Source organism: Salvelinus fontinalis, chromosome 6 (assembly GCF_029448725.1).
Source record: "Salvelinus fontinalis isolate EN_2023a chromosome 6, ASM2944872v1, whole genome shotgun sequence".
NCBI classification, from domain to species: Eukaryota; Metazoa; Chordata; class Actinopteri; order Salmoniformes; family Salmonidae; genus Salvelinus; species Salvelinus fontinalis.
Genome location: NC_074670.1, coordinates 14,411,675 through 14,483,763, shown reverse-complemented (window position 1 = coordinate 14,483,763; position 72,089 = coordinate 14,411,675). Strand labels below are relative to the sequence as shown.

General features: G+C 43.6%; 2 protein-coding genes across 2 annotated transcripts; both read left to right on the top strand.

Moving 5' to 3' along the window:
* The first annotated feature begins 31,303 nt into the window (after nt 1-31,303).
* LOC129857120 (ephrin-A1-like) lies at nt 31,304-47,467 on the top strand. The gene is made up of 5 exons (XM_055925066.1): nt 31,304-31,607; nt 44,411-44,706; nt 44,875-44,940; nt 45,137-45,256; nt 45,379-47,467. The coding sequence occupies exons 1-5, from the start codon at nt 31,510-31,512 to the stop codon at nt 45,498-45,500; spliced, it is 702 nt and encodes a 233-aa protein (XP_055781041.1). The 5' UTR covers nt 31,304-31,509; the 3' UTR covers nt 45,501-47,467.
* A 10,387-nt stretch (nt 47,468-57,854) lies between these two features.
* LOC129857121 (sugar transporter SWEET1-like) lies at nt 57,855-67,383 on the top strand. Its single transcript, XM_055925067.1, has 6 exons — nt 57,855-58,087; nt 58,549-58,626; nt 58,744-58,867; nt 60,899-61,060; nt 62,399-62,518; nt 64,378-67,383. The coding sequence occupies exons 1-6, from the start codon at nt 58,020-58,022 to the stop codon at nt 64,483-64,485; spliced, it is 660 nt and encodes a 219-aa protein (XP_055781042.1). The 5' UTR covers nt 57,855-58,019; the 3' UTR covers nt 64,486-67,383.
* Nucleotides 67,384-72,089: the final 4,706 nt, after the last annotated feature.

The following is a 72,089-nucleotide window of genomic DNA, read 5'->3' as shown; positions in this document are numbered from 1 at the left end:
AAGAACAGAAAAGTTTGAATGAGGGGGTAAAATTAGATAGTTGTCAGTAGAGGAAAGCAATTAATCAATTATCATAGGATGTATTTACACAGAGAGAGAGAGAGAGAGAGAGAGAGAGAGAGAGAGAGAGAGAGAGAGAGAGAGAGAGAGAGAGAGAGAGAGAGAGAGAGAGAGAGAGAGAGAGAGAGAGAGAGAGAGAGAGAGAGAGAGAGAGAGAGAGAGAGAGAGAGAGAGAGTATGAAAGAGGGAGAAGAGAGAGAGAGAGAAAGTAAGCAGAGTAGGAAAGAGGGAGAAGAGAGAGAGAGAGAAAGTAAGCAGAGTAGGAAAGAGGGAGAAGAGAGAGAGAGAGAAAGTAAGCAGAGTAGGAAAGAGGGAGAAGAGAGAGAGAGAGAGAGTAAGCAGAGTAGGAAAGAGGGACAAGAGAGAGAGAGTAAGCAGAGTAGGAAAGAGGGAGAAGAGAGAGAGAGAGAGAGAGTAAGCAGAGTAGGAAAGAGTGAGAAGAGAGAGAGAGAGTAAGCAGAGTAGGAAAGAGTGAGAAGAGAGAGAGAGAGTAAGCAGAGTAGGAAAGAGTGAGAAGAGAGAGAGAGAGTAAGCAGAGTAGGAAAGAGTGAGAAGAGAGAGAGAGAGTAAGCAGAGTAGGAAAGAGTGAGAAGAGAGAGAGAGAGTAAGCAGAGTAGGAAAGAGAGAGAGAGAGAGAGAGAGAGAGAGAGAGAGAGAGAGAGAGAGAGGTTGTAGTGGTAGTGTAAGTACAGGTCTGAACCACAGTGACCCAGCCACATAGTGAGGACTGCTATTAGGTCGGTCCCAGAATAGTGAGAAAACAGAGAGAACCAGAGAAGAGAAAATCCCACAGCTTCTATATCAGTCATACAACTCCCAGACCTACACATAATAAACATGTACGTACTGTACACTGGAGCCACAGCCAGGGAAAACACACATGAAGAAGACACCAAAGAACCTGTAAAACATATATATATATATATATATATGTATTATTTATTTAACCTTTATTTAACGAGGCAAGTCAGTTTATAACAAATTCATATTTACAATGACGGCCTACAATTAGGCCTAATCATAAGATCTTACATCTGTATCAAATCAACTGTAAAACATTAGGCCTAATCATAAGATCCTAAATCTGTATCAAATCAACTGTAAAACATTAGGCCTAATCAAAAGATCCTAAATCTGTATCAAATCAACTGTAAAACATTGGGTCTAATCATAAGATCCTAAATCTGTATCAAATCAACTGTAAAACATTAGGTCTAATCATAAGATCCTAAATCTGTATCAAATCAACTGTAAAACATTAGGCCTAATCAAAAGATCCTAAATCTGTATCAAATCAACTGTAAAACATTAGGTCTAATCATAAGATCCTAAATCTGTATCAAATCAACTGTAAAACATTAGGCCTAATCATAAGATCCTAAATCTGTATCAAATCAACTGTAAAACATTAGGCCTAATCATAAGATCACAAGCCTACTTGACCTTTCCCTTAACCCCTATAGTCTAACTGACATAGTGACATACTGTAGAGACATTGAGAGCCTTTGTTTAATGCTATAACCTGTTCATCTCTGCATCCTCCACACACACACACACACACACACACACACACACACACACACACAAATCCTTTGGTTAGATTTAGTTTGTTGGGCCGTGCGTAGACTTTAACTCAGTTCATTGTAATCCTATAGTAGGATTAGCTTGTTATTCCCATTGACGACGGGAGACGGCACACATCCCAGCCGCCCGTCTCTCCCGACATTCATTACGGACGGAGGATCCGTGAGACTCTGGAGCTGTAAAGCCTAACAGGGATCCTAAGCTTGTTATAACACTACTTAGAACACATACCAGTCCTACACTGTAATCAGAGGAGTGTAATTGGTGGGGAGGCTAGACAATGGTCTCTCTATCCTATATACTGTACATCTGTAAACATTCTGCTGTTTTAAGTTAGTACAGTATTATTGTTCATCTCTTTATTGCACATTTGTATAATGTTCCTATTTAGACCATTCCATTATGTACACTGTACAGGAAAACGCCCTGTTAGAACGCTCCATTGGTTTAGCCTGTGTGACATCATATCCCTGACATCATTGCTTAGCTCATTGGGAAAGAAGAAGTCCATGGAGTGATACAGTTTTTAACCGTGTTGAATTCATTTTCTCTGTAAACTTTTCATTACTATAGTATAGAAAAGGTTAAACGGCGAAGCTGTTGAATGTATGTGTTAGCGTCAGACTAGTGTAGTGCATTCTTTTATTGGCTGCTGTGCCACTACAGTGTCCTTTATCTGACATCTAGATGAACTGTTGTGCCATAACAACACTTCCAGGTCTAAATACAGCAGGAATCGTCCAGATGTAGTAATACTATTATCACAACATTAGTTGTTAAGCACTACGCACCACGACCTTGAGGTCACTGTCGCTTCTATAAAAACATCTGTTCATATTTATTTTCTCCAAAAAGAAAGACAATGTTATTTTGATGATACAATGTATCCTGTGAATTGCTGTGGGGTTATTTAGCTATGCTAGAATCATCCATAAACAAGCCAACAACCTACCAAACTACAGCTGCTGGAGGTTGGACAACATCTCCTATAAATCCTGTAGAATCCTGTTCACCTCCTCTAGTACCACAGTAATTGCCACTACCATTGGACAAGTCATCTTACCAATGACTACCTGTCGTTCAGATGAAATGTTCCTTTTAAACTCAGATCTTGCGACAGATAAGATGTCTTGGTGTCATTGTGTCTGATCAGTGCTGTACAGACAATATGCAATACCTGTTTACCTACTAGAAGAGTTGCATTGGGTAATGAACGATATCTTATTCATTGTTTTATGTGGGACTGGTATCATTTTGCCACTGATTGATAATGACATACACAAAATTACATCTACAGATGTAGGATCTTAATTTGAGCCAGTTTGCTACAGCCAGAAAATAATCCTGCTGTAATGAATACTCAGGGAGAAAAAGGTGTAGATTCACGCACAGAGCGTAGCGGGTGTTTATTTCGCCTTCGCAGAAGGCAGGAATCCTGGTCACAGGCAGACAATGGTCATACACAGGTAGTCAAACAGGCAGGTGAATCAAAACTAGGACTGAAGGCTATAACTGGTTCTCACATACGATCTAGGAAAAGGCTTAGTAGAGTCAAAACGAACAATACCTCACAAAGGCACAAACAGAATGAACTGAACTAAATAAGGAGCTGATGAGACCAGGTGAGTAACTAACACAGGTGAAATCAATGAACAAAAATGAAAGACGGGGCTACGTTCAAGAACACAGAGAAACAGAACACAAGGTTGACTAAGAAAATAAATACAGAACCTTACACCTGCAGCAACAGGAAATGTGAACAGTTATGTGGGCTCTAATTAATGGTCATTTTTGTAGGGGTTGATACATTTTTTGTTAGGGCAAATCAAGTCTGAAATTTCAAAGTAGAAATTACAAACATTAGAAGCATTTTTAAAACTCAAATACACTACACATTTGAAGGGAAATGATCAGCAACATAAGTGATCCAATTAAGGTCCTACATCTGTAGATGTAATTTTGTCTATGTCATTATCAATCAGTAGTAAAGTGATACCAGTCCCACAGAAAACAATGAATAAGATATAATTTAATACCCAATTTAACTCTTCTTGTAGACAAACTAATATTTCATATTGTATGTACAGTAGTGATCAGACACAGTGATACAAAGACATCTCATCTGTCTCAAGACCAACGTTTTATATGAACATTTCATCTGAATGACAGATAGTCCTTGGTAAGATGACTTGTCCAATCCCCCTCCTGATCTCTCTATCCCCTCACTATCCCTCTATCCCCTCTCCTGATCTCTCTATCCCCTCACTATCCCTCTATCCCCCCTCCTGATCTCTCTATCCCCTCACTATCCCTCTATCCCCTCTCCTGATCTCTCTATCCCCCTCACTATCCCTCATCCCCCCTCCCGATCTCTCTATCCCCTCCCGATCTCTCTATCTCCCCTCCTATCTCTCTATCCCTCTCACTATCTCCCTATCCCTCCTCCTGATCTCTCTATCCCCTCACTATCCTCTCCTATCCCTCTCCTGATCTCTCTATCCCCCTCCTATCTCTCTATCCCCCTCACTATCTCCTCTATCTCCTCTCCTGATCTCTCTATCCCTCTCACTATCCTCTATCCCTCTCTCCATCTCACTATTCCTTCCTCTCTCTCCCTCTATCCTCCTTCCTATCTCTCTCTCCCATCTCACTATCTCCTCTATCCTCCTCTCCCATCTCTCTATCCCCTCCTCCCGATCTCTCTATCCCCTCCTCCCATCTCTCTATCCCCTCACTATCTCTCTATCCTCCTCACTATCTCCCTATCCCCTCACTATCTCCTCTCTCCTCCCTCCCATCTCACTATTCCTTCCTTCTCTCTCTCCCCTCACTATCCTCTTCCCTCCTCTCCCATCTCACTATTCCTCTCACTCTCTCTCTATCCTCCTCACTATCTCCTCTATCCCCTCACTATCCCTCTCCTCTCCTCTCCCATCTCACTATTCCTCCTCTCTATCTCCCTATCCCCTCACTATCTCCTCTCTCCCTCTCACTATCTCCTCTATCCCCTCTCACTATCCCTCTATCCCATCTCACTATCTCCTCTCTCCCTCTCCCTATCTCCTCTATCTCCTCTCACTATCCTCTATCCCTCTCCCTATCTCACTATTCCTCCTCCATCTCTCTCTCCATCTCACTATTCCTTCTCTCTCTCTCTCCATCTCACTATTCCTTCCCTCTCTCTCTCCCTCTCACTATCCTCTCTTCCCTCTCACTATCTCCTCTATCCCTCACTATCCTCTCTCTCCCTCTCACTATCTCCCTATCCTTCCTATCTCTCTATCTCCCTCTCCCTATCTCTCTCTCCCATCTCACTATTCCTCTTCCCTCTCTCCTATCTCACTATTCCTTCCTCTTCTCTCTCATCTCCTCCTATCTCTCTATCCCTTCCTCACTATCTCCTCTCTCTCTCCATCTCACTATTCCTTCCTCTCCATCTCCCTATCTCACTATTCCTTCCTCTCTCTCTCTCCATCTCACTATTCCTTCCTCTCCATCTCCCTATCTCACAATTCCTTCCTCTCTCTCTCTCCATCTCACTATTCCTTCCTCTCTCCCATCTCTCTATCCCTTCACTATCTCCTTCCTCCTCTCCATCTCTCTATCCTCCTCACTATCTCCCTATCCCTCTCCTATCTCTCTCTCCCTCTCACTATTCCTTCTCTCTCTCTCCCTATCTCACTATTCCTTCCTCTCTCTCCATCTCACTATTCCTTCCTCTCTCTCCATCTCACTATTCCTTCCTCTCTCTCTCCTCTATCCCTCTCACTATCTCCTCTATCTCCCTCTCCTATCTCCTCTATCTCCCTCTCACTATCCTCTCTCTCTCTCTCCCTATCTCACTATTCCTTCCTCTCATCTCTCTATCTCCCTCTCCTATCCTCTCTATCCTCCTCCATCTCTCTATCCCTCTCACTATCTCCTATCCCTCTCTCCATCTCTCTATCCCTCACTATTCCTTCCTCTCTCTCCATCTCACTATTCCTTCCTCTCTCTCTCCCTCTCACTATCTCCTCTATCCCTCTCACTATCTCCTATCCTCCTCTCCCATCTCACTATTCCTTCCTCTCTCTCTCCCTATCTCACTATTCCTTCCTCTCTCTCCATCTCCTATTCCCCTCACTATCTCTTTCCCTCTCACTATCTCTCTATCCCTCTCACTATCTCCTCTTCCCTCTCTCCATCTCCCTATCCTCCTCACTATCTCCTCTTCCCTTCTATCTCTCTCTCCCTCCTCACTATCTCCTCTCTCTCCATCTCCCTATTCCTCTCCTCTCTCTCCATCTCACTATTCCTTCCTTCTCTCTCTCCCTATCTCACTATTCCTTCCTCTCTCTCCATCTCCCTATCCTCACTATCCTCATCCCTCTCCCTATCTCACTATCCTCTCACTCTCTCTCCCTATCTCCTATCCTCTCCTACTCTCTCTCTCCCATCTCACTATTCCTCTTCCTCTCTCTCCCATCTCACTATTCCTCCTCCTCTCTCTCTCCATCTCACTATTCCTTCCTCTCTCCCATCTCTCTATCCCTCTCTATTCCTTCCCTCTCTCCATCTCCCTATCTCACTATTCCTTCTCTCTCTCTCCCTATCTCACTATTCCTCTCCCTCTCTCTCTCCATCTCACTATCTCTCTCTCCATCTCACTATTCTTCCTCTCTCCCATCTCACTATTCCTTCCTCTCCTCTCCCATCTCACTATTCCTTCCTTCTCTCTCTCCCTCTCACTATTCCTTCCTCTCCTCTCCATCTCACTATTCCTTCCTCTCTCTCTCTCTATCCCTCTCACTATCCTCCTCTCTCCCTCTCACTATCCTCTCTCTCCTCTCTCCTATCTCCCTATCCCTCTCCCTCTCTCTCTCCCATCTCACTATCCTCCTTCCTCTCTCTCCCATCTCACTATTCCTCCTCCTCTCTCTATCCCCTCACTATCTCCTTCCTCCTCTCCATCTCTCTATCCCTCACTATTCCTTCCTCTCCTCTCCCTATCTCACTATTCCTTCCCTCTCTCTCTCCCATCTCACTATCCTCCTCTCTCCATCTCACTATCCTCTCACTATCTCTCTATCCCTCCTCCATCTCTCTATCCCCTCACTATCCTCTCTCTCTCCTCTCACTATCCTCTCTATCCCTCTCACTATCTCCTATTCCTCTCCATCTCTCTCTCCCTCTCACTATTCCTCATCCTCTCTCTCCATCTCACTATTCCTTCCTCTCTCTCTCCCTATCTCACTATTCCTTCTCTCCTCTCCATCTCTCTATCCTCCTCACTATCTCCTTCCCTCTCTCTCCCTATCTCTCTATCTCCTTCCCATCTCTCTCTCCCTCTCACTATTCCTCTCTCCTCCTCTCCATCTCACTATCCTCCTCTCCATCTCTCTATCTCCTCTCCCTATCTCTCTATCCCTCTCCCATCTCTCTTCCTCCTCCCATCTCCTATTCCTCCTCCCTATCTCTCTATTCCTCCTCCTCTCTCTCTCCATCTCACTATCTCCTCTCCTCTCTCCATCTCTCTATCCCTCACTATTCCTCTCCCTCTCTCCATCTCCCTATCCCCTCACTATTCCTTCCTCTCTCTCCATCTCACTATCTCCCTTCCCTCTCTCTCTCCCATCTCACTATTCCTCTTCCCTCTCTCCATCTCACTATTCCTTCCTCACTATCTCTCTATCCCCCTCACTATCTCCTATCCCCTCTCACTATCTCTCTATCCCTCTCACTATTCCTCTCTCCTCTCTCTCCATCTCACTATTCCTCTCCCTCTCTCTCTCCCTCTCACTATTCCTCTTCCTCCTCTCCATCTCTCTATCCTTCCTCACTCTCTCTCTATCCCCTCACTATCTCCTCTATCTCCCTCTCCCATCTCTCTCTCCCATCTCACTATTCCTTCCTCTCTCTCCATCTCTCTATCCCCTCACTATCCTCCTATCCCTCTCCTATCTCTCTATCCCTCTCACTATCCTCTCTATCCCTCTCCCATCTCTATCCTCTCCCTCCCATCTCCTCTTCCTCCCTCTCTCCATCTCACTATTCCTTCCTATCTCTCTCTCCCTCTCACTATCTCCTTCCCCTCTCCCATCTCTCTATCTCCTCACTATCCCTCTATCCCTCCTCCCGATCTCTCTATCCCCTCACTATCCATTTATCCCCCTCCCGATCTCTACTATCCCCTCACTATCCTCTCTATCTCCCTCCTGATCTCTCTATCCCCTCACTATTCCTCTTCCCTCCTCTCCATCTCTCTCTATCCCCCTCACTCTCCCTCTATCCCCTCTCCCGATCTCTCTATCCCTCTCCTATCTCTCCTACCCCCTCACTATCCCTCTATCCCCCTCTCCCGATCTCTCTATCCCCTCACTATCTCTCTATCCCCTCTCCTATCTCTCTATCCCTCTCACTCTTCCTCTTCCTCTCTCCCGATCTCACTATTCCTCCTCCTCTCTCTCCTACCCTCTCACTATTCCTCTATCCCCTCTCTCCGATCTCTCTATCCCCTCACTATCTCCTCTATCCTCCCCTCCTGATCTCTCTATCCCCCTCACTATCCCTCTATCCCCTCTCCCAATCTCTCTATCCCCCTCCTGATCTCTCTATCCCCCTCACTATCTCTCTATCCCCCTCCTGATCTCTCTATCCCCCTCACTATCCCTCTATCCCCCTCACTATCCCTCTATCCCCCCTCCCGATCTCTCTATCCCCTCACTATCCCTCTCCCCTCTCCCGATCTCTCTATCCCCCTCACTATACCTGTATCCCCCCTCCCGTTCTCTCTATCCCCCTCATTATCCCTCTATCCCCTCTCCCGATCTCTCTATCCCCCTCATTATCCCTCTATCCCCCCTCCTGATCTCTCTATCCCCCTCACTATCCCTCTATCCCCCCTCCCGATCTCTCTATCCCCCTCCCGATCTCTCTATCCCCATCACTATCCCTCTATCCCCCCTCCCGATCTCTCTATCCCCCTCACTATCTCTCTATCCCCCTCACTATCCCTCTATCCCCCCTCCCGATCTCTCTATCCCCCTTACTATCTCTCTATCCCCCTCACTATCTCTCTATCCCCCTCCCGATCTCACTATCCCCCTCACTATCCCTCTATCCCCCCTCCCGATCTCTCCATCCCCCTCACTATCCCTCTATCCCTCCTCCCAATCTCTTTATCCCTTTACTTAAATCCTTCCCTTACATCTCCCTAAGTCTGTTAGTCTGGTGTCATAGAGAACACCATCTGTCTGCAGTAAGACCACCTCCCTCTCTGGTCTTTCTGCATAGAAGGCCAGCATCCCGGAGTCGCCTCTTCACTGTTGACGTTGAGACAGGTGTTTTGCGTGTACTATTTAATGAAGCTGCCAGTTGAGGACTTGTGAGGCATCTGTTTCTCAAACTAGACACTCTAATGTACTTGTCCTCTTGCTCAGTTGTGCACCGGGGCCTCCCACTCCTTTTGCTATTCTGGTTAGAGCCAGTTTGCTCTGTTTTGTGAAGGGAGTAGTACACAGCGTTGTACAAGATCTTCAGTTTCTTGGCAATTTCTCACATGGAATAGCCTTCATTTCTCAGAACAAGAATAGACTGACGAGTTTCAGTGGAAAGTTCTTACAGCCATTTTGAGCCTGTAATCGAACCCACAAATGCTGATGCTCCAGATACTCAACTAGTCTAAAGCAGGCCAGTTGTATTGCTTCTTTAATCAGGACAACAGATTTCAGCTGTGCTAACATAAGTGCAAAAAGGTTTTCTAATGATCAATTAGCCTTTTAAAATGATAAACTTGGATTAGTTAACTAACACAACGTGCCATTGGAACACAGGAGTGATGGTTGCTGATAATGGGCCTCTGTACGCCTAAGAAATCTGCCGTTTCAAGCTACAATAGTCATTTACAACATTAACGATGTCTACACTGTATTTCTGATCAATTTGATGTTATTTTAATGGACATAACATGTGCTTTTCTTTCAAAAACAAGGACGTTTCTAAGTGACCCCAAACTTTTGAACGGTAGTTTATATGTACTGAATGAAAATATAAACGTAACAGGCAACAATTTCAACGATTTTACTGAGTTACAGTTCATATAAGGAACTCAGTCAGTTGAAATAATTAAATTAAGCCCTAATCTATGGGTTTCACATGACTGTGCAGGGGCGCAGCCATGGGTGGGTCTGGTAGGGGCATAGGCCCACCCACTTGGGAGCCAGGCCCACCCACTGGGCAGCCAAACCCAGCCAATAAGAATTCGTTTTTCCCCCCAAAAGGGCTTTAGTATAGAAAGAAAATGTATCAACACACCGTCCACATCGTTCATTATTTTCCATAGAACACATAACCCCTCGTTGATTATCCCTTACGTATGGGTGGTCCGGGTAATCTAACCCACTACCCTTCCATTACAAGCACATCCTCCACCAACGGGGCTACAAAGGACCGCAAAGGATTTAGTAAGAGAGCAATAGTTCTATGCTTTAGTAAACATTTATAAACTACATTGTTATGATCTCCTGTCCTATCTGACCTCTAGTATTATTACAAGCCCACTATCCTCCACTATCCTCCACTATCCTCCACTTCTCTCCACTATCCTCCACTATCCTCCACTATCCTCCACTATCCTCCACTATCCTCCACTATCCTCCACTATCCTCCACTTCTCTCCACTATCCTCCACTATCCTCCACTATCCTCCACTATCCTCCACTATCCTCCACTTTTCTCCACTATCCTCCACTATCCTCCACTATCCTCCACTTTTCTCTACTATCCTTCACTATCCTTCACTATCCTCCACTATCCTCCACTATCCTTCACTATCCTCCACAATACTCCACTATCCTTCACTATCCTTCACTATCCTCCACAATACTCCATCCTCTATCCTTCAATGTTCTTCACTATACATCACTATTTTCCAATATCCTTCACTATCCTCCAATGTCCTCCACTATCATCCACTATCCTCCACTATCCTTCACTATTCTCTACCATCCTCCACGTTACTCTACCGTGTGCCACTAGTCTCCATTATCCTCCACTATACTTCACTATAATCCACTATCCTTCACTATACTCCAATATCCTCCATTATCCTTCACTATCCTTCACTATCCTTCACTATACTCCACTATACTCCACTATCCTTTAATGTTCTTCTCTATCCTCCACTATCCTATACTATCCTTCACTATTCTCCACTATCCTCCACTATACTCTACCATATGCCACTATTCTCCATTAGCCTCCACTATCCTTCACTATCCTTCACTATCCTTCACTATTCTCCACTATCCTCCACTATACTCTACCATATGCCACTATTCTCCATTAGCCTCCACTATCCTATACTATCCTTCACTATCCTTCACTATTCTCCACTATCCTCCACTATACTCTACCATATGCCACTATTCTCCATTAGCCTCCACTATCCTTCACTATCCTTCACTATCCTCCACAATACTCCATCCTCTATCCTTCAATGTTCTTCACTATACATCACTATTCTCCACTATCCTTCACTATCCTCCAATGTCCTCCACTATCCTTCACTATCATCCACTATCCTCCACTATCCTTCACTATTCTCTACCATCCTCCACGTTACTCTACCGTGTGCCACTAGTCTCCATTATCCTCCACTATACTTCACTATAATCCACTATCCTTCACTATACTCCAATATCCTCCATTATCCTTCACTATCCTTCACTATACTCCACTATACTCCACTATCCTTCAATGTTCTTCTCTATCCTCCATTATCCTATACTATCCTTCACTATCCTTCACTATTCTCCACTATCCTCCACTATACTCTACCATATGCCACTATTCTCCATTAGCCTTCACTATCCTTCAATGTCCTTCAATGTCCTTCTCTATCCTCCACTATCCTTCACTATCCTCCACTATCCCCCAACTATACTTCACTATTCTCTACCATATGCCACTATTCTCCATTATCCTTCTCTATCCTCCAATATCCTCCACTATCCTCCTCTTGCCTTCCCTGTCCTTCACTATCCTCCGCTATCCAACAGTATAACTAGTGTGACCTAACCATAGTGCATCAGTATTTGTCAGCTCAGTAGAGAATCCCACAAACAACAGGAACATGATGAACACATACATCTGCCAAGGATAAACCTCCCAAACTCTCTGTGTGCGTGTGTGTGTGTGTGTGTGTGTGTGTGTGTGTGTGTGTGTGTGTGTGTGTGTGTGTGTGTGTGTGTGTGTGTGTGTGTGTGCGTGTGTGCGTGTGCACGTGTGCGTGTGCACGTGTGCGTGTGTGCGTGTGTGTGTAATGCCCTAGACATCGTTACCTCCCACTGGCGTGATTTAGGATAACCTCTGTTCGCCATGACAACAGCAGCCTGTTCCAAGCATACACATATCCACAAACACGTACACACACAAACACACACACACACATGCATAAACATGCAAACACACACACCTCCTGCACAGTGCATATCAATCATGATTGGAATCTCACTAACTTGTCTTCCAGAGAGAAACTCCCTCCGACACAAACTCCCAGAGAGTCAGAGCTGGAACAGCACCCTGTTCACTGGGCCTAGAGGGAGATTATTCCTTCGGGGGGGGGGGTGCAGAAGGACAGAGGGACAGCCCCTGTTCACTGGGCCTAGAGGGAGATTATTCCTTCGGGGGGGGGGGGGCAGAAGGACAGAGGGACAGCCCCTGTTCACTGGGCCTTAGAGGGAGATTATTCCTTCGGGGGGGGGGGGGGGGGGGGGGGGTGCAGAAGGACAGAGGGACAGCCCCTGTTCACTGGGCCTAGAGGGAGATTATTCCTTCGGGGGGAGGGGCAGAAGGACAGAGGGACAGCCCCGGTTCACTGGGCCTAGAGGGAGATTATTCCTTCGGGGGGGGGGGGGGCAGAAGGACAGAGGGACAGCCACTGTTCGCTGGGCCTAGAGGGAGATTATTCCTTCGGGGGGGGGGGGGGGGGGGGAGAAGGACAGAGGGACACTGAAGTGTGTTCTTTTCAATCAAGCAGATGCTTACGCAATAAGATACACTCTGCCAATATACCAGCCTAACAAACTAACAACAGAGATGGAGAGAGAGAGAGAGAGAGAGAGAGAGGTAGAGAGAGAGAGGTAGAGAGAGAGAGAGAGAGAGAGAGAGAGAGAGAGAGAGAGAGAGAGATAGAGAGAGAAAGACAGAAAGAGAGAGGGAATGAGAGAAAGAGAGGGAGCGAGAGAGAGAGAGAGAGAGAGAGAGAGAGAGAGAGGGAGAGAAAGAGAGAGGGAGAGAGAGAAAGAGAAAGAGAGAGGGAGAGAGAGAGGGAGCAAGGGAGAGAGAGAGAGAAAGACAGAAAGAGAGAGGGAATGAGAGAAAGAGAGAAAGAGAGGTAGCGAGAGAGAGAGAGAGAGAGAGGGAGAGAAAGAGAGAGGGAGAGAGAGAAAGAGAAAGAGAGAGGGAGAGAGAGAGGGAGCAAGGGAGAGAGAGAGAGAAAGACAGAAAGAGAGAGAGAGAAAGAGAGAGGGAGAGAGAGAGAGAGAAATAGAGAGAGAGAGAGCAGAAAACCAGAGTGTGAGTGAACAGAGGAATGGAAAAGGGGAGAAAGAGAAAGATAAATACAGAAGGAGAGGACACACAGTCTGAAAAAAAAAATTCTGTAAGGGCCAACAAGCTTTGACCTTTACATATACTGCAGTCTCAGTTAGGCTGAATGGTATGTCTGTCAGTCTGTGTGTTGTGCAAACGAGCATGGACTGGGCTATATTTGGAGGTGGACCAAGATGTGTGTATGTATTTACTGTAGGGAATATCAGCGACACCCATGGGTGCTCTTTGTTGATATCTGTAACATTAACACCCCAGTTTGAATGTCAGTCGTGAACAGCATGACCAAATGTTTCTACTGGTACATTAGTGTAAATGACAACAATATGCCTCTTCAATGTCTTTAAAAGACTATACACTGGATCTAGAGGATGAAACCAGGAACATGGCAGAGCCATCAGAAGCACCCACACAAGCCATTCTACTGTTCCGTCTTCCTGATGAAAGAACCTTGTCAAGTACTATCAACATTAGTCTTCATACGGTAGCAGCAGGACTTATTGGGGACTGATAGAACAGCACAGCTCAATTAATGCTTGTTTATACACACTGGCATTTCCGATAGCTGTCTCCGGTATGATGTGGTGTCAGCCAATGATGTATTAACTACAATCTCAGAAAAAGGTGTCTATCTAAAACCTAGAAGGGTTCTCCGGTTGTCTCCATACTTGAACCCTTTGAAGAACCCTCTTTGGTTTCAGGTAGAACCATTTTGGTTCCAGGTAGAACCCTTTTCACAGATGGTTCTCTCTATTTCTCTATCACACTCCCCCTTTTACCCACAAGCCTCTGTTTCACTGGTTGGAATCCTCTATCCCCTTTCTTTCTCTCATCTCACTCCAACCTCTGTCCTGCTCTATTACAATAATACAACAAGGACTCTAGCTAACATTTTACGGACGTCGTAAAGATACATTTATGTTACTGTACGTCCTTCTAGAAGTTTAACCGTACAGTGTATTTTTTCTTCACATATCAGCACTATTGGACAGATAGAAGATGTCACCCAATGATCCCAACAGATTTTCAGAGCCTGTCTTTATCCCCTGACCCTGTCTCATATCGCCACACTCCGGCAAGCTGCTCCTTTTCTGGCAGGACAAAGGAATCCCCTCTGGTCTATTCAGCCCTATTCATCTGCATACAGGTGGTCCCAATTCACCCGCTGTGAGACACACACCTGCTCAATAGTGCTCCATGTGTCCATATGGCATTCCGCAGGGGGCAAATAGTGATACTAACTGACACACATAATGCCTAACTAGAAGCCTATACACACACACACACACACACACACACACACACACACACACACACACACACACACACACACACACACACACACACACACACACACACACACACACACACACACACACACACACACACACACACACACACACACACACACGTGTGTGTCAGTATGGGTTATATGGTATAACCAAGGGGTCTTCATGGTTGAGTTAACAAACTGAACCCCTCTGGCTCAATGCTGTGTCTTTGTTCACACACACCAATCATTAACTAACCCATTCAACAGGCACACTTCCCTTCTGTCATCCCCCGTAGCTGTGCACCTCCCCACTAAAGCACTTAGATCATCCCTGCTACCAAAGTCATCATTGGCAGCATCTATGGTCATAGACCAGAGGGGTCCACTAACTCATTCAGCTATACACCTGGCTTCATTATCATCTTCAGCTATCTCTTTCTCTCTCTCCTAACTTCTGTCTCTCTTTCACTTTCTTTTCATCTTTTCATTCTGCTCTCTGTTTTCCTCTCCTGTCTTCTGTTCATCTGTTCATTCTGCTCTCTGTCCTTCCTCTCCTCTCTTCTGTTCATCTGTTCATTCTGCTCTCTGTCCTTCCTCTCCTCTCTTCTGTTCATCTGTTCATTCTGCTCTCTGTCCTTCCTCTCCTCTCTTCTGTTCATCTGTTCATTCTGTTCTCTGTCCTTCCTCTCCTCTCTTCTGTTCATCTGTTCATTCTGTTCTCTGTCCTTCCTCTCCTCTCTTCTGTTCATCTGTTCATTCTGTTCTCTGTCCTTCCTCTCCTCTCTTCTGTTCATCTGTTCATTCTGTTCTCTGTCCTTCCTCTCCTCTCTTCTGTTCATCTGTTCATTCTGTTCTCTGTCCTTCCTCTCCTCTCTTCTGTTTATCTGTTCATTCTGCTCTCTGTCCTTCCTCTCTTCTGTTCATCTGTTCATTCTGCTCTCTGTCCTTCCTCTCTTCTGTTCATTCTGCTCTCTGTCCTTCCTCTCGTCTGTTCATCTGTTCATTCTGTTCTCTGTCCTTCCTCTCCTCTCTTCTGTTCATCTTTTTATTCTGCTCTCTGTCCTCCCTCTCCTGTGGACTCTTTGGCCTGAACTGTTCTAACCTAGTATCACATCTCTTCATCTCTCTCTCTCTCGCTCTCTCCCTTTCTTTCTTTCTTTCTTTCTTTCTTTCTCCCCCCTCGTCTATTGCTCCCCTTCTCCCCCTCTCTCCTCCTATCTTCCTCTTCTCCCGGTGTTAATCCTCTGTTCATCAACAGCCTCAGTGATCCCAGATGGGCTGATATGTAATCTACGGGGGCGAGGTGTGGCTGGCTGCATCCAAGTGTGTGTGTGGGTGAATGTGTGTATGTGTGTGTGTTGTCATTTCTCAAAACCAAGCCCAAACATAATTGATGTTAGTGTGCAATGGAATCTGTGTATGCGTGTTTATAGTTGTTTTCGAAACATGTATCTATTTGTGTGTGTGAATGTGTGTTTGTTTAAGTGTGTATTTGTGTGTGTTTACGTGTGTGTGCGTGAGCATGTGTGTGTGTGTTGTCATTTTTCAAAACCAAGCCTAAACATAGTGACCTGGTCACAACCTCATCCAGAATGCTGAGTATTGATTTCCCATCATCCCACAGAAGGAAAGAAAGAGATCAGATATGGTCGTTGTCTGAAAGTGGCAACACAATGTGACTCAGACAGCCACAGACATTCTGAAACACACACACACACACACAAACACTACTGTTGTTTGTGTGTGTGTGTGTGTGTGTGTGTGTGTACGTGTGTGTGTGTGTGTGTACGTGTGTGTGTGTGTGTGTACGTGTGTGTGTGTGTGTGTACGTGTGTGTGTGTGTACGTGTGTGTGTACGTGTGTGTACGTGTGTGTGTGTGTGTGTACGTGTGTGTGTGTGTGTACGTGTGTGTGTGTGTGTGTGTGTGTGTGTGTGTGTGTGTACGTGTGTGTGTGTGTACGTGTGTGTGTGTGTGTGTGTGTGTGTGTGTGTGTGTGTGTGTGTGTGTGTGTGTGTACGTGTACGTGTACGTGTGTGTGTGTGTGTGTGTGTGTGTGTGTGTGTGTTGTTTGTTTGTCTTGCTTTCTGTTACAGCTGTATGTTTTCCACGTCTCTTTTACTTCAACACACCTTTAGTGGAAACACACGTTCTATTCATTACGCCAATTTGTGTACGTGTGTGTGTGTGTGTGTGTGTGTGTGTGTGTGTGTGTGTACGTGTGTGTGTGTGTGTACGTGTGTGTGTGTGTGTGTACGTGTGTGTGTGTGTGTGTTCGTGTGTGTGTGTGTGTGTACGTGTGTGTGTGTGTGTGTGTGTGTGTGTGTGTGTGTGTGTGTGTACGTGTGTGTCGGCTGAACATCTGGACATTTTAAGAGAACTACATCAGGCAGCCCCTCAGGCAATGACAGGATGAGAAGAAGAGAGAGGAAGACGGGAAGAGGAAAGGAGGGATAGAGAGACGGGGTGAGAATCTGAGGGAGAGTCCCTGTTAGTGGCTAGATGAGGCCTATCTGATTCCATAACATTTATTTTGGCTACTTGGTAGGTCCTCTACCTCTCTTTCTCTCCCTCTGTCATTCTAGGAAGAACACCCTTTTCCCTCTGCTACCCATCTCTGTTTGGCTTTCTGCTTCACCAATATACGCGCACGCGCACACACACACACACACACACACACACACACACACACACACACACACACACACACACACACACACACACACACACACACACACACACACACACACACACACACACACACACACACACACACACACACACACACACAGAGTCTTGTACCTTGTACAACTAACCTTGTGGGTACACAACATTCAGTACCATTTCAAATCCTATTTTCCCTATACCCTAACCCTAAACCGAACCTTAACTCTGACCCCTACCCTAACCATATCCCCTAACCCTAAACCTAACCTTAACTCTGACCCTTACCCTAATTCTAACCTTAACCCTAAACCCCCTAGAAATAGCATTTGACCTTGTGGGGACTCACTCTCTCAAATTCAAATTGCTTTATTTAACCCTTATATTACCAGGTAAGGAACAATGGATACAATATATATTGTAATAAAATAATGAAGAGTAATAATATAAAATGGTAGTAAATAAATAAATAAAAAACAAAACAAAACAGCTTGGTATAGTAGTGGTATAAAATTATACCAGTCAATAGTAGAAATATAATAAATATAAAAGGTTAAAACATAGAAAATGAAACTATAACTAACTTATCATCCTCATCAACTGTCATCCTCACCATTACATTGATATTACTACTACCACCACCATTACTACTACTACTACCACCACCATTACTACTACTACTACCATCACCATTACTACTACTACTACCATCATCATTACTACTACTACTACCATCATCATTACTACTACTACTACCACCACCATTACTACTACTACTACCACCATCATTACTACTACTACTACCACCATCATTACTACTACTACTACCACCATCATTACTACTACTACTACCATCATCATTACCATAGTACTACCACCACCATTACTACTACTACTACTACCGTCGTCATTACTACTACCACCACCACCATTACCACTAATACTACCACCACCATTACTGCTGCTAATACCACCACCACCATTACTACTACCACTACTACCACCACCATTACTACTACTACTACCATCACCATTACTACTACTACTACCACCACCATTACTACTACTACTACCATCACCAATACTGCTACTACTACCACCATCATTACTACTACTACTACCACCACCATTACTACTACCATCACCATTACTACTACTACCACCACCACCATTACCACTACTACTACCATCACCAGTACTACCACCACCACCACCATTACTACTACTACTACCACCACCATTACTACTACCACTACCATCACCATTACTAAGACTACCACCACCATTACTACTACTACTACCACCATTACTACTACTACTACCACCACCATTACTACTACTACTACCATCATCATTACTACTACTACTACTACCATCATCATTACTACTACTACTACCACCATCATCATTACTACTACTACTACCACCATCACCATTACTACTACTACCACCATCACTACTACTACTACTACCATCATCATTACTACTACTACTACCACCACCATCATTACTACTACTACTAACACCACTATTACTACAGCTACTACCATCACCATTACTACTACCACTACTACCACCATTACTACTACTAATACCATCATCATTACTACTACTACTACCACCACCACCATTACTACTACTACTACCACCATCACCATTACTACTACTACTACCATCACCATTACTACGGCTACTACTACCATCATCATTACTACTACTACCACCACCATTACTACTACTACTACCACCACTATTAATACTCCTACTACCATCACCATTACTACTACTACTTCCACCACCATTGCTACTACTACTACCATCACCATTACTACTACTACTACCATCATCATTACTACTACTACTACTACCATCACCATTACTACTACTACTACCACCATCATTACTACTACTACTACTACCACCACCATTACTACTACCATCACCATTGCTACTACTACCACCGCCATAACTACTACTACTACCATCACCATTACTACTACTACTACCATCATCATTACTACTACTACTACCATCACCATTACTATTACTACTACCACCACCATTACTACTACCATCACCATTGCTACTACTACCACCGCCATAACTACTACTACTACCATCACCATTACTACTACTACTATCATCACCATTACTACTACTACTACCACCACCATTACTACTACTACTACTACCACCATTACTACTACTACCATCACCATTACTACTACCATCACCATTACTATTACTACTACCACCACCATTACTACTACCATCACCATTGCTACTACTACCACCGCCATAACTACTACTACTACCATCACCATTACTACTAGTACTACCATCATCATTACTACTACTACTACCATCACCATTACTACTACTACTACCACCACCATTACTACTACTACTACCACCACCACCATTACTACTACTACTACCACCACCATTACTACTACCACCACCATTACTACTACTACTACTACCATCATTACTACTACTACTACTACCACCATTACTACTACCACCACCATTACTACTACTACCACCATTACTACTACTACTACCACCATTACTACTACTACTACCACCACCATTACTACTACTACTACTACCACCATAACTACTACTACTACCATCATCATTACTACTACTACTACCACCACCATTACTACTACTACTACCATCATCAGTACTACTACTACTACCATCACCATTACTACTACTACTACTACCACCACCATTACTACTCCTACTACTACTACCATCATCATTACTACTACTACTACCACCATTACTACTACTACTACCATCACCATTACTACTACTACTACTACCATCATCATTACTACTACTACTACCACCATTACTACTACTACTACCATCACCATTACTACTACTACTACCATCACCATTACTACTACTACTACTACCATCATCATTACTACTACTACTACCACCATTACTACTACTACTACCATCACCATTACTACTACTATGCAATACAAATTTTGGTCCAAATTCTAATTGGGATGTTGATTTTGAATAATTTCATTTTTATTGCATACAATGCACTACGGGGGGTTTCTTTGAGTGCATTCACTGCCATATTAAAGTTTCCCGATGCAGATATGGTCAGACCAAGGTATGACAAATTTTTAGTGTGTTCAATGATGGTGTTGTTCAAGGTGAATTTCTATTTGTGTTTCTGACATGTGGGTTTTCTTCTGGAAAATCATGATTTTAGTAAGGGTTTTTTTGCTGCCAGGGCCCAATTATGGCAATATTGCTCCAGAATGTTAATGTTCTGTTGAAGACCTTCTTTGGTTGGTGATAGAATAACCAAATCATCAGCCTATAGCAGGTATTTTACCTCTGTGTCAAATAGTGTGAGTCCTGGAGCTGGAGAATGGTCCAACATGTCTGCTAATTCTTTGATATAAATGTTGAAAAGGTTTGGACTCAAACTGCATCCTTGTCTCACACCTCGACATTGTGAAAATAATTATGTTCTTTGGTTTTAGATTTTTGTTGCACACTTGTTTTCTGCGTACATACATTTTATTAAGTCATGCACCTTTCCACCAAGCCCATGTTGGGGAATTTTGAAGAATAGACCTTCATGCCAAATAGAATCAAGTTTTTTTTAAAGTCAATAAAGTAAGCAAAGATTTTCTCTTCTTTGTTTTGGTGGACGTGTTCATTAATTAATGTGTGTAAGGTGTATATATGGTCAGTAGTGCGACTTTCAACATCAGCTATTTGAGCAGCTAACCGATCGCTGCAGCTGTACACAGCCCATCTATAAATAGCCCATCCAATCTACCTACCTCATCCCCATATTGTTTTTATTTACTTTTTTGCTCTTTTGCACACCAGTATTTCTACTTCCACATCATCATCTGCACATCTATCACTCCAGTGTTCATTTGCTAAAATGTAATTACTTCGCTACTATGGCCTATTTATTGCCTTTCCTCCTCACGCCATTTGCACTCACTGTATATAGACTTTTTTTTCTATTATGTTATTGACTGTACGTTTGTTTATTCCATGTGTAACTCTGTGTTGTTGTTTGTGTCGCACTGCTTTGCTTTATCTTGGCCAGGTCGCAGTTGTAAATGAGAACTTGTTCTCAACTGGCCTACCTGGTTAAATAAAGGTGAAATAAAATAAAAGATGGTTAGGGAGAAAGCCAATTTGACATTTACTTATTACTTTTTTTTTCTTGAAGAATGGTTTGGATTCTTGAATTCAAAATGCTTTCCCAAGTTGCTGTTTATGCAAATTCCCCTGTAATTATTGGGGTCTGATTTGTCTCCACTTTTGTGGATAGGGAGATGAGCCCCTGGTTCCAGACATCAGGAAAGCAGCCAGAAGATAGTACCATGTTGAACAATTTATGCACAGCATTTTGCAACTCAGGTGTGCTGTTTTTCAGCATTTCATTTCTGATGTTATCTAGACCACAATCCTTCTTCGTTTTTATAGATTTAGCTTTTTATTTAGTTCTTGTTGGGTTATTGGGTAATCATGGATTTTGGTTGTTTTTAATGACTGATTCAAGGATGTTCATTTATTCTTCAATTTCTAAGTCTTTTTGTGGGATGTTTTTGTATAGATTATCAAAATAAGTTTTCCAAATGGCTATGGCTGATTGGCTATGGCTTGTACAGCTAATTCTTGTGGCTTTGTTGTGCTGAAATGGTTTCACATGTCCCAGAACTGATTTTGGTCAATTGGTTATCAATTTCATCAAGCGTCTTATTGATATAATTAAATTTCTTGTGTTTCAGTGTATGTTCATACTGTTTCAGAGTTTCAAAGTATTCATAGCGTAATTCTGGGTTGTTTTGCTGCTTATGTTTTTCATTTGACATTTGTCTTAGATGTTTTCGAATTGTTTTACGTTTATTATCAAACCGTTTTTCAGAAACGTTTTTTTGTTTGTTTCTGATGTTGGATTTCTTTGGTTTTCTCAGATTTGCTTTTGATGCTGCTTTTTGGAATAAGCAATTGATGATTCGAGTAGCCAAATTGACACCATCTTTATTGTTTTGGTATTGTGAGTTATTGAAAAACTGTATAGAGTTCATCATTTCATTTGAGTTCAATGTTTCAATGAATCTCTCTGCACTGTTTTGACCCCATCTGTACGATTGGTTTATGTTGTAGAGTTTATTGGGCAGTTTTTTTGAATGAATATTGCTGGTTAATTTCTTCAGAAACACGTTGATCTGACTGTGATCTGACAATGGTGTCTGTGGTCTGACAGTGAATGCACTAATGGAAAAGGGTCGATGTCAGTGATGACATAATCGACTACACTTGTCCCAAGAGCTGAGCAGTAAGTAAACCGACCTAAAGAGTCCCCTCTGATTCTACCATAAAGCAAGTACAGGCCTTGACAGACTCTCTCTCTCGTTCTCTCTCTTTCTCTCTCTCTCTTAATTCAAAGGGGCTTTATTGGCATGGGAAACATAGCAATACAAAGTGAACAGTAAATATTACACTCACACAAGTTCCAAAATAATAGAGACATTTCAAATGTCATTATTTCTATAAACAGTGTTGTAACGATGTGCAAATAGTTTTATTTATTTATTTATTTATTTATTTTACCGTTATTTTACCAGGTAAGTTGACTGAGAACACGTTCTCATTTGCAGCAACGACCTGGGGAATAGTTACAGGGGAGAGGAGGGGGATGAATGAGCCAATTGTAAACTGGGGATTATTAGGTGACCATGATGGTTTGAGGGCCAGATTGGGAATTTAGCCAGGACACCGGGGTTAACACCCCTACTCTTACGATAAGTGCCATGGGATCTTTAATGACCTCAGAGAGTCAGGACACCCGTTTAACGTCCCATCCGAAAGACGGCACCCTACACAGGGCAGTGTCCCCAATCACTGCCCTGGGGCATTGGGATATTTTTTTAGACCAGAGGAAAGAGTGCCTCCTACTGGCCCTCCAACACCACTTCCAGCAGCATCTGGTCTCCCATCCAGGGACTGACCAGGACCAACCCTGCTTAGCTTCAGAAGCAAGCCAGTAGTGGTATGCAGGGTGGTATGCTGCTGGCGAGTTAAAGTACAAAAGGGAAAATAAATAACAGAAATATGGGTTGTATTTACAATGGTGTTTGTTCTTCACTGGTTGCCCTTTTCTTGCGGCAACAAGTCACAAATCTTGCTGCTGTGATTGCACACTGTGGTATTTCACCCAATAGATATGGGAGTTTATCAAAATTGGATTTGTTTTCGAATTCTTTGTGGGTCTGTGTCATACATTGGGCAGGAGGTTAGGAAGTGCAGCTCAGTTTCCACCTCATTTTGTGGGCAGTGTACACATAGCCTGTCTTCTCTTAAGAGCCAGGTCTGCCTACGGCGGCTTTTCTCAATAGCAAGGCTATGCTCACTGAATCTGTACATAGTCAAAGCTTCCTTCATTTTGGGTCTGTCACAGTGGTCAGGTATTCTGCCACTGTGTACTCTATGTTTAGGGCCAAATAGCATTCTAGCTTGCTCTGTTTTTTTGTTAATTCTTTCCCATGTGTCAAGCAATTATCTTTTTGTTCTCTCATGATTTGGTTGGGTCTAAATGTGTTGCTGTCCTGGGGCTCTGTGGGGTCTGTTTGAGCCCTAGGATCTCTCTCTCTCTCTCTCCATTCTTCTGTCCTCTTTTAATTGGTTCTACTCTCACTTAGTAACTATTTAATTAACAGGAATGTCTTTCTCTCTGTTGTCTGTTGGCTGTGGGAGGCTGGAGTTACAGTCATCATCATCAGGAGCACTGTGACATAAGGACCAAACCTTGCCATTGTGTGTGTCGGCCGGGTCGGAAGTGTGTGTTCGGGAGATCCCATCCCACGGCTGCTACAGCAGTGTGTGTGTGTGTGTGTGTGTGTGTGTGTGTGTGTGTGTGTGTGTGTGTGTGTGTGTGTGTGTGTTTTAAGTGGGATGTGTGGATTTGGGGGATCTAAAATCCTGTCTATATTTAGATCATGTGTAAGGTCGTGCACGTGTGTGTTGCACCTCTAAACCTTACCTTCCCCCCATACCCCATTCACACACACACTCTATTTCTCCTTCTCTCACACCTCTCTCCCTCAGTCCTCCTGGCTGTACCTCATTCCCTCAGGCCTCCTGGCTGTACCTCTCTCCCTCAGTCCTACTGGCTGTACCTCTCTCCCTCAGTCCTCCTGGCTGTACCTCTCTCCCTCAGGCCTCCTGACTGTACCTCTCTCCCTCAGTCCTCCTGGCTGTACCTCTCTCCTTCAGTCGTCCTGGCTGTACCTCTCTCCCTCAGGTCTCCTGGCTGTACCTCTCTCCCTCAGTCCTCCTGGCTGTACCTCTCTCCCTCAGTCTTCCTGGCTGTACCTCTCTCCTTCAGTCGTCCTGGCTGTACCTCTCTCCCTCAGGCCTCCAGGCTGTACCTCTCTCCCTCAGTCCTCCTGGATGTACCTCTCTCCTTCAGTCCTCCTGGCTGTACCTCTCTCCTTCAGTCGTCCTGGCTGTACCTCTCTCCCTCAGGCCTCCTGGATGTACCTCTCTCCCTCAGTCCTCCTGGCTGTACCTCTCCCTCAGTCCAGTTGGACTCAGTCAGTCTAGTCCCTCAGGGGTAGTTCAGACAGACACTCTCTCGTAAACAACAGGTGCAGACTAATAGTGAAATGTGGACTTAGGGGCCCTTCCCAACAATACAGATAGATATAATAGAACAATAATAACACAAATAATATATAGACAATGACTAACAATAACTTGGCTATATACACGGGGTACCAGTACTGAGTCAAGGATAACTTGGCTGCATACACGGGGTAACAGTACTGAGTCAACGATAACTTGGCTGCATACACGGGGTACCAGTACTGAGTCAATGATAACTTGGCTGCATACACGGGGTACCAGTACTGAGTCAAAGATAACTTGGCTGCATACACGGGGTACCAGTACTGAGTCAATGATAACTTGGCTGTATACACGCGGTACCAGTACTGAGTCAATGATAACTTGGCTGCATACACGGGGTACCAGTACTGAGTCAATGATAACTTGACTGTATACACGGGGTACCAGTACTGAGTCAATGATAACTTGGCTGTATACACGGGGTACCAGTACTGAGTCAATGATAACTTGGCTGCATACACGGCGTACCAGTACTGAGTCAATGATAACTTGGCTGCATACACGGGGTACCAGTACTGAGTCAATTATAACTTGGCTGCATACACGGGGTACCAGTACTGAGTCAATGATAACTTGGCTGTATACACGGGGTACCAGTACTGAGTCAATGATAACTTGGCTGCATACACGGGGTACCAGTACTGAGTCAATGATAACTTGGCTGCATACACGGGGTACCAGTACTGAGTCAATGATAACTTGGCTGTATACACGGGGTACCAGTACTGAGTCAATGATAACTTGGCTGCATACACGGGGTACCAGTACTGAGTCAATGATAACTTGGCTGCATACACGGGGTACCAGTACTGAGTCAATGATAACTTGGCTGTATACACGGGGTACCAGTACTGAGTCAATGATAACTTGGCTGTATACACGGGGTACCAGTACTGAGTCAATGATAACTTGGCTGTATACACGGGGTACCAGTACTGAGTCAATGATAACTTGGCTGCATACACGGGGTAACAGTACTGAGCCAATGATAGCTTGGCTATATACACAGGCTACCTGTACTGAGTCAATGATAACTTGGCTATAAAGATGGCAGGGAACACTGTGCCATATGCACTACCCTGTTGTGCATATGCTGTAATGTACTGGGCCATATGCACTACCCTGTTGTAGCGCCTTGGGGTCGAAAGCCAAGCAGTTGCCATACCAAGCGGTGATGCAGCCAGTCAAGATGCTCTCAATGGCGCAGCTGTGAAACCTTTTGAGGAACTGAGGGCCCATTACAAATCTTTTCAGCCTCCTGAGGGGGAAGAGCCATTGTCGTGCCTTCTTCACGACTGTGTTGGTGTGTGTAGACCATGTTAATACCTTATTGATGTGGAGGAACCTGAAGCTCTCAATCCGCTCCACTACAGCCCTGTTGACGTGGATTGCGGCGTGCTCGGCCCTCCGTTTCCTGTAGTCCATGATCAGCTCCTTTGTCTTGCTAACGTTGAGGGAGAGGTTGTTGTCCTGGCACCACTGTGCCAGGTCACTGACCTCCTCCCTATAGGCTGTCTCATCGTCGTCTGTGATCATGCCAACCACCTTCATGTCGTCAGCAATCTTAATGATGGTGTAGGAGTCATGCGTGGCCACGCAGTCATGGGTAACAGGGAGTACAGGAGGGGACTAAGCACGCACCCCTGAGGGTCATCGTGGCAGATGTGTTGTTGCCTACCCTCAACACCTGGGTGCGTCCCGTCAGGAAGTCCAGGATCCAGTTGAAGAGGAAGTTGTTCAGTCATAGGATCCTGAGCTTAGTGATGAGCTTGGATGGCTCTATCGTGTTGAATGCTGCCCTTTAGTCAATGAACAGCATTCTCACATAGGTGTTCCTCTTGTCCAGGTAGTAAAGGGCAGTTTGGAGTGCAATAGAGATTGCATCATCTGTGAATCTGTTAGGGTGGTATGCGAATTGGAGAAGGGTCCAGCGTGTCTGGAATGATGGTGTTGATGTGAGCCTTGAACAGCTTTTAAAAGCACTTCGGGGCAACAGATGTGAGTGCCAGGGGCGGTAGTCATTTAGACAGGTTACCTTGGCATTCTTGGGCACAGGGACTATGGTGTTCTCCTTGAAACATGTAGGTATTACAGACAGGGTCAGGGAAAGGTTGAAAATGTCCGTGAAGACACTTACCAGCTGGTCAGCGCATGCTCTGAGTATGCGTCCTAGTGATCCATCTGGCCCCATGGCCATGTGAATGTTAACCTGTTTATAGTCCTTACTCAACATCCAACGAGCGTCAGAGCTGACGTAGTAGGATTCGATCTTAGTCCTGCATTGACGTTTTCACTGTTTGATGGCTCATCGGAGGTTGTAGTGAGATTTCTTATAAGCATCCGGGTTAGTGTCCCGATCCTTGAAAGCGGCAGTTCCAGTCTTTAGCTCAGTGAAGATGTTGCCTGTAATCCATTGCTTCTGGTTGGGATATGTACGTGTGGTCATTGTGGGGACGACGTCATTGATGCAAATATTAATGAAGCTGGTGACTGATGTGGTAAATACCACCATTTTATCAGATGATTTCTGGAACATATTTCAGTCTGTTCTAGCGAAACAGTCCTGTAACTTAGTGTTCCCTTCATCAGACCACTTACGTATTGAGCTGGTATTTCCTATTTGAGTTTCTAATGGTAAGCAGGAATCAGGAGGATAGAGTTCTGGTCCGTTCTGGTCCGAGATAGAGTTTTGTATGTATCTCTGTGTGTGGAGTAAATGTGATCTAGAGTTTTGTATGTGTCTCTGTGTGTGGAGTAAAGGTGATCTAGAGTTTTGTATGTGTTTCTGTGTGTGGAGTAGAGGTGATCTAGAGTTTTGTATACGTCTCTGTGTGTGGAGTAAAGGTGATCTAGAGTTTTGTATGTGTCTCTGTGTGGAGTAAAGGTGATCTAGAGTTTTGTATGTGTCTCTGTGTGTGGAGTAGAGGTGGTCTAGAGTTGTGTATGTGTCTCTGTGTGTGGAGTAGAGGTGATCTAGAGTTTTGTATGTGTTTCTGTGTGGAGTAGAGGTGATCTAGAGTTTTGTATGTGTCTCTGTGTGTGGAGTAGAGGTGATCTAGAGTTTTGTATGTGTCTCTGTGTGTGGAGTAGAGGTGATCTAGAGTTTTGTATGTGTCTCTGTGTGTGGAGTAAAGGTGATCTAGAGTTTTGTATGTGTCTCTGTGTGTGGAGTAGAGGTGATCTAGAGTTTTGTATGTGTCTCTGTGTGTGGAGTAGAGGTGATCTAGAGTTTTGTATACGTCTCTGTGTGTGGAGTAAAGGTGGTCTAGAGTTTTGTATGTGTTTCTGTGTGTGGAGTAGAGGTGATCTAGAGTTTTGTATGTGTCTCTGTGTGTGGAGTAGAGGTGATCTAGAGTTTTGTATGTGTTTCTGTGTGTGGAGTAGAGGTGATCTAGAGTTTTGTATGTGTTTCTGTGTGTGGAGTAGAGGTGATCTAGAGTTTTGTATGTGTCTCTGTGTGTGGAGTAAAGGTGATCTGGAGTTTTGTATGTATCTCTGTGTGTGGAGTAAAGGTGATCTAGAGTTTTGTATGTGTCTCTGTGTGTGGAGTAGAGGTGGTCTAGAGTTGTGTATGTGTCTCTGTGTGTGGAGTAGAGGTGATCTAGAGTTTTGTATGTGTTTCTGTGTGTGGAGTAGAGGTGATCTAGAGTTTTGTATGTGTCTCTGTGTGTGGAGTAGAGGTGATCTAGAGTTTTGTATGTGTTTCTGTGTGTGGCGTAGAGGTGACCTAGAGTTTCTGTGTTTCTGTGTGTGGAGTAGAGGTGATCTAGAGTTTTGTATGTGTTTCTGTGTGTGGAGTAGAGGTGATCTAGAGTTTTGTATGTGTTTCTGTGTGTGGAGTAGAGGTGGTCTAGAGTTGTGTATGTGTCTCTGTGTGTGGAGTAAAGGTGATCTAGAGTTTTGTATGTGTCTCTGTGTGTGGAGTAGAGGTGATCTAGAGTTTTGTATGTGTCTCTGTGTGTGGAGTAGAGGTGATCTAGAGTTTTATATGTGATTCTGTGTGTGGAGTAAAGGTGATCTAGAGTTTTATATGTGATTCTGTGTGTGGAGTAGAGGTGACCTAGAGTTTTGTATGTGTTTCTGTGTGTGGAGTAAAGGTGATCTAGAGTTTTGTATGTGTTTCTGTGTGTGGAGTAGAGGTGATCTAGAGTTTTGTATGTGTTTCTGTGTGTGGAGTAGAGGTGGTCTAGAGTTTTGTATGTGTTTCTGTGTGTGGAGTAGAGGTGACCTAGAGTTTTGTATGTGTTTCTGTGTGGAGTAAAGGTGATCTAGAGTTTTGTATGTGTTTCTGTGTGTGGAGTAGAGGTGGTCTAGAGTTGTGTATGTGTTTCTGTGTGTGGAGTAGAGGTGATCTAGAGTTTTGTATGTGTCTCTGTGTGTGGAGTAAAGGTGATCTAGAGTTTTGTATGTGTCTCTGTGTGTGGAGTAAAGGTGATCTGGAGTTTTGTATGTGTCTCTGTGTGTGGAGTAGAGGTGATCTAGAGTTTTGTATGTGTTTCTGTGTGTGGAGTAGAGGTGATCTAGAGTTTTGTATGTGTTTCTGTGTGTGGAGTAGAGGTGATCTAGAGTTTTGTATGTGTCTCTGTGTGTGGAGTAGAGGTGATCTAGAGTTTTGTATACGTCTCTGTGTGTGGAGTAGAGGTGATCTAGAGTTTTGTATGTGTCTCTGTGTGTGGAGTAGAGGTGATCTAGAGTTTTGTATGTGTTTCTGTGTGTGGAGTAGAGGTGATCTAGAGTTTTGTATGTGTTTCTGTGTGGAGTAAAGGTGCTCTAGAGTTTTGTATGTGTCTCTGTGTGTGGAGTAGAGGTGACCTAGAGTTTTGTATGTGTTTCTGTGTGTGGAGTAGAGGTGATCTAGAGTTTTGTATACGTCTCTGTGTGTGGAGTAGAGGTGATCTAGAGTTTTATATACGTCTCTGTGTGTGGAGTAGAGGTGATCTAGAGTTTTGTATGTGTCTCTGTGTGTGGAGTAAAGGTGATCTAGAGTTTTATATGTGTTTCTGTGTGTGGAGTAGAGGTGATCTAGAGTTTTGTATGTGTTTCTGTGTGTGGAGTAGAGGTGATCTAGAGTTTTGTATACGTCTCTGTGTGTGGAGTAGAGGTGATCTAGAGTTTTGTATGTGTTTCTGTGTGTGGAGTAGAGGTGATCTAGAGTTTTGTATGTGTTTCTGTGTGGAGTAAAGGTGCTCTAGAGTTTTGTATGTGTCTCTGTGTGTGGAGTAGAGGTGATCTAGAGTTTTGTATGTGTCTCTGTGTGTGGAGTAAAGGTGATCTAGAGTTTTGTATGTGTTTCTGTGTGTGGAGTAGAGGTGACCTAGAGTTTTATATGTGATTCTGTGTGTGGAGTAGAGGTGACCTAGAGTTTTGTATGTGTTTCTGTGTGTGGAGTAGAGGTGATCTAGAGTTTTGTATACGTCTCTGTGTGTGGAGTAGAGGTGATCTAGAGTTTTATATACGTCTCTGTGTGTGGAGTAGAGGTGATCTAGAGTTTTGTATGTGTTTCTGTGTGTGGAGTAAAGGTGATCTAGAGTTTTGTATGTGTCTCTGTGTGTGGAGTAAAGGTGATCTAGAGTTTTGTATGTGTTTCTGTGTGTGGAGTAGAGGTGATCTAGAGTTTTGTATGTGTTTCTGTGTGGAGTAAAGGTGATCTAGAGTTTTGTATGTGTCTCTGTGTGTGGAGTAGAGGTGATCTAGAGTTTTGTATGTGTCTCTGTGTGTGGAGTAGAGGTGATCTAGAGTTTTGTATACGTCTCTGTGTGTGGAGTAAAGCTGATCTAGAGTTTTGTATGTGTCTCTGTGTGTGGAGTAGAGGTGATCTAGAGTTGTGTATGTGTCTCTGTGTGTGGAGTAAAGCTGATCTAGAGTTTTGTATGTGTCTCTGTGTGTGGAGTAAAGGTGATCTAGAGTTTTGTATGTGTCTCTGTGTGTGGAGTAGAGGTGATCTAGAGTTGTGTATGTGTCTCTGTGTGTGGAGTAGAGGTGATCTAGAGTTTTGTATGTGTTTCTGTGTGGAGTAAAGGTGATCTAGAGTTTTGTATGTGTTTCTGTGTGGAGTAAAGGTGATCTAGAGTTTTGTATGTGTCTCTGTGTGTGGAATAAAGGTGATCTAGAGTTTTGTATGTGTTTCTGTGTGGAGTAAAGGTGATCTAGAGTTTTGTATGTGTCTCTGTGTGTGGAGTAAAGGTGATCTAAATTCTAAGAAAACACTTTTGGTCACAACAAAAGAAACACAGCAACTATTTTGAGTGCGTCATGAATTCATTTCAATGTCATAAAATAGCTATAGGCCCATATATTTCTGTCCATAGCTTTGATTATATCATATAGATTGGATAAAGAGTTCATGGCGTCTCTAGTTGAATAGTCAGAGCAGCGGGGCGTTTTTTCCCGCTGTTATTGGCTATACAACCGGGAGAGGCGTGGCTCCATTAGACAAAACAGTCAACGCGCCTCGGTCTTAACCATACAAACCGCCGTTAAACTCCATAGAAGGAGGTCTCAACCATACAGAAAAGCAACAGCTATAGACCAGCACCCCTATCATACATTTATTTTGACAGTGTGCACATCCTGCACAGACTTATTCTGCAATAACTGACCGTATCTGTTGGTGTTTGGTTTTGTTGTGGTCCTACATCAGCAGCTATGGATTTGGTGTGGCTGGTGTGTTTGGCTGTGAGTTTCAGAACCGGGTTCGCTTCTGCAGAGAGACACAGCGTCTTCTGGAACAGCACAAACCCAAAGTAGGTGTTCTTAATCTCTTTCTCTGTGTGTTTGTGCGTATTTTGGTGTAGCACACATTAAAAGTGTGTGTGATTTCTGTTTACGCGCACCTAGTGCTCAACTCACTTTGAGAATGCTTATCTGACACTACTAGGCCTACTCAAGTACACTTTCTGTCATGGGATAAATACTGTTTGTGTCTCATCCACTCAATGGCCTACGCGCTGAATTTCCTCGGTTCTTTACCAGACATCCCACCCCACTGGACACACACGGCCTGGTTGAATCAACGTCGATTGCACGTCATTTCAATGAAATGTTGAACCAATGTGGAATAGAAGTTGACATCTGGATTTTGGTATTTATTTTATTTCTTCCACTTGTAGGATATTAGGTGTAGGCTGTGTGCCTTGTTGTATTAGCTGTCTGCTTGCCCCTTTAACCAGGTAACATCATTATATTTAGGCTACGGTAGGCAAATCGCGCAGCAGGGCATAAACAGAGAACAAGGGGAAGAATGGGAACGAATTCTGAGACAGATGGACAGACAGAATCAACCATATATATGATCTCGATACAAAGGTAGACTCCCTCACACAGCATAGCATAAAAATAAATCCTGAAATTAACCAACTCGACCTGAGTGTCTGAATCCAGACTGTATGTCTGTGTTTCACTCTATTGGTGCTGTTGACAGTCTGACACTTCAGCTCTCCTAAAGGGGGAAGGGGGGGGGGGGGGGGGGGGGGGGGTGAGAGACATGTCCAATGCTGATTGTTTGGGGTCAGAAATTGTAACGCTACCCTGCCACTCAGTGGGATCAATGGAGCTTGACAGGTGTATGCGAGGCCATGTGATTTATTGAGCTTTTAGCACAGAGCTGAAGATGGTGAGGAAGAAGGATGGATTATTTTATAGAGGAAATGGACAAAGACTGAGGGGTCACGGTTTCAGCCGACTCTGGGTCGATGTTATTGTACCTTCTTATCGCAAGGTCAAATGCCATTACTGCCTTTTTGTGTTGCCTTAATTTGATTTGCACTTTATCTCTGTAGCCTAATTCTCCTTAGGCCAATGATGATGACAGAGCACTAAATTAGATTTCCGAATGAAATGGGAAAGATATTGGTTTTGTAATTGATTTAATGATGTGAGTACAGGAAAATGTTGTTGACTAGTCATACCATGTCATGCGTTGTGACGTAATGGGTTTTGTCGGTGTGAGTCAGTCGTGTACTTTACCTGTTCCATACGCAGGTCTGACTTTACCTGGGTTTGTCGGTATGACATCACTGAGACGGTGCCTCGAGCACAAGGAACACGACTTCTGTTGATCAGGTGACATGAGGAGGAAGAGAAGGACATCTGAACCAGACTCTTAGGCCATAATGAGAAAAGAAAGAGGTTATAGAGGAGAAATCAGAGCATCAGAGTTGTGGGGCAAGTGAGAATTGCTATAAATGCAGAGAAATACAGAAAGAACATTTGAGGGGCAGTGGTCTGAGTCAGTGTGTGTTTAACTATACTTGTGCGGACCGGAAGTCCCCACCAGAATAGTAAACAAACAAACATTTGACCAACTGGGGACATTTTGTTGATCCCCACAAGGTCAAATGTTATTTCTAGGGTTAGGATCTAGGGTTAGTTTTAGGGTTAGGAGCTAGGTTAAGGTTAGGATAAGGTTATGGGTTAGGGTTGGGGGTTAACCTTGTCCCCACAAGTTTAGCTGCGCAAGACTGTGTTCTTTAATCCGGCTCTGGACTACATTCCCACTCTAACTTGCATAACAACATCAACAACACCAATCATAATGTACACTAATCCTTTTCGTAGCAGACTAAAGATAGACTAACACAGAACCAGACAATATGTTCACACGTCACACATGTACTCTAGACACAAACAAGCATGTTCAGACACACACTCTCACATACGTTGACACAGTCACACATTAACAAAAACAAACAACACGGTAACTTGCCGCGCCAGTTTGATGTGGAAGCTGTGATGCGCTCAGTGTCCACTAAAGACCGATAGACTCACACTGATAACTATTACTCATGATACAAGCTCTACTCACACATTCTGCACTGCATATGTCTCACACACTTTTCCCCAGAAGTCTTTATCTAAAGTCTCTCAGAAGGAGAATAATCACTGTTAAAAATGAAGACTTAATTCTAGTCTGACCCGTACACACCTGCCCTTGTTACCACATTTTTACTGTATAATTGCTTTCAGCCTGAAAGCCCAATCTGGTCCCTCAACTGTCGTCCCACTTTACACTGTGTCTCAACCACCTGATTCACTCCCATGGGATCAATCTGTCAGTCAGACTGACAGCCAATGAATCACTGAGTTTAATTGATTCTAATTGATTCCTGGCTGATTGATCTAAGGCGATCAGGTGTAAACTGATGTTTACTGACTGACTTCGGATGGTAACACACAGATCGCTCAGTGTGTGTGTACAGTTGTCAGTCTCCGACCTGACTGGTGTAGAAACTGGTTTTTCGCAGTCTGTTCCAACCTTCTGTTATAGCCTGGTGTGTGTGTGAGAGACTGGGCTTGTTTCGACCTGATCCAACAGCTTAATCATTAGTTCTGGCGCAATGCCTTGTTACTGGAAGTGTTTTTTTGTTTTTGACTGAGGGTGAGTGTGTAGTGTTGCCTGAACTCCAATGTCAGAGAAAGGGAGGGGCCCTATACGTAGGCGACATTACGGAGCACTGGTAAATCAGTGACTCACACGCATACACACACACACACTCACTCACTCACTCACTCACTCACTCACTCACTCACTCACTCACTCACTCACTCACTCACTCACACTCTCTCTCTCTCTCTCGGGGCAGGAGGGAGGAGTTGGGTGTTAATATTAGTAGCAGCCAGCATTCCACACTACCCCTGTTACTATACTCAACTCTGTCAGCTGTGTTCGACCCCCCCCCCCCCCCTTCCTTCCTTCTCTCCCTCCCTTCTGTACCTGTCCGTTCCTCTCTCCATCGCCACTCTCTCTTCTCCACACCAGCTGCGTCTTCTCCAGCTTGTTATTGCCTGACCATCTCTATCTCTCTTTCTCACTCTCTGTTTCCATGAGTTCGTCTCTATCACATATTCAAGTATTCATGTTCTCCTCTCCCATATAGCTATATATTTCCAATTCTCTGTCTTCTTTTGTCTTTCTCTCTCGTGTTGTTGAGGTGTTGGGCTTGTCTGAACAGATATGTCCTAGAGGAAGAGGTTTAGGGTTGTGGTGGCTGGTGGGGGAAGAAGGTGGTGTGGTTTTAAAGTTAAATGTGTGATTTTCTTCTCTGTTGTAAAGTTCTTCTTTCCTCTGGCTATATTCCCCTCTCTCTATTCTGAAACACTCTCCTCTCTCTATTCTGAAACACTCCCCTCTATTCTGAAACACTCTCCTCTCTCTATTCTGAAACACTCCCCTCTCTCTATTCTGAAACACTCCCCTCTCTCTATTCTGAAACACTCCCCTCTCTCTATTCTGAAACACTCCCCTCTCTCTATTCTGAAACACTCCCCTCTCTCTATTCTGAAACACTCCCCTCTCTCTATTCTGAAACACTCCCCTCTCTCTATTCTGAAACACTCCCCTCTCTCTAATCTGAAACACTCCCCTCTCTCTAATCTGAAACACTCCCCTCTCTCTAATCTGAAACACTCCCCTCTCTCTAATCTGAAACACTCCCCTCTCTCTATTCTGAAACACTCCCCTCTCTCTCTCTCTCTCTCTCTCTCTCTCTCCTTCCCCCCTCCCCTTCCCCCCTCTCTATTCTGGATCCCACCTCTCAATTCAATTCAAGAGGCTTTATTGGCATGGGAAACATATGTTAACATTGCCAAAGCAAGTCTCTCTCTCCCTCCCACATCATCTGTCGCTCTGGGTCTCTAATCCTACAGCAGAATGAGGGGGAAATACACGCGCACACACAGATTACAGATGATCTGAGCTGTAATCTGACTAGCTGACCTATAGACACTAAAATCGTCATTGTCATTCTGCTGCTTTTTATATTTAGAATAGATTATATCCCTGCTATCTCTCTGGCGTAACAGACGTGTGTGTGTGTGTGTTAGTAAATCTGAAGCTCCTTAAATATGCAGAGGAACATATCCTACATAGAACAATCAGTTAAGGGAGCCAATAGGATAGCTCCAGTCAGTCAGCTACACAGCGTATAGTTCTGTCCATTCAATCACATCTAGGCATATAGCTTGTTTCCTGCTGACATAACAGCTGTCTTACCGAACTCTCTCACACACATTATCATGGATGTAACATAAAACAACGTTTTGCCGTGTTTAAATTATATATATATTTTTTAATACTTAATTAGCACCACCCGGGCCCCCTTCCATCTCAGCTCTTCCTCTCGGCTCCTTATCTATGGTCCAGACTTCCTCTCTCTCTCCGTCAGTCCCTCTCTTTCTCACAGACCCTGCTCTGTTTTCCTGAGTAGTTTTCCACACAGATCACAACAGCTTGCTTAGTCTTCCCACTGTTACTGTTTGACTCAATTCTGCTATACTGAGGACTACGTTATCACATTGTGTGTGTAGGGTCATGTTTGTGTGGCCAGTATCATCTCGTGCAGCGTTTGAGACGGCTCTCTGTTGCCCCCTAAGGGCCACGTCCAGTCAGCTCAGCTCAGGCCTGACTGACTTCTCTGTTTGAAGCAGCCGGGATATTTCCAACAAGAATTTTTGCAATTCATGACATTCACTTTGAATGAAAATAGTTTTGACCCCAACCGTGTTATTCTGTATAATCCAGATTGAACCCTGGTTATTTGGGATATAATCGCCCTGGTTGAGAGACCTGTGAGTCTAGTTCTCCTCATTGACCCAAACCAAGCTGCATATCTAGCAACCTGCCAACACGTAGCCTTTTTCTATTCATCTGGAAGAGAGAGTTGGGAACAGAAAGTGGGGGATGGGTAAAAGAGAGGAAGGGATTTGTGTTGAGAAATTAGGCTGTCATGAAGAGCTCTGATAGTATGTTACCTTAAGAGCAAGGGAAGAAGAGAGGTGTGATGAACGGAGGGAGAGGGGGATGGGTTAATTTAGAGCGCATAAAGGGGAGACAGACGGAGAGATGGGACATGGATGAATGGATGGCTGGCTGGCTGGAGGGAGGGAGGGGAGAAAAGGTTGTGTTGACATTTTTAAAGGCTCTCAAACCCTGCATTTCCTTATAAAGAATCACACATACCATGAATAGGTGGTGGTGGTAATAAGTGGAGTCTGGATGTGATAATGGGGGTTGGGACAGAATGATTAGACTCCTGTTATTCTGATCTGTTGGAGCGTGACAGACAGAAGAATGACCTCTTTGGAACTCTCCTCTCAGGAGAGAATGTGGGAGATTAGAGAGGTTCTACTAGAGTAGTTAGTGTACAATACTGTATTAGTAGATACAACAACTAAAACCCAGATTACAACTGACAGGCCTATATCCTCTTGAGTTGAGCTGTGAATGTGATATACCACAGTGAATTAATAGGGTCATTTATACGCCTGTGTGTGCAGATGTTATAGTTGTATGGTGTGAGAGCATTCTATTCCACAGACTCTCACACACCCCAGAAGCCCTGTCATGACATTCCTCGTGTGTGTGTTGCTGACTACCTGTGGAGTATATGGTGGGTTTTGTTAACAGTGCTGACTCTCCTTCAGACCCGCTGTGTGTGACTAGACTCTCCCTTGAGTCAGTGGGAGTGTGTATGAGGATTCTGACTCTGAACTCTAACCCCTGTGACCTGCCTGACAGTTTGTAACATTCCCCAAAGAATGAGAGGAGGAGGAGAAAGGAGAGCATTTTTGTTGTGGGTTTTTATATGGAAAACACAGGAGGGATGGTAGGGAGAGAAGAGAGATGGGCCTATAAGAATGGAAGAGAAGAGAGGGCTGGGATGTGAATCTAGAGAGGAGAGATGTGATAACAGCATGAGATGAGGAGAGGACTTCAAAGCTGTTGAGAACTTAATGAGGTGTTAAACAACTCACCCAATCACCCTACTGTCATAACCACCTACTACACACACACTCAAAGCAAACACACACACATCTGTGACGCAGTAGCTACAGTAGCAGCTCTGAGAACTGTTCAGTTCAGAGGAGAGGTGAAGGGAGACTTAACTTCCACCCTGGCTGTTTACACACACCTCAGTGAGACATGGACAGACACACACACACACACACACACACACACACACACACACCTCAGTGAGACAGACAGACAGAGACACAGGCTGGTCTGCCCTGATAAACAGATGTGCTCAAGTGCCTGGGGTGTGAGGCGGCCTGAATTCTGGTATTCAGAGAACCTCACCCCCCTGCCTCTCACACACGCGTAGCTATCACATTAACGCAACTCTCACTCTCCTGTGAAGAGAAGGACGAAGGAGAGGGAAAGACGAGAGAAAGACGATACTGTTCGGAGGGAGGAAAGGGCGCTTGTGTTCCAGTTGTGAGTCTGGCCCTGTGTCAACTGGCTTCAATCAGCTGGACTTCTCCCAGATCCCTAGGCTGAGATTGCACACACTCACACAACCCCTCCCATTGATAAGTACGGCCGTCAACGTTACTGTAAATCTAGCTTCATCATGATTATTGTACAGAGTAAATTATGGGCAACATGGACCACGTGCAAAATGCTGAGAGCCATAGTAGCTACAACATACCTCACCTTATCATGTCTACATCAGCCTCTACTAGTGAGCAGATGACACTGAGCACAGCCTTTGGGCTAGAGGGGGTGAAGGATGGGGGGCAGACTGGAGTCTAGTCAGCTCCAGGGTTTATGTCTTTGGGGGAGGGGTAATTCCACCCTATTCAGAACCCCTCCTCCCTTTGTGGGCAACAGCTTGGCCCCAGACCCCAGATAGCTTTTAATTAAGTAGGCTCCAGAAGAGCTTTTAATTAAGTAGGCTCCAGAAGAGCTTTTAATTAAGTAGGCTCCAGAAGAGCTTTTAATTAAGTAGGCTCCAGAAGAGCTTTTAATTAAGTAGGCTCCAGAAGAGCTTTTAATTAAGTAGGCTCCAGAAGAGCTTTTAATTAAGTAGGCTCCAGAAGAGCTTTTAATTAAGTAGGCTCCAGAAGAGCTTTTAATTAAGTAGGCTCCAGAAGAGCTTTTAATTAAGTAGGCTCCAGAAGAGCTTTTAATTAAGTAGGCTCCAGAAGAGCTTTTAATTAAGTAGGCTCCAGAAGAGCTTTTAATTAAGTAGGCTCCAGAAGAGCTTTTAATTAAGTAGGCTCCAGAAGAGCTTTTAATTAAGTAGGCTCCAGAAGAGCTTTTAATTAAGTAGGCTCCAGAAGAGCTTTTAATTAAGTAGGCTCCAGAAGAGCTTTTAATTAAGTAGGCTCCAGAAGAGCTTTTAATTAAGTAGGCTCCAGAAGAGCTTTTAATTAAGTAGGCTCCAGAAGAGCTTTTAATTAAGTAGGCTCCAGAAGAGCTTTTAATTAAGTAGGCTCCAGAAGAGCTTTTAATTAAGTAGGCTCCAGAAGAGCTTTTAATTAAGTAGGCTCCAGAAGAGCTTTTAATTAAGTAGGCTCCAGAAGAGCTTTTAATTAAGTAGGCTCCAGAAGAGCTTTTAATTAAGTAGGCTCCAGAAGAGCTTTTAATTAAGTAGGCTCCAGAAGAGCTTTTAATTAAGTAGGCTCCAGAAGAGCTTTTAATTAAGTAGGCTCCAGAAGAGCTTTTAATTAAGTAGGCTCCAGAAGAGCTTTTAATTAAGTAGGCTCCAGAAGAGCTTTTAATTAAGTAGGCTCCAGAAGAGCTTTTAATTAAGTAGGCTCCAGAAGAGCTTTTAATTAAGTAGGCTCCAGAAGAGCTTTTAACTAAGTAGGCTCCAGAAGAGCTTTTAACTAAGTAGGCTCCAGAAGAGCTTTTAACTAAGTAGGCTCCAGAAGAGCTTTTAACTAAGTAGGCTCCAGAAGAGCTTTTAACTAAGTAGGCTCCAGAAGAGCTTTTAACTAAGTAGGCTCCAGAAGAGCTTTTAACTAAGTAGGCTCCAGAAGAGCTTTTAACTAAGTAGGCTCCAGAAGAGCTTTTAACTAAGTAGGCTCCAGAAGAGCTTTTAACTAAGTAGGCTCCAGAAGAGCTTTTAACTAAGTAGGCTCCAGAAGAGCTTTTAACTAAGTAGGCTCCAGAAGAGCTTTTAACTAAGTAGGCTCCAGAAGAGCTTTTAACTAAGTAGGCTCCAGAAGAGCTTTTAACTAAGTAGGCTCCAGAAGAGCTTTTAACTAAGTAGGCTCCAGAAGAGCTTTTAACTAAGTAGGCTCCAGAAGAGCTTTTAACTAAGTAGGCTCCAGAAGAGCTTTTAACTAAGTAGGCTCCAGAAGAGCTTTTAACTAAGTAGGCTCCAGAAGAGCTTTTAACTAAGTAGGCTCCAGAAGAGCTTTTAACTAAGTAGGCTCCAGAAGAGCTTTTAACTAAGTAGGCTCCAGAAGAGCTTTTAACTAAGTAGGCTCCAGAAGAGCTTTTAACTAAGTAGGCTCCAGAAGAGCTTTTAACTAAGTAGGCTCCAGAAGAGCTTTTAACTAAGTAGGCTCCAGAAGAGCTTTTAACTAAGTAGGCTCCAGAAGAGCTTTTAACTAAGTAGGCTCCAGAAGAGCTTTTAACTAAGTAGGCTCCAGAAGAGCTTTTAACTAAGTAGGCTCCAGAAGAGCTTTTAACTAAGTAGGCTCCAGAAGAGCTTTTAACTAAGTAGGCTCCAGAAGAGCTTTTAACTAAGTAGGCTCCAGAAGAGCTTTTAACTAAGTAGGCTCCAGAAGAGCTTTTAACTAAGTAGGCTCCAGAAGAGCTTTTAACTAAGTAGGCTCCAGAAGAGCTTTTAACTAAGTAGGCTCCAGAAGAGCTTTTAACTAAGTAGGCTCCAGAAGAGTGACAAAGGGAGATCTGAAAGTGTGATTGTTTGTAGTGACTGAGATTAGCAACAGAATATGTGTTTTGACAGCTTTAGACAGGAACATGTTTTTAAGGAGAAGCTGTGGTTGGTGTGGAAATCAGGTGGATTCCGTTCAGTTAGGAAAGTCTCTTCACTCTACTGTAGCAATGCCGTTCTCTCGCGCCGTTCGTCTCAACCCTGTCATTACCAGTCGGAGTCAAAGAAAATTAATGAGAAAGGAACAGAATTGTTTGTCAATTAAGCACTTGAACCGCAGACCGGCGTGTGTGCATGTGAAGGCTAAGCCAAAGATATCATCCTGTTTTGAAGTGGTGTAAGAAAGAGGCTAATCTAGCTATTAGCCCCGGCTAATGAGCCTAGGTACGGGCTCTGCTAACAATACATGTTGTGACAGGCAGGGTACTCTCTCTAGGTCTCTCTCTCACACACACACACGCAGGGGGATTAAAGGGGGTTAGAGACCCACATGGAGCCAGTGTGTCTGTCACTGAAGAACAACAACAACAGGAGAGAAAGGAGGGATGAAAGGAGGGAGGCAGGATACCAGATACCTCCTGTTCTAGGCTTTGATGCTTGGGCACACAGAAACACAACATAAACATGGAAGAACTGGCTTCTTCACACTGTCTCTCTCACACAAAGCTAGTGTATACATTACTATGAGCCCTTCCTACCTAATTAAAGTGCCACCAGCTGCCTGTGATACAGACGCTCTCTCTCTCGTGGCACAGAACAGAGCCACACACCCGGAGTATGTGGCAGGGTGTTTGTGCTGCGGCCTGTGTGGATGTCTGTTCAGCCCAGGGCTGGGAACCAATGAGACTCTGACGTGCATATTATACTGATTACATCCTCAGGGATAACAAGCTCTTACCCACAAACTCAACCTCTCTTCCAGAAAAGTGTGTGTGTGTACTCTGCCAGCACCACTGACTCCACTCGCCAACACAACTCAACTGTGTGAGCTGAATCCTTATAGGCCTAGAGGACAGCTGGAAAGCACTGACTCCACTCGCCAACACAACTCAACTGTGTGAGCTGAATCCTTATAGGCCTAGAGGACAGCTGGAAAGCACTGACTCCACTCGCCAACACAACTCAACTGTGTGAGCTGAATCCTTATAGGCCTAGAGGACAGCTGGAAAGCACTGACTCCACTCGCCAACACAACTCAACTGTGTGAGCTGAATCCTTATAGGCCTAGAGGACAGCTGGAAAGCACTGACTCCACTCGCCAACACAACTCAACTGTGTGAGCTGAATCCTTATAGGCCTAGAGGACAGCTGGAAAGCACTGACTCCACTCGCCAACACAACTCAACTGTGTGAGCTGAATCCTTATAGGCCTAGAGGACAGCTGGAAAGCACTGACTCCACTCGCCAACACAACTCAACTGTGTGAGCTGAATCCTTATAGGCCTAGAGGACAGCTGGAAAGCACTGTTTTAATTCGATACCCAGATACAGCACTTTGTTTCTTTCATCTCTCTAACCTTCCTTCCTACCAGAAACATAAGTTCCACTGCTCTACCCACTGATCTAGGGTTTATTTCATGAGTTGTGTGTTAGACATTTGTGTCCGTTCACGTGTATACCTCAGTAGATTGGAGGGGTTGGAGGGAGGGAGGGAGGGAGGGGTTGGAGGGAGGGAGGGCAAAACAACAACAACAGTTAAAATCTAGAACCGAGATGGGGGGGCTTAGAGTCATAAAGTCAATGGAGGGTGAAGATGAAAAAGAAAAACAAAGAGAGACTGTCTCCACCTCCCTCAATATTTATTTTCATGGAGGAAGAAGTAGGAATAGACAGAATCAGGGGTGAAGAGTCACTAGAGGAGTAAAAACAGTCACACCCACTGACACTCCAACAGGTGCAGAGGGAAAGAAAGGGAGGGAGAGGGACAAAGAGAGATGATAACTAACGCATTCAAATGACTCGTGTAGGACGGAGAGAAAGAGATTAAATGACTTGTGTAGGGAGGGAGAGAAAGAGATTAAATGACTTGTGTAGGGGGGAGAGAAAGAGATTAAATGACTTGTGTAGGGGGGAGAGAAAGGGATTAAATGACTTGTGTTGGGAGGGAGAGAAAGGGATTAAATGACTTGTGTAGGGAGGGAGAGAAAGAGATTAAATGACTTGTGTAGGGAGGGAGAGAAAGAGATTAAATGACTTGTGTAGTGGGGAGAGAAAGGGATTAAATGACTTGTGTTGGGAGGGAGAGAAAGGGATTAAATGACTTGTGTAGGGTGGGAGAGAAAGAGATTAAATGACTTGTGTAGGGAGGGAGAGAAAGAGATTAAATGACTTGTGTAGGAGGGAGAGAAAGAGATTAAATGACTTGTGTAGGGAGGGAGAGAAAGAGATTAAATGACTTGTGTAGGGAGGGAGAGAAAGAGATTAAATGACTTGTGTAGGGTGGGAGAGAAAGATTAAAGGACTTGTGTAGGGAGGGAGAGAAAGAGATTAAATGACTTGTGTAGGAGGGAGAGAACGAGATTAAATGACTTGTGTAGGGGGGAGAGAAAGAGATTAAATGACTTGTGTAGGGAGGGAGAGAAAGGGATTAAATGACTTGTGTTGGGAGGGAGAGAAAGGGATTAAATGACTTGTGTAGGGAGGGAGAGAAAGAGATTAAATGACTTGTGTAGGGAGGGAGAGAAAGAGATTAAATGACTCGTGTAGGAGGGTGAGAAAGAGATTAAATGACTCGTGTAGGGCGGAGAGAAAGAGATTAAATGACTCGTGTAGGAGGGAGAGAAAGAGATTAAATGACTCGTGTAGGAGGGTGAGAAAGAGATTAAATGACTCGTGTAGGGCGGAGAGAAAGAGATTAAATGACTCGTGTAGGGGGAGAGAAAGAGATTAAATGACTCGTGTAGGGAGGGAGAGAAAGGGATTAAATGACTCGTGTAGGGAGGGAGAGAAAGGGATTAAATGACTCGTGTAGGGAGGGAGAGAAAGGGATTAAATGACTTGTGTAGGGAGGGAGAGAAAGGGATTAAATGACTTGTGTAGGAGGGAGAGAAAGAGATTAAATGACTTGTGTAGGGTGTGAGAGAGAGATTAAATGACTTGTGTAGGGTGTGAGAGAAAGAGATTAAATGACTTGTGTAGGGTGGGAGAGAGATTAAATGACTTGTGTGGGGGGGGGAAAGAGATTAAATGACTTGTGTAGGGAGGGAGAGAAAGAGATTAAATGACTTGTGTGGGGGGGGGGGAGAAAGAGATTAAATGACTTGTGTAGGGTGTGAGAGAAAGAGATTAAATGACTTGTGCAGACAGAGCATGTATCAGACGGACGGACGGACAGAAAAACTGTCACTCAGAATCTTGTCTCCATGGACACAGCTGGCCAGTGAAACTCTACTCTTAAAACAATGAGTAGAACGTCGCTCCAGAAAACAGATGAGGGAGAGAGTTAAAGAGGGATAGGCAGAAAGAGTGTAGGCGTGTAGTGGTGTGTTCTTGTCTAAATAAATACATCAAACAAGTTCAGCTAGTGACTCCTGATTGGCTACTCACTAATTCTCATTGTCTGGGTGACAGGTCTACACCAGGACTCATGCAATCACACACGTGCCGCAGGTGCAAATACACACACACAATGTCTGTTTGGGCTGAGTCTTAACAGCTTTTTGTGTTTATGATTGTCCGTGAGTGTGTTTTATTATGAGTGTGTGTTTAAGTCGGTTCTTCCATGCGTGTTTGTTCATGTGAGTGGAACAGCCCACACAAACTCTGTCATCCGGCTGGGAATGGGCCGTGATGATATTTCATAATGTTACGTTTGTTCCTTCGGTCAGTCAGAGATGACTATTAGATGTAAGGTCATCTAAAGATAATAGCCAGACATGTCACTAACCACTCTCCTTCTCTTCTCTCTCTCTCTCTAGTTTCCTATGGGATGAGTACACAGTGGAGGTGAAAATCAACGACTACCTGGACATCATCTGTCCTCACTACACGCGCGGGGAGCTGCCGTCCCAGGAGGCCGAGCGGTACGTGCTGTACATGGTGGAGAAGGAGGACTATGATGTGTGTAAGCCCCACTCCTTCGACCAGCTGCGTTGGGAATGTTCCCGACCCTTCGCTGCCCACGCCCCCGAGAGGTTCTCCGAGAAGTTCCAGCGCTTCACCCCCTTCACCCTGGGCAAGGAGTTCAGACATGGAGAGAGCTACTACTATATCTGTAAGTATATCAATACTATAGTAGTACTACTACACATTTACTAATACCACTACTATCTATGTGCAGTACTACAATCTATGTGAATACTACCACTTAACTGTACAATAGACTACTCTAACACAATGCTTGGGTATTTGTACTAAACCTCCCTCTCTTCTCCCTCTTCAGCCAAGCCGCTGCATCACCACGGCCAGGAGTGTCTGAGGCTGAAGGTGGATGTGGTTGGACCTCATGGTGAGCTCCATTCCCCTGTCTCCATCAACATGCTAGCATTAGCCTCTGTTAGCTTTAGCCTTTAGAGGGTTTTCCTATGGTAGCATTAGCTTCCGTTAGCATCAATGTCTAGGCTTAGTGTTCCCCATATTCAGTGGTGTTCCGGTTGGGTGTTCATACAATCAAGTTCTTACCAATGACTTCTTGTCTTCTACAGGTTCTGGGAAGGCCAAGGCTGACAAAGTCAAGGATGGAGTGATGGAGAAAGCGATGGATGGAGGAAAGGGAAAGATAGGAGCAGGAGGAGTGCACAACCCCTCCAACAGGCTTCCAGCCGGTACGTCTCCCATCTGTCCATCCAGAGAGACAGTCAGATGTACAGCATTTACTCTGGATACTGGAAGTACAGTAGAATTGTTCCACTTGTTTCTGATAATAACATGTTCTCTCTCTCTCCAGATGACCCTACTGTGTTGGAGCCTAAGGTCCAGAAGAGTGTGGGTAGTTCAGGTGTTCAGCTGGTCTCCCTGTCGGTCTTCTTCACCCTGTTCCCCGTCCTACTATCCCTGTTACTATATTGAGACTGAGTTACAGACCTAGCTACAACAGAGACACTGTCAACCCAATGCTGGACATTGGCACGGAGAAGATTTTTATAGATATGTTTATATTTGCAACTGGACTGAGCTGCTGCATGTGTGTGTGTGTGTGTGTGTGTGTGTGTGTGTGTGTGTGTGTGTGTGTGTGTGTGATTGGAACGTGGATCGTTCCAGAGACGATGATCATCAAGAGTATTTTCTGAAGGATATTTTTCTACATGTTTTTGTAAATGAAAGAGGATGGATGCTATTTCCCTTTTTTCTCCATTTGATCTGTATGGAGACCTGGAAACCCCACTGACTCTGGAACAGATCTAACTGGAAATGTGATGTACTAATCATTATTGGAAAACTGACAAAGGGATAACTGTTTTCATGATTACCCTGAATTGAATTATAACAGTGATTATACACGGAGTGTAAAAAACATGATCAATACCTTCCTAATATTGAGCTGCACCCCCTTTTGCCCTCAGAACAACCTCAATTCGTCAGGGCATGGACTCTACAAGGTGTCCAAAGCGTTCCACAGGGATGCTGGCCATGTTGACTACAATGCTTCCCACAGTTGTGTCAAGTTGGCTGGATGTCCTTTCTTGTGATTCTTGATACACACAGGAAACTGTTGAGCGTGAAAAACCTAGCAGTGTTACAGTTCTTGACACACTCAAACCGGTGTGCCTTGTACCTACTACCATACCCCGTTCAAAGCCACTTCAATCTTTTGTCTTGCCCATTCACCTTCTGAATGGCACATATAAACAAGCCTTGTCTCAAGGCTTAAAAATCCTTTGTTAACCTGTCTCCTCCCCTTCATCTACACTGATTTGAAGCAGATTTAGCAAGTGACATCATAGCTTTCACCTGGTCAGTCTGACATGGAAAGAGCAGGTGCTCCTAATGTTTTGTACACTCAGTGTATAATGCGGGTACATATTCTTTGTTCAATCTGAAATAGTTTGAGCCAAAGCCTACAGTAGTCCTCTGAAACGGCCTCATGTTTCCTCTACATGTAGAAACTATTGATGTGTATATATGTATGTGTATTAACTGACCTTCCTCTAAGCACGGTTTATGTCTTGTTTAGTGTAGTAGATACTCAGGTCAATGGGGACGTTTCTTCTTGACATGTCACTAAAATCAAACTAAAGTGTATTTGTCACGTCCACAGGATACAGCAGGTGTGAACAGTACAGTAAAATGCTTACTTGAAAGCTCTTCCTCAACAATTATAAGTCACTGTACAAAACCCAATGATGTGACAGATGCATACTCTAAAGCACAGATTAGCACACACTAGAACAAAACACACATTCTATGTTGTAGATATACACAGATATCTACATAACCAGATCCTCTGTCATTGAGATGGTACAACAGCTTCTAGTGAACACATTGGGATCGTTTTAGTCATTGCCGGTTTGCTTTTGTACGTCTTTATGGTTTAGTGTTGAACAGATGAGTGTATAGGAACGAGATGGAGGGAATGGGAGTTGAGGGAAGGAGGAGAGCAAAGCGGTAATGACAGGATTCTGAGAGAGTGTTGTGATTGCAGGGAGGCTGGGAGCTGTGCTTCCTTTACTGATATACTGTAAACAACATAACCGGTACACTGGATATTTTGGTGTGTGTACAGCACTGTAGGTTGGTGGCACCCTGATTGGGGAGAACTGGCTCGTGGTAATGACTGGAATGGTATCTCATACATAAACACATGGTTTCCAGGTGTTTGATGCCATTCCATTCGCTCGGTTCCGGACATTATTATGAGCCGTCGTCCCCTCAGCAGCATCCTGTGGTTTACAGGTGTAATGCAAAGGAAATCCCTACATACAGACACTGTATTGTAACTTGTTTTTGTAAATGTTTGTACATAAAATATGTAAATAACAGCATTTTTTTAAAATGTGAAAACTTTAATGTAATTAAAAAAGTGATAATAAATCTGACTTGAGTGTTTCAATTCTCACATTTTATAGCCAAAGGTAAAACATTGATGGTCACACTTTCAAAGTTGTTACTTTTGACAAAATTCACAGCTGGAGTATAAAACTTTCACTGTGACATTCTGACATTTGTTTTGATGGATGACAAAGGCCCATCCATCTGATCTCTGAAGAAATCTCACCCTCTCGCCAACTCCCCTCATGTCTTTCCCGTGCTCTTCTCTCCTTCCCTCGCTTTTGCCGTTTCTGTCTTTCATCCTGGGCTGGTTTTCTCTGGCCATAACATCACAGCCCTATGGCCAAACGTCGGTGTGGAGATGGATGAGAGAGATACTATTTGGCCTTAAACAGAGAGTACACCGTGGCAGAATACCTGACCACTGTGACTGCCCCAAACTTAAGGAAAGCCTTGTGTAACGAGTGCGCTGAGAGTCGGGAAGCAAGATCAGGGAGTGAGTGTTTTAATAAATAAACAACTAAATACCAAACAAGAAACGCACAGAAATGATGACACCTGGGGAAGGAACCAAAGGGAGTGACAGATATAGGGAAGGTAATCAGGGAAGTGATGGAGTCCAGGTAAGTCTGATGACACGCAGGTGCGCGCAACGATGGTGACGGGTGTGACCCATAATGAGCTGCCTGGTGACCTAGAGGCCGGAGAGGGCACACACGTGACACTTTGACTATGTACAGACTCAGTGAGCGTAGGCTTGCTATTGCGAAAGGCCGCCGTAGGCAGACCTGGCTCTTAAGAGAAGACAGGCTATGTGCACACTGCCCACAAAATGAGGTAGAAACTGAGCTGCACTTCCTAACCTCCTGCCCAATGTATGACCATATTAGAGACACATATTTCCCTCAGATAACACAGATCCACAAAGAATTTGAAAACAAATCAGATTTTGATAAACTCCCATATCTGTTGGGTGAAATTCCAGTGTGCCATCACAGCAGCAATATTTGTGACCTGTTGCCACAAGAAAAGGGCAACCAGTGAAGAACAAACACCATTGTAAATACAACCCATATTTATGTTTATTTATTTTCCCTTTTGTACTTTAACCATTTGCACATCGTTACAACACTGTATATCGACATAATATGGCATTTGTAATGTCTTTCTTCTTTTGGAACTTCTGTGAGTGTCATGTTAACTGTTCACTTTTATTGTTTATTTCACCTTTGTATATTATCTACTTCACTTGCTTTGGCAATGTTAACACATGTTTCCATGCCAATAAAGCCCTTTAACTGAAAATGATCATACTAATTTGAGAGAGCACAGGGGGAGGAGAGAGGGGTGACAGGAGACCAAGAGCAAACTGACACCTGGGTATGAAAGTGCTACTCTCACTCTCTCCCTCAAACTCTCCCTTGCCCTTCTGTTTGCTATCTTGTCTCTTCTCTCCCCTCCCTCTCTCAATTCAATTCAAAGAGCTTTATTGGAATGAGAAACATATTGACATTGCCAAAGCAAGTGAAATAGATAAACAAAATTAAAAGAAACAAGTGAAAAAGTTCCAAAGGAATAGAGACATTTTGTCAATAGGGTGTGCAGGGTGAATACGTGGTCGGTCGTACGGTAATTTGGTAAAAAGCCAATTTGCTCAGTACATTGTTTTCACTGAATAAATGTATGAGTCTGCTGTTAAGGATAATGCAGAGGATTTTCCCAAGGTTGCTGTTGACGCATATCCCACGGTAATTATTGGGGTCATTTGTCTCCACTTTTGTGGTTTGCGGTGATCAGTCCTTGGATTGTGGAAGATGCCAGAGCTGTGGAGGATGTTAATATTAAAGAGTTTAAGTATAGCCGATTGGAATTTGTTGTCTGTATATTTTAGCATTTCATTTAGGATTACAACGCCACAGGCCTTTTTTGGGTTGGAGGGTTTGTATTTTGTCCTGTAGTTAATTCAATGTAATTTGAGAATCCAGTGGGTTCTGGTAGTCTTTAATAGCTGATTCTAAGATTTGAATTTGTGCATGTATATGTTTTTGATGTTTGTGTAACAATTTAGTCCGTCCCCTCACCCCAAACCGGGCGCGAACAAGGGACCCTCTGCACACATCAACAACAGTCACCCACAAAGCATCGTTACCCATCGCTCCACAAAAGCTGCGGGGAGGGGAACCACTACTTCAAGGTCTCAGAGCAAGTGACGTCACCGATTGAAAGGCTATTAGCGCGCACCACCGCTAACTAGATAGCCATTTCACATTGGTTACATTTGTTCTTAGTTATAGAGTCCAAAAGATTGGAGAAGAGGTTTATCCATACATCTCCGTTTTGGATAGATTACTCTTCGTGTTGTTGTTTGTTTAGTGTGTTCCACTTTTCCCAGAAGTGGTTAGATGCTATGGATTATTCAATTACACTAAGCTGTTTTCCAACGTGCTGTTCCTTCTTTTTCCGTAGTGTATTTCTGTATTGTTTTAGTGATTCACAATAGTGAAGGCGTAGTCTCATGTTTCTGGGTCTCTATGTTTTTGGTTGGATAGGATTCTCATTTTCTTTCTTTGTTTTTTGCATTCTTCATCTAACTCTCTCTCTCTCTCTGCCCTGTCTCCTGTGAAAACTCCACATCTGCTGGCACCATGTTGAGTTGGACTGCAGGGCTGCCCATATAGGTGGTACCACCTATATGTACCAACCGGGGTTTACACAAGCTTTACAGTGCAAACAGGGGAGTTACCCAAATCTGTCATCTTCAACATAATATTTGAAGATTTTATTTCCAAAATGCTATATATCAATTTTCAGAAATGTTGGTAAATTTGCTTTTATTGTTTAAAGAAATGATGAAAGAGTTTGTGTTTTTCACTATCTGGTCACGGCATGGGGTTGTTCAATGTCAACAGTGAAGAGGCGACTCCGGGATGCTGGCCTTCTAGGCAGAGTTCCTCTGTCCAGTGTCTGTTGTCTTTTGCCCATCTTAATATTTTCTTTAAATTGGCCAGTCTGAGATATGGCTTTTTCTATGCAACTCTGCCTAGAAGGCCAGCATCCCAGAGTCGCCTCTTCACTGTTGACGTTGAGACTGGTGTTTTATGGGTACTATTTAATGAAGCTGCCAGTTCAGGACTTGTGAGGCATCTGTTTCTCAAACTAGACACTCTAATGTACTTGTCCTCTTGCTCAGTTGTGCACCGGGGCCTCCCACTCCTCTTTCTATTCTGGTTAGATTCAGTTTGCGCTATTCTGTGAAGGGAGTAGTACACAGCATTGTACGACATCTTCAGTTTCTTGGCAATTTCTTGCATGGAATAGCCTTCATTTCTCAGAACAAGAAAAGACTGACGAGTTTCAGAAGAAAGTTCTTTGTTTCTGGCATTTTCATCCTGCAATCGAACCCACAAATGCTGATGCTCCAAATACTCAACTAGTCTAAAGAAGGCCAGTTGTATTGCTTCTTTAATCAGGACAACAGTTTTCAGCTGTGTTAACACAATTGCAAAAGGGTTTTCTAATGATCAATTAGCCTTTTAAAAGGATAAACTTGGATTAGCTAACACAACGGGCCATTGGAACACAGGAGTGATGGTTGCTGATAATGGGCCTCTGTAAACCTATGTAGATATTCCATTAAAAATCAGCCGTTTCCAGCTATAATAGTAATTTACAACATTAACAATGTCTACACAGTATTTCTGATCAATTTGATGTTATTTTAACCTGTCTAGGCTGAGGGTGCCGCTAGTGGCACTCCCCCCCCACCCCCACTGAAAAACCAGTGCCGCGAAATTCAAAAAAAAAATTTTTTTTAAATATTTAACTTTCACACATTAAAGTCCAATACAGCTAATGAAAGACACAGATCTTGTGAATCCAGCCAACATGTCCGATTTTTTAAATGTTTTACAGGGAAGACACAATATGTAAAGATGTACATCTATTACCTAAAAACACATTAGCATAATCCACCATCTTTTATTTGTCCACCAACACCAGTAGCTATCACCAATTCGGCTAAACTAAGATATTTATAGCCCCTAACCAAGAAAAAAACTCATCAGATGACAGTCTGATAACATATTTATGGTATGGGATAGGTTTTGTTAGAAAAATGTGCATATTTCAGGTAGATGGCATAGGTTACAATTGCACCCACCGTCACAAATGGAATAGAAAAACTACTTAGAGCAACGTGTTTACCTACTTACTAATCATCAAACATTTCGTAAAAATACACAGCATACACGAATCGAAAGACACAGATCCTGTGAATACAGACAATATTTCAGATTTTCTAAGTGTCTTACAGCGAAAACACAATAAATCGTTATATTAGCATAGCACATAGCACATAGCAGCCCAGCATTGATTCTAGCCAAAGTGGGCGATAACGTCAACATCGCCAAAAATATATAAATTTTTTCACTAACCTTCTCAGAATTCTTCAGATGACACTCCTGTAACATCATATTACACAATCCATATAGAGTTTGATCGAAAATGTTTATATTTAGCCACCAAAATCATGGTTAGACAATGTGAAATGTAGCTCAGCTGGTCAGAAAATGTCCTTGCGCCACTTAGACAGTGATCTACTCTTATACATAAATACTCATAAACGTGACTAAAAAATATAGGGTGGACAGGGATTGATAGACAATTTAATTCTTAATACAATTGCGGAATTACATTTTTTAATTTATCCTTACTTTTCAATACAGTTTGCGCCAAGCGAAGCTACGTCAAAAAACATGGCGTCCTAAGCCACTAAAATTTTTCGACAGAAACACGATTTATCATAATAAAAATGTCCTACTTTGAGCTGTTCTTCCATCAGTATCTTGGGCAAAGGATCCTTTCTTGGGAGTAATCGTCTTTTGGTGGAAAGCTGTCCTCTTGCCATGTGGAAATGCCAACTGCGTTCGGGATGAACTGAAAGCGTGCCCAGCTATTCACAGCGTTAAAGAAATAAATGTCCCAAAATCGCACTAAACGGATATAAATTGCTATAAAACGCTTTAAATTAACTACCTTATGATGTTTTTAACTCCTATAACGAGTAAAAACATGACCGGAAAAATATAACAGGCTAAACTAACGCTTGGAAAAATAGCAGGTCGATGTCCTCCACGCGCATTACGCAGCTGCAAAGGAGCTCCTACCTACAGGTTTTTTTTATTTATAGGGCCTGTGAACGCGCAATCGACCCCATTGAAATCGTCATCACGTAAAGGCATCCAGGGGAAGACGTAAGCAGTGTCCGTATAGTCATAGCAATAACAGTGCCCTTTTAACTGACTCCAGAACAGTGGCCAAAATTTCTGAAATCTGACTCCATGTCAGGGAAATTGCTGTAGAATGGGCTCTGTTCCACTTAGAGACCAAATTTCAACTCCTATAGAAACTATAGACTGTTTTCTATCCAATAATAATAATAATATGCATATTGTACGATCAAGGATTTTGTGGGAAGCCGTTTCAAAAATTACACGATTAGCATAAATAGTCTCAACAGCGCCCCCATCCTCAACAGGTTAAATTAACTACCTTATGATGTTTTTAACTCCTATAACGAGTAGAAACATGACCAGAGTAATATTACTCCCTCCACTAATGCTTGGAACAAGTGCGGGTCGATGTCCTCCAGGCGCATAACGCAGCAAGAAAAGAGTTCCTAGCTACAGGGTTTTTTAATTTGTAGTGCCTGTGAACGCGCAATCGACCCCAGTCAAATCGTCATCACGTAAAGGCATCCAGGGGAAGACGTAAGCAGTGTCCGTATACTCATAGCAATAACTGTGGCCTTTTAACTGACTCCAGATCAGGGGCCAACATTTCTGAAATCTGACTCCATGTCAGGGAAATTGCTGTAGAATGGGTTCTGTTCCACTTAGAGACAAAATTTCAACTCCTATAGAAACTATAGACTGTTTTCTATCCAATAATAATAATAATATGCATATTGTACGATCAAGAATTTTGTGGGAAGCCGTTTCAAAAATTACACGATTAGCATAAATAGTGACAACAGCGCCCCCAGCCTCAACAGGCTAATGGACAAAAAAATTGTTTTTCAGTAATATGAGATCTGTATTTAAAACGTTTACATTTTAATTTTAGTCATTTAGCAGATGCTCTTATCCAGCGCGACTTACAGTAAGGGCATTTATCTTATGATAGCTAGGTGAGACAAATACATAGCACAGTCAAATATACAGGATGCTAACATTCCATTCCAGCTAAACAATGCATATATAGCATTTAGCAAAAAAACTCATTTTCATACACATCTAAAATCTATTAATTAAAATCTGAGAACAGTTATATTTTACACACAGATGATGGTAACCATAAGCAATCATTTGTGATGAAAAGTCACTGGTGGAAGAGTTGGGGGATATAGCATTTTGGAAATAAACTCTTCCTTCATAAAAGAAGACTGTAATGGGGACATTTAAGATACAGAAACAGTCATTGACTTTTCCCACATTTTGTTGGGTTACAAAGTGGGATTAAAGTGGATTTAATTGTCATTTTTGGTCAATGAGCTACACAACATACTCTGTAATGTCAAAGTGGAAGAAAAATTCTAACATTTATTACAATGTTGAAAAATAAAACACTAAAACCTTGATTACATAAGTTTTCAACCCCCTGAGACAATACATGTGAGAAACACAGTTGGCAGCGATTACAGCTGTGAGTCTTTCTGGGTAAGTCTCTAAGAGCATTACACACCTGGATTGTGCAATATTTACCCATTATTATTTAAAAATTCTTCAAGCTATGTCAAATTGGTTGTTGATCTTGCCATAGGTTTTCAAGCCAATTTATGTCAAAACATTAACTAGGCCACTCAAGAAAATTAAATGTTGTCTTAGCAACTCCAGTGTATATTTGTCCTTGTGTTTTAAGTTATTGTCCTGCTGAAAGGTGAATTTGTCTCCCAGTGTCTGTTGCAAGACTGAACCAGGTTTTCCTCTAGGATTTTGTCTGTGCTTAGCTGCCTTCTGTTTCTTTTTATTTAAAAAAATCCCTAGTCCTTGCCAATGACAAGCATGCCCATAACATGATGCAGCCACCACCATGCTTGAAAATATGAAGAGTGGTACTCAGTGATGTGTTGTGTTGGATTTTCCCCAAACATAATCCTTTGTATTCATGACAAAAAGTTAATTTATTAGCAAAATAGTTTTGCAGTATTACTTTAGAGCCTTGTTGAAAAAAGGATGTATGTTTTGGAATATTGTTTATTCTGTGCAAGCTTCCTTATTTTCATTCTGTAATTTAGGTTAGTATTGCGGAGTAACTACATTGTTGTTGATCCATCCTCAGTTTTCTCCTATCACAGCCATTAAACTTTGTAACTGTTTTAAAATCACCATTGGCCTTATGGTGAAATTTCTGAGCAGTTTCCTTCCTCTCTAGCAACTGAGTTAGGAAGGACGCCTATTTCTTTGTGGTGACTGGGTGTATTAATATACCATTCAAAACCTAATTAATAACTTCACCATGCTCAAAGGGATATTCAGCGTCTTCTTACCAATCGATGCCTTTCTTTGCGAGGCATTGAAAAAACTCCCTGGTCTTTGTGGTTGAATCAGTGCATGAAATTCACTACTCGATTGAGGGACCTTACAGATAATTGTATGTGTGTGGCACAGAGATTGGTTAGTCATCAAAAAATATGTTAACCACTATTATTGAACACAGAATGAGTCAATGCAACTGTGTGATTTGTTAAGCACATTTTTACTCCTGAACTTATTGAGGCTTGCCATAACAAACAGGTTGAATACTTATTGACTAAAGACATTTTTACTCCTGAACTTATTGAGGCTTGCCATAACAAACGGGTTGAATACTTATTGACTCAAGACATTTCAGCTTTTCGTTTTGTATTCATTTCGTAATTTTTCTACAAACAAAATACATTTTTGACATGGGGTATTGTGTGTAGATCAGTGACACAAAATCTCTAATAAATATAATGTAAATGCAGGCTGTAACATAACAACATGTAGAAAACGTCAAGGGGTGTGAATACTTTCTGAAGGTACTGTAACTAAAGTTCATATTCAGTTTAGACACAATGTTTAGCATATTTGGAGTTTCTTTATTACACTTCATTTCCACTGTTCTGTTTGTGAAACTCAAGGTGTGGGTTGACGGTCACTAGTGTGGGTTGATGGTCACTAGTGTGGGTTGACGGTCACTAGTGTGGGTTGACGGTCACTAGTGTGGGTTGACGGTCACTAGTGTGGGTTGACGGTCACTAGTGTGGGTTGACGGTCACTAGTGTGGGTTGACGGTCACTAGTGTGAGTTGATGGTCACTAGTGTGGGTTGAAGGTCACTAGTGTGGGTTGATGGTCACTAGTGTGGGTTGACGGTCACTAGTGTGGGTTGACGGTCACTAGTGTGGGTTGACGGTCACTAGTGTGGGTTGACGTCACTAGTGTGGGTTGACGGTCACTCGTGTGGGTTGACGGTCACTAGTGTGGTTTGATGGTCACTAGTGTGAGTTCATGGTCACTAGTGTGGGTTGACGGTCACTAGTGTGGGTTGATGGTCACTAGTGTGGGTTGATGGTGACTAGTATGGGTTGATGGTCACTAGTGTGGGTTGAAGGTCACTAGTATGGGTTGATGGTCACTAGTGTGGGTTGAAGGTCACTAGTGTGGGTTGAAGGTCACTAGTGTGGGTTGATGGTCACTAGTGTGGGTTGATGGTCACTAGTGTGGGTTGAAGGTCACTAGTGTGGGTTGAAGGTCACTAGTGTGGGTTGAAGGTCACTAGTGTGGGTTGATGGTCACTAGTATGGGTTGATGGTCAACGACAAAGTCGTTGCCTTTTTGTTTTGACTTCCTACAAGCCTCTCAGGCAGCTGTTTCCAGAACATGTGGTGCTGTCTGATTAGGACATTAACGGACTGTCTCCAAGAGGCCAGTTAGACATTTTCTCTGCTTCAATGCTGGGTGGTGTCTCCCTGTTGCAACTTTAATTTAACTTTAATAACTTTAATTAACAGGGTTGATTTTTGATTGACTTCATCTACAACTGCTCTCCTTTTTGTTCACCTGGAAATGTTTATTACACAGGCAAAACGTGAATTAGGAGCAATTCCACTTCACACTGTAGTGACTGAGATGAGTTCCCCCTCACAATGTACAAAACCATATTGCTCATTATTATCCTACATAATATAAAGGTGCATATTGTGAAGAGGGTGTATGTGGTATAAAGTTACACTGTTTACAACATTCCAGGCTATATTTGGGTATTTATATTGGATCTCAGTGATGATACAGAAGAGGATGTCATTCATTCCAACCCAGCATGTCTCTGGGTTGGAAACTTCACACTGTGTGATGCCCAGACTACACTACTAGACATCCCAGTATTCTGACTGTCGTCTTGCTGTCTGTCCCATAGAGGAATATGTCATTAGGATATTATTTGCTAAGGATGGGAGTTATATACAGCTATTATGGAGCACAGATACAGAATCCGAGCTGACAAGGTAAAAATCTCTGAACAAGGCAGTTAACCCACTGTTCCTAGGCCGTCATTGTAAATAAGAATTTGTACTTAACTGAATTGCCTAGTTAAATAAAGGTTCAATTTAAAAAAGTAAAACATTTGACAGGCAACTGCTGTTGTAAAATGGACTTTATCAAATACATTTGATTAATTGATTGCTTGAGCCATATATTTCTAAATACTACGATGGCAGGTAATCAAACAAAAGTAGCAAATGGGGGGGGGGGTACCTGCTAGCAGTAGGAGTAGTAGGTTTTGCAGAGGTGGCCTACCTACCCCAAAACAGACTGTGGTTTTACACTATTTGATCAGAGTATCATGATCTCCCCCTCCTGCACGTTTGACATAGACTATATTCTGCTGCGTTCATCTAAATGAGTGCATTTAGTGACCTTATAATATGTCCCTGAACACTGATGTAGTGGTACCCTCGGGAACATCAAAATCCCATTGTTGGTGATCACAGATGCAACTTCATGTCTCCAGAGTTGCCCGTGGACACTGATCTAAGGTCAGTTTATCATTCTTTCCCTTTATGGTTAAGGTTAATGTGTTGGGAGAAAAAGCTGATCCAAGATCTGTACCTAAAGTCCTTGCTGGATTACAAGCGAAATCATCCATCGTCATATTCACCATCATATCATTGGTGGAAACCTATCCATCCTCTCATCCTTATCTGCCAATCAGAGTGCAGAATTCTTTCAGAATACTGTGGCGTATTCATTAAGGAAACCGTTTACCGTTAAAGAACCAAACTAAAGCAAACAGAGCAAAACGAGAGTTTCTATTGGACACATAAATTTAGGTCTCTTCCCGGTTTGTTCTGTTTGCTTCCGTATAAGAAACGTTTTGCAACAGAATTAGCATAATGAATACGCCCCTGATTACAAACACGGAAATACAGTGTAGTTAGAACGACGTCAACGTTGAGTCGCTGATGCAGATGTCAACTATTTGCGCGATAGCTGATTTGATATTCATAGCGAAATTACTCACAATTTAGACACATACCTAGCTATCTAGGTAGTGCACCACATATTCCGTTTTCCGATCTATGGAGTTTTTGCAGTTTCTATCATGGGCGTGCATCGTATTTACAGTCGGGATGTTCTCGACTGGACTGTAAGTTTGACAGCTTTCTGCTTTTCAGAGAAACTATCTGGCTAAGTAGCTAACGTTAGCTAGATAACTGTTCTTTACTGCCAACATCGCAAACTTGGGCAGAGACCAAATTCAGTTCTAATTTGCTTGTTTGAATTGCATTAAACTGCGGAAACATAGCTAGCTAGGTGTTGGTTAGCTAGCTAGCTGGTCCACCCTTATCTCACAGATATGAGTTAATCAAATATTTGCTTAGTTATTCGTCCAATGCCCGAGGCTTGTGTAAATAGAATACTCAGGACAGGTGATAATAAAATCATGTTTTAGTTCAGTTGCATCCTTTTTCTTATGCTAGATTTGTGTGTGTGTGTGTGTGTGTGTGTGTGTGTGTGTGTGTGTGTGTGTGTGTGTGTGTGTGTGTGTGTGTGTGTGTGTGTGTGTGTGTGTGTGTGTGTGTGTGTGTGTGTGTGATCCTCTGTCAGGACGGACCTGAAGAAGATGAGAGCTTCCAAAAGTGCAGATAACGTCCAGTTCCTCCCCTTCCTCACCACATGCCTCAAGTAAGCTGTGTGTGTGGTGCCTAGGCAACGTGCCAGTGACCACTGATCAAACCCGGGTCATCTGCACAAGTCATACTGTGTTAGTCCACTGAGCTAATGTCTTGTCTGTCTCTATAGTAACCTGGGCTGGCTGTATTATGGGATACTGAAGACGGATGGGACTCTGGTCCTGGTTAACACCATAGGAGCCTGTCTACAGTCCCTCTACATCCTCTCCTACTGCCACTACACCAATGACAAGGTGAGCTGACCACAGTGTTTTATAGTCTCTCCTACTGCCACTACACCAATGACAAGGTGAGCTGACCACAGTGTTTTATAGTCTCTCCTACTGCCACTACACCAATGACAAGGTGAGCTGACCACAGTGTTTTATAGTCTCTCCTACTGCCACTACACCAATGACAAGGTGAGCTGACCACAGTGTTGTATAGTCTCTCCTACTGCCACTACACCAATGACAAGGTGAGCTGACCACAGTGTTGTATAGTCTCTCCTACTGCCACTACACCAATGACAAGGTGAGCTGACCACAGTGTTTTATAGTCTCTCCTACTGCCACTACACCAATGACAAGGTGAGCTGACCACAGTGTTTTATAGTCTCTCCTACTGCCACTACACCAATGACAAGGTGAGCTGACCACAGTGTTTTATAGTCTCTCCTACTGCCACTACACCAATGACAAGGTGAGCTGACCACAGTGTTTTATAGACTCTCCTACTGCCACTACACCAATGACAAGGTGAGCTGACCACAGTGTTTTATAGTCTCTCCTACTGCCACTACACCAATGACAAGGTGAGCTGACCACAGTGTTTTATAGTCTCTCCTACTGCCACTACACCAATGACAAGGTGAGCTGACCACAGTGTTTTATAGACTCTCCTACTGCCACTACACCAATGACAAGGTGAGCTGACCACAGTGTTTTATAGTCTCTCCTACTGCCACTACACCAATGACAAGGTGAGCTGACCACAGTGTTTTATAGTCTCTCCTACTGCCACTACACCAATGACAAGGTGAGCTGACCACAGTGTTTTATAGTCTCTCCTACTACCACTACACCAATGACAAGGTGAGCTGACCACAGTGTTTTATAGTCTCTCCTACTGCCACTACACCAATGACAAGGTGAGCTGACCACAGTGTTTTATAGTCTCTCCTACTGCCACTACACCAATGACAAGGTGAGCTGACCACAGTGTTTTATAGACTCTCCTACTGCCACTACACCAATGACAAGGTGAGCTGACCACAGTGTTTTATAGTCTCTCCTACTGCCACTACACCAATGACAAGGTGAGCTGACCACAGTGTTTTATAGTCTCTCCTAATGCCACTACACCAATGACAAGGTGAGCTGACCACAGTGTTTTATAGACTCTCCTACTGCCACTACACCAATGACAAGGTGAGCTGACCACAGTGTTTTATAGTCTCTCCTACTGCCACTACACCAATGACAAGGTGAGCTGACCACAGTGTTTTATAGTCTCTCCTAATGCCACTACACCAATGACAAGGTGAGCTGACCACAGTGTTGTATAGTCTCTCCTAATGCCACTACACCAATGACAAGGTGAGCTGACCACAGTGTTGTATAGTCTCTCCTACTGCCACTACACCAATGACAAGGTGAGCTGACCACAGTGTTGTATAGTCTCTCCTAATGCCACTACACCAATGACAAGGTGAGCTGACCACAGTGTTGTATAGTCTCTCCTAATGCCACTACACCAATGACAAGGTGAGCTGACCACAGTGTTTTATAGTCTCTCCTAATGCCATTACACCAATGACAAGGTGAGCTGACCACAGTGTTTTATAGACTCTCCTACTGCCACTACACCAATGACAAGGTGAGCTGACCACAGTGTTTTATAGACTCTCCTACTGCCATTACACCAATGACAAGGTGAGCTGACCACAGTGTTTTATAGTCTCTCCTACTGCCACTACACCAATGACAAGGTGAGCTGACCACAGTGTTTTATAGTCTCTCCTACTGCCACTACACCAATGACAAGGTGAGCTGACCACAGTGTTTTATAGTCTCTCCTAATGCCACTACACCAATGACAAGGTGAGCTGACCACAGTGTTTTATAGTCTCTCCTACTTCCATTACACCATTTTCCCGTTAGGGTTTGAAGTACACTTTTATTATATCTGCCCACTGGTTCCCTGCTTGAAGCCTAGTTTTAGGGTGTGTGCCAAAATGGTTCAAATTAGTATGGGGTCAGTGAACTTGTGTGTGTTCGTTCCAGAGGCGAGTGACCTCTCAGACGTTACTAGCAGGAGGAGTGGTCTGTGGAGGCTGGCTGTACTTCAGTGTTCTCCTGCCTCAGGGAGAGTCTCAGCTGGCCCAGCTAGGTCTCACCTGCAGCCTGTTCACTATCAGCATGTACCTGAGTCCACTCGCTGACCTGGTAAATATGCAAACCTTTTCTGACACAGTGTTTATACAATAAGCACCCTATGTCCACGCATTGGACACATTCTTCCACGCACTGGTGAAGAAACTTTTATACAACTTTAATACAACGTTCAGATAACATACACTCACTAGCCTGGCAAACAGACCTATTTTTCCAATGTTCTGATACCTACCACCCTGATACCCACTACACTCCGATTCCTCACATACTCTCATAAATATGTAAGGTAGACCAACAACAGGCCAATAAGATTCCATGTTCAGAACATGACCACCTCTAATCACTCTCTCTCCCCTTGCCCTTTGACTCCTCTCTTTCCCTCTGTTGCCTCTGTGTTCCTGTTTATTCCTCCGCCCGGGCTGCATGATATGGGCAAAAAGTCCAATTGTGATTATTTATTTTGGGGTGCAAATATTGCAATATATACTGAACAAAAATCTGAACTCAATATGCAAGAAATATTGTTACAGTTCATATAAGGAAATCAGCCAATTGAAATAAATTCTTTAGGCCCTAATCTATGGATTTCACATGACTGGGCAGGGGCTCAGCCATGGGTGGGCCTGGGAGGGCAAAGGAAGTGTGCTGCTTGAGTGACAGGGGGCGGGGCTTGGAGGTTGGAAGCAGCTGCAAGAAGGGAGAGGAAGAGAGACAAACTGAGGAAACTATAAAAACAGATGTTACACGTGGTGTTTTTAAATATTGTAATATGGATCTCTTCCTATATGGATATTGCACATGTCAATATTGCGATTTTGATGGGAATTGGATGAATTGTGCAGCCCTGCCCTCCACCTTCCTGTTTGTCTCATTCTCTCTCCCTCTGTCTCCTCATATCATCCTGTGTCTATTTCCTGCCTTTCTCTCATCTTTTCTTCCTGTTGTTCTGGGTTTGTGTTTTATCCCTTATGCTCTTTCTGGATATATTGGAATTGTGTCAATTCATCACCTACTCTCTCTGTCTCTCCTCTCTGTCCTCTCTCTCTCTCTCTGTCTCTCCTCTCTCTGTCTCTCCTCTCTCTGTCTCTCCTCTCTCTGTCTCTCCTCTCTCTGTCTCTCCTCTCTCTGTCTCTCCTCTCTCTGTCCTCTCCTCTCTCTGTCTCTCCTCTCTCTGTCCTCTCCTCTCTCTGTCTCTCTCTCTCTCTCTCTCTCTCTCTCTCCGACTCTCCTCTCTCTCTCCGACTCTCCTCTCTCTCTCCGTCTCTCCTCTCCGTCTCTCCCCCTCTCCTCTTTCTCCCTCTCTCGCCCCCTCTCTCTCTCTCTCGTCCCTTCTCCTCTCTCGCCCCCTCTCGTCCCTTCTCCTCTCTCGCCCCCTCTCTTCTCTGTCAGATGGAGATCGTGCGTACTGGTAGTGTGGAGCGTTTGTCCTTCTCTTTGACTGTAGCTACCTTCCTCACCTCAACATCCTGGACGCTCTATGGACTACAGCTGCAAGACTACTATATCATGGTGTGTGTGTATACAGTACATTTGGAAAGTATTCAGACCCCTTGACTTTTTCCACGCCTTATTTTGAAATGTATAAAATATTTTTTTCCCTCATCAATCTGCATAAAATACCTCATAATGACAAATTAAAAAACAAGTTTTATAGCCATTTTTGCAACTGTATTAATTTATAAAAAATACACAACTAAAATATCACGTTTACATAAGTATTCAGACTCTGTACTTTGGCAGCGATTACAGCCTCGGCCTTGAGTCTTCTTGGGTATGACACTACAAGCTTGGCACACCTGTATCTGAGGAGTTTCTCTCATTCTTCTCTGCAGATCAGCTCTGTCAGGTTGGATGGAGAATGTCGCTGCACAGCTATTTTCAGATCTCTCCAGAGATGTTCGATCGGGTTCAAGTCTGGGCTCTGGCTGGGCCACTCAAGGACATTCAGTGACTTGTCCCGAAGCCACTTCTGCGTTGTCTTGGCTGTGTGTTTAGGATCGTTGTCCTGTTAGAAGGTGAACCTTCGCCTCAGTCTGAGGTCCTGAGCTCTCTGGTGCAGGTTCTCATCAAGGATCTCTCTGTACTTTGCTCCGTTCATCTTTCCCTCGAACCTGACTAGTCTCCCAGTCCCTGCCGCTGAAAACATCCTCACAGCATGATGCTGCCACCACAATGTTTCACCATAGGGATGGTGCCAGGTTTCCACCAGACGTGACGCATGGCATTCAGGCCAAATAGTTCAATCTTGGTTTCATCAGAGTAGAGAATCTTGTTTCTCATGGTCTGAGTCTTTAGGTGCATTTTGGCAAACTCCAAGCAGGCTGTCATGTACCTTTTACTGAGGAGTGGCTTCCATCTGGCCACGATACCATAAAATCCTGATTTGGTGGAGTGCTGCAGAGATGGTTATCCTTCTGGAAGATTCTCCCATCTCCACAGAGGAACTCTGGAGCTATGTCAGAGTGTTCTTGGTCACCTCCCTGACCAAGGCTCTTCTCCCCCAACTGCTCATTTTGGCCGGGTGGCCAACTCTAGGAAGAGTCTTGGTGGTTCCAAAATTCTTCCATTTAAGAATGATGGAGGTCACTGTGTTCTTGGAGACCTTCAATGCTGCATAAATGTTTTGGTACCCTTCCCCAGATCTGTGCCTTGACACAGTCCTGTCTCGGACCTCTACGGTTGCACTGACAACTGTGGGACCTTATCTAGACAGGTTTGTGCCTTTCCAAATCATGTCCAATCAAATGAATTTACCACAGATGGACTCCAATCAAGTTGTAGAAACATCTCAAGGATGATCAATGGAAACAGGATGCACCTGAGCTCCATTTCTTTCTGTCTCATAGCAAAGGGTCTGAATACTTACGTAAATAAGCTATTTAAAAAAAAAAAAAATAATAATAATCTAGTTCTTGCTTTGTCATTATGGGGTATTGTGTGTAGATTGAAGATAATTTATTTTCATTTAATACATTTTCGAATGAGGCTGTAAAGTAACAAAATGTGGAAAAAGTCAAGGGGTCTGAATAGACTGTAGGTGAGACATGGTAGGGGCTAGATGGAAGGGGACTGTTAAATGATTGTAAATTACCTTTAGGGAAAGGGGATACCTAGTCAGTTGTACAACTGAAATGTGTCTTCCGCATTTAAGCCAACCCCTCTGAATCAGAGCGGTGCGGAGAACTGCCTTAATCGAAATCCAGGTCTTCGGCGCCCGGGGAACAGGGGGTTAACTGCCTTGCTTAGGGACAGAACGACACATTTTTACCTTGTCAGCTCGGGGATTCGATCCAGCAACCTTTCGGTTACTGGCCCAATGCTCCTACCCGCCAGGCTTTAACCTCTGTGTGTTTGTTTGTGTGTTCCAGGTTCCAAACACGCCAGGCATTGTGACCAGTCTCATCCGGTTCTTCCTGTTCTGGAGATTTGCATCTATCAATCAAGGCGTGCCATCCTATAAGCTCATTGAAATCTAAGTGGCTGGAGACTCGCACACCAATGGTTACAAGGGAGAGAGATAACAGGCTTCTTGACCCTATCATGGTCAGGCTGTCAATCACTGATATTGTTACTCATATTGTAAATGATTCATGATCACTCCTACCCACCAAGGGTTTAAGAAGACTTTCTCCTCTCAAGGCAGAAGCTGTCCCTAATCACAGATCTAGGATCAGAGTACCCTAGCAATGGGGGATGAACAATTATGAATAAATATCTGACCCTGTATCAGTGGTTAGGGGCATCTTCCTCATCTTTCTCCCTCCACCACTTCCTTTTAGTGCCTTCTGTCCTAGTCTGAGACATCATTAGTGCCACCTGAGAACTCAACCATGGGCGGGACAGTCCTGCCCTGTCATTCACAGTAGTCTCTGTTACCCAGTGGGAGGTTTTTTGCTCAGCATCAATGTGCTGCTATTGGTTGAATCGCTCTAACTAACAGGGCAGGATGATCCCACCTCTAGTGGGGTTTGAGACCCCCTCACCTTTTATAGTTGACTTGTCTGTCCTCATCACTATGGTACCCTGTGAACTAGGGGTGAACAACTGTTCCTGGTAGCCACAGTATCTGCTGGGTTGTTATCCTTCTCTTTTAACTAGACTGATGTACAGTGCATTTGGAAAATTTTCAGACCCCTTGAGTTTTTCCACATTTTGTTACGTTACAGCCTTACACTAAAATGTATTAAATTGTTTATTTTCCTCAATCTACACACAATACCCCATAATGACAAAGCAAAGAGAGGTTTATTTTTTTAAATTTTGTACATTTATATAAAATAAAATAAACGGAAATATCAAATTTCCATAAGTTTTCAGACCCTTTACTCAGTACTTTGTTGAAGCATCTTTGGCAGCGATTACAGCCTTGAGTCTTCTTGGGTATGACACTACAAACTTGGCACACCTGTATTTGGGGAGTTTCTCCCATTCTTCTCTGCAGATCCTCTCAAGCTCTGTCAGGTTGGATGGGAGCGTCGCTGCACAACTATTTTCAGGTCTCTCCAGAGATGTTCGATCGGGTTCAAGTCCAGTGACTTCTCCCGAAGCCACTGTGTGCTTAGGGTCATTATCCTGTTGGAAGGTGAACCTTCGCCTCAGACTGAGGTCCTTAGCGCTCTGGAGCAGGTTTTCATCAAGGATCTCTCTGTACTTGCTCCGTTTATCTTCAATCCTGACTAGTCTCCCTGTCCCTGTCACTGAAAAACATCCCCACAGCCTGATGCTGCCACCATCATGCTTCACCGTAGGGATGGTGCCAGGTTTCATCCAGATATGATGCTTGGCATTCAGGCCAAAGAGTTCAATCTTGGTTTCATCAGACCAGAGAATCTTGTTTCTCATGGTCTGAGGGTCATTTAGGTGCCTTTTGGCAAATTCCAAGCGGGCTGTCATGAGCCTTATACTGAGGAGTGGCTTCCGTCTAGCTACTCTACCATAAAGGCCTGATTGGTGCAGTTCTGAAAAAAGGTTGTTCTTCTGGAAGGTTCTCCCATTTCCAAGGAGAAGCTCTGTCGTGTTCTTGGTCACCTCCCTGACCAAGGCCCTTCTCCCCAGATTGCTCAGTTTGGCCCGGTGGCCAACTCTAGGAAGAGTCTTGGTGGTTCCAAACTTCTTCCATTTAAGAATGATGGAGGCCACGGTGTTCTTGAAACTTCAATACTCCATGGCAGAAATTGTTTGGTACCCTTCCCCAGATCTGTTCCTCGACACAATCCTGTCTCGGAGCTCTATGGACAATTCCTTCGACCTCGTGGCTTGGTTTTTGCACTGTCAACTGTGGGACCTTATATAGACAGGTGTGTGCATTTCCAAATCATGTCCAATCAATTGAATTTACCGCAGATGGAATCCAATCAAGTTGTAGAAACATCTCAAGGATGGAAACAGGATCAATGGAAACAGGAAGCACCTGAGCTCAATTTCGAGTCTCATCGCAAAGGGTCTGAATACTTATGTAAATATGTTATTTCTGTTTTTCATAGATTTTCAAAAATGTATATAAACCTGTTTTCACTCTGACATCATGGGATATTGTGTAAGCTTGATGAGGATTATTATTTAATTAATCCATTTTAGAATAAGGCTGATAATACTTTCTGAAAGCCCTGAATACCTGGATAACCAGACGTCTACGGTCTAGACTCGCTAGTCAATCACTTATATGAATGGGTCAGTTAAGTACCACGGAGAGATGAAGCAGGACTGTGTTGGCGGATTCACAGAATCTGAAGGGAATAAGAAGGAAATCTGGAGCCCTCCAACCAGGATTTCTGGAGAACCAGGGAATGTATTGAAAGTTCCTGTAATTTTGCAGCCCTAACCCTAACCCTATTCTAACCCTTACCCTACTCTAACCCTAACCCCTTACCCTACTCTAACCCTTACCCTATTGTAACCCTACTCTAACCCTAACCCTTACCCTACTCTAACCCTTACCCTACTCTAACCCTTACCCTAACCCTAACCCTACTCTAACCCTTACCTTTACCCTAACCCTTACCCTAACCATAACCCTACTCTAAGCAGACCTGGCATGTACTCTACATAATTGGTACTTGGTCTCTAAATCCATGAACTGAGGGAAGACTAAGAATTCCATTCTTATTGTGTTTCGTACAATGTTTTTATTGGTTGTATTTGGGTCATGTGTCTTCGTGTGCAAAATGTGTTTATTTTAATTTTTATTGGTTTACGTTTGTCCAAACTAAATATACTGTAAGTATATTGTCTGTGCTCTTTTTGTTGTTGATGCATTGGATTGTGTATAGGGAATTCTACATATGCTATTTTAATGGGATATTATCACTCTGGAAATAAGGGAGTTGGGGCTTTGCTGGTTCTTCAGACTGATTGAATAAATGTTTTATACTGTTGTCTAACATCCAGTGTTTTTCCTTGTGTGGAAAAGGAGTATCCACATAGGCCTACTGCTAACATGAATAGGTACAATTTGATTGGCTGAATATGCAGACATATTGAACGAGGTGAGAGCACTGCACTTGACCATGTGGAACACCAGTGGTGTATTCATTAGTCAGTTGCAAAATGTTTAGCAACAGAAACTGTTTACTCTAAAAGTAAGTTTCTATTGGACAAATTCAGGCAGGTCCCTGCCCATTTGGTTCTGTTTGCTTCCTAGAGTAAACGGTAAACAGTTTACATTGCAAAACACTTTCGCAACGGGATCCGACTAGTAAATACACCCCTGCTCTTGTAGTTATGTGGGGTTTGTTTGTGTTTTAGGGTTAATGACGTTACCCTTAGGTTTGATTGTGTGGAAAGCAGTGTGTGAGACCTTGCGTGATTGGGCGATACTGGGAATGAGTTTGTGTGAGTGAGACAAGGCAGTGTGATTGATCTGCAATGAGAATGTGTTGATGTGTGTGCGTATGAGTAAGTGTGTTTTCCTAGCCAACACTGCCTGATTGGGCAGCTGTGGGAACGGCTGTGTTTCGGGTTTCTCAGCGTGTGTGTATGTGTGTGCCAGCTTCTCTTCCTGTACCCAAAAGATCCAGCCTCCCTACTGAGAACACACAGACACAACACCAAGAGAGTGGGAGTGGGGAAAAGAGGGGGAGGAGATTGAGGGAGAGGGGACATGGAAAAGGAAGAGAGGGTGATTGGGAAATGTGAGGAAAGAGGGAGGAATAGGGTCAAGGGAACAGCAGAGATTGACAGAGTGTAACAGAAGATGTAAGAGAGAATGGAAGGATCAAGGGAAAAGATAGAGATAGATCTAGCTATGCCACAGGGAGATAGATCTAGCTATGCCACAGAAGAGAAACATAGCTATGCCACAGGGAGAGAGACCTAGCTATGCCAAAGGGAGAGAGACCTAGCTATGCCACGAGGAGAGAGACATAGCTATGCCACAAGGAGAGAGACATAGCTATGCCACAGGGAGAGAGACCAAGCTATGCCACAGGGAGAGAGACATAGCTATGCCACAGGGAGAGAGACCAAGCTATGCCACAGGGAGAGAGACCAAACTATGCCACAGGGAGAGAGACCTAGCTATGCCACAAGAAGAGAGACATAGCTATGCCACAGGGAGAGAGACCAAGCTATGCCACAGGGAGAGAGACATAGCTATGCCACAGGGAGAGAGACCTAGCTAGGCCACAGGGAGAGAGACATAGCTATGCCACAGGGAGAGAGACATAGCTATGCCGCAGGGAGAGAGACAGCTATGCCGCAGGGAGAGAGACCTAGCTATGCCGCAGGGAGAGAGACCTAGCTATGCCGCAGGGAGAGAGACCTAGCTATGCCGCAGGGAGAGAGACCTAGCTATGCCGCAGGGAGAGAGACCTAGCTATGCCGCAGGGAGAGAGACCTAGCTATGCCACAGGGAGAGAGACCTAGCTATGCCGCAGGGAGAGAGACCTAGCTATGCCGCAGGGAGAGAGACCTAGCTATGCCGCAGGGAGAGAGACATAGCTATGCCACAAGGAGAGAGAGCTAGCTATGCCGCAGGGAGAGAGACATAGCTATGCCACAAGGAGAGAGACCTAGCTATGCCACAGGGAGAGAGACATAGCTATGCCACAGGGAGAGAGACATAGCTATGCCACAAGGAGAGAGACCTAGCTATGCCACAGGGAGAGAGACATAGCTATGCCACAGGGAGAGAGACATAGCTATGCCACAAGGAGAGAGAGCTAGCTATGCCGCAGGGAGAGAGACCTAGCTATGCCACAGGGAGAGAGACCTAGCTATGCCAAAGGGAGAGAGACCTAGCTATGCCACGAGGAGAGAGACATAGCTATGCCACAGGGAGAGAGAGATAGCTATGCCACAGGGAGACAGACATAGCTTTGCCACAAGGAGTGAGAGGCAGCCTACAGGTGTGACTACTAGATGGTCTGGTTTTGATTCAACGGGAAATAGAAGAGGACATCTCAGTATAAACACTAGGGCTCTACTCTGGGAGGGAGGGAGGAAGAGATGAGGGATCTGAAGGCTTCTTGTGCGGAACAGTTTGTTCATATATTATGTCTTTCTTCCTTTTGGTCTTCGGCAACGGTCTTTTTTTGCTGTTTGCGCACACATTTTTTTCTCTCGGCAAACTGAAGATCTGAAGCCTAAGTCTGCACCCCTTCCTCATCATTGGTCAACAGTAGGGATTCTTCAACGATGTGTTGTCATTCAACGATAGACGACTCGTTTTTATGCACATTTGTTCACTTGAGAAATACTGCACCAAACATCTTAGTTAGATGTCAAAATGCTCAACTAAAGTGAAAAACTCACCAGAAGTGGGCGGGCAGAAAGGACGGGCAGAGTAGTGACTTTATTCTAGCAAGATAGTCCATGTCTCCGATCATCTTTGCTGATAGCAATGTTGTGTTTCCATAAGTGGATGAATTGGTCTAATGTAGCATGTATGGTAAAGCCTCAACCCTTAGCTATCTCTTCCAATTCAAATGAGCTAAAAAAAAGTGAATAATGACAATATGTGTTGTTTTGTGTGACTACAGCACCAGTGATAGAAGGCAGAAATAGAGACACGTTCTTATTGAGTGAGGCACTGGCTTCCGTTGGGTCATTAGAATTCAAAACAATACATTCTAAAATAAATCACACACACGCCTCGCACGGTCGCCTTTGGTGAGTTTAGGCCATTAGATCTCCTCTGCAAAAACATCTAAATTAATGACAGATTTCTTGAGTTATCTTCATTTAATTCTGACAATTTTGAGGGAGTGTATATTATTGTGTGTGTAGTGAAATGCTTGTGTTCCTAGCTTCAACAGTGAAGTAGTGTCTAACAATTCACTACAATACACACATCTAAAAGTAAAAGAATGGAATTAAGAAATATATAAATATTAGGACGAGTGGCATTGACTAAAATACAGTAGAATAGAATACAGTATATACATATGAGATGAGCATTACTTTTAAGGGAGTATGCAAGTGCACTTGTTTGGCTTGGTGCCTTTAGGGGGGAGGGTGTAAGGAAAGGGTGTAAGGAGCACAGGGGGGGTTCTCTCTGATAAAAACTAGGAATAATACAGAGAGATGAAGGGAATAGTTGAGGAGAGAAGGAGGGGCTGATTGGAGGGGTGTAGTCCCAATGTAAGGAGAGAGATGGGGACAATAGAAGGATCTACTGTATGGAGACACACAGACTAGACAAAGCTACAACAATGGGTTAATACACACCCATGTGATCATTGTGATTGTGTACGTGTCTTGGGGAGAGAGAGTTAGGGTATGGTTGTCTGGGGCGTACGGGCAAGAGGGGGACAAGATGTTGTGTGTGTTTAATCAGTGGAACAATGGCAGTCTGCTCACAAACAGGATCCCTCTGGTTCCTGAGTCTCTCTCTCTCTCTTTCTCTCTCTCTCTCTCTCTCTCTCTCTCTCTCTCTCTCTCTCCTCTCTCTCTCTCTCTCTCTCTCTCTCTCTCTCTCTCTCTCTCTCTCTCTCTCTCTCTCTCTCTCTCTCTCTCTCTCTCTCTCTCTCTCTCTCTCTCTCTCTCTCTCTCTCTCTCTCTCTCTCTCTCTCTCTCTCTCTCTGTCTCTCTCTCTTTCTGTCTCTGTATCTGTCTCTCTCTCTCCCTCTCTCTCTCTCTCTCTCTCTCTCTCTCTCTCCTTCTCTGTCTCTCTGTCTCTCTCTCTCTCTCTCTCTTACACACACACACACACACACACACACACACACACACACACACACACACACACACACACACACACACACACACACACACACACACACACACACACACACACACACACACACACACACACACACACACACACAGACAACCACACACAGAGAGAGAGAGAGACACAGACATGTACGCATGCACTCACAAATAACTACCCAAGCCACTGCCTGTTCACCCCACTATCATCCAGAAGGCGAGGTCAGTACAGGTGCATCAAAGCTGGGACCGAGAGACTGAAAAACAGCTTCTATCTCAAGGCCATCAGACTGTTAAATAGCCATCACTAACACAGAGAGGCTGCTCCCTACATACAGACTTGAAATCATTGGCCACTTTAATAAATTGATCACAATAATAATGCCACTGTAATGACGTTTACATATCTTGCCTCACTCATCTCATATTTAGTCAGCCACCAATTGTGCAAGTTCTCCCACTTAAAAAGATGAGAGAGGCCTGTAATTTTCATTTAGGTACACTTCAACTATGACAGACAAAATGAGAAAACAAAATCCAGAAAATCACATTGTAGGATTTTTAATTAATTGATTTGCAAATTATGGTGGAAAATAAGTATTTGGTCACCTACAAACAAGCAAGATTTCTGGCTCTCACAGACTTGTAACTTCTTCTTTAATAGGCTCCTCTGTCCTCCACTCGTTACCTGTATTAATGGCACCTGTTTGAACTTGTTATCAGTATAAAAGAAACCTGTCCACAACCTCAAACAGTCACACTCCAAACTCCACTATGGCCCAGACCAAAGAGCTGTCAAAGGACACCAGAAACAAAATTGTAGACCTGCACCAGGCTGGGAAGACTGAATCTGCAATAGGTAAGCAGCTTGGTTTGAAGAAATCAACTGTGGGAGCAATTATTAGGAAATGGAAGACATACAAGACCGCTG

Bases quoted from the DNA above. Each gene is read 5' to 3' on its own strand.
- LOC129857120 (XM_055925066.1), top strand. From the start codon at position 31,510: ATGGATTTGGTGTGGCTGGTGTGTTTGGCTGTGAGTTTCAGAACCGGG. The intron at 44,707-44,874 runs GTAAGTATATCA...CTCCCTCTTCAG, and splicing joins AGAGAGCTACTACTATATCT to CCAAGCCGCTGCATCACCAC. The intron at 45,257-45,378 runs GTACGTCTCCCA...CTCTCTCTCCAG, and splicing joins CTCCAACAGGCTTCCAGCCG to ATGACCCTACTGTGTTGGAG.
- LOC129857121 (XM_055925067.1), top strand. From the start codon at position 58,020: ATGGAGTTTTTGCAGTTTCTATCATGGGCGTGCATCGTATTTACAGTC. The intron at 58,088-58,548 runs GTAAGTTTGACA...ATCCTCTGTCAG, and splicing joins GGGATGTTCTCGACTGGACT to GACGGACCTGAAGAAGATGA. The intron at 61,061-62,398 runs GTAAATATGCAA...CTTCTCTGTCAG, and splicing joins TGAGTCCACTCGCTGACCTG to ATGGAGATCGTGCGTACTGG.